This window comes from Heterodontus francisci, chromosome 10 (genome assembly GCF_036365525.1).
Source record: "Heterodontus francisci isolate sHetFra1 chromosome 10, sHetFra1.hap1, whole genome shotgun sequence".
NCBI lineage: Eukaryota > Metazoa > Chordata > Chondrichthyes > Heterodontiformes > Heterodontidae > Heterodontus > Heterodontus francisci.
The window spans coordinates 114411267-114483355 of record NC_090380.1 but is presented as its reverse complement, the minus strand read 5'-3'; positions in this window follow the sequence as shown (position 1 = coordinate 114483355).

Here is a 72089-nt window from a genome sequence, read left to right as displayed (position 1 = left end):
TCATTTGGGGGGCACGGTGCATCGTGCATATGTTAATGAGCAGCCGCGCAGAATATTGCGGCAGCTCTGCGACGGGCGGTCCATGCGGGTGGACCACCATTTTTAAAGCTCGCTGCCGAGATTGGCGGCAAGCCAGTCAAACCCGGTTCTGTGTACCGCACTTTAGGAAGGATATGAAGGCTTTAGAGAGAAAAGATTTATGAGAATGGTTCCGGGGATTAGGGATTCAGTTACGTGGATAGATTGGAGAAGCTGGGGCTGTTCTCCTTAGAGAAGAGAAGGTTGAGAGGAGATTTGATAGAGGTGTTCAAAATCATGAGGGGTCTGGACAGAGTAGATAGAGAGAAACTGCTCCCATTGGCGGAATGGTTGAGAATCAGAGGACACCGATTCAAGCTGATTGGCAAAAGAACCAAAGGTGACATGAGAAAACACTTTTTCACACAGTGAGTGTTTAGGATCTGGAATACGCTGCCTGAGATGGTAATGGAGGCAGATTCAATTCTGGCTTTCAAAAGGGATTTGGATAAGCACCTGAAGGGAAATTAATTTGCAAGGCTAAATAAAAAGGGCCGGGGAGAGGGACTAGCTAAATTGATCTTGCAGACAGCATGGACTCGACAGGCCGAATGGACTCTTTCTGTGCTGTGACCATTCAATGAAATGTGTATAGGGGCAAGCCTAACTAATGGAAAATGTCATTAAATGGCCTGCTTTGAGAAATTCTGGGACCTCAAAATTAATGTGGGATGTCACTAATTGTCACACCTAAAGAACACGTACACTAGATTCCTACCTTCAGCCCTCATTTGCATACCACAAAAAAGGCTCCCACCTGTAGTCAACAGGAACGACAACACAGCGGATGGGTGGGAGTCAGAATTTATGAGGTCGGAGTGAGATGATGTAAGGAGCACTCCTGGCTTGCACTTTGAAAGAGCTTTCCAAATATTCCCATTCCACCCAGCTCTCTCCCCACAGCCCTGCAAAATTTTCCATGTCAACTATTCATCCAATTCCCTTTTGATAATGACTACTAAATCTGCTTCCATTGCCCTTTCAGGAAGTGCATCCCAGATTACAACAACATCAGACGATGTTTTAAAAATTAGAAGAAATCTTACTCACCTGAGCTTCCTAGGGCAATGATACTGCCTGAAACCAGCTTTCATTGGCGGGTTTGAAACTGCGAGCGTTAGTCAGGCCGATGGGTAACGTGGCACGTGCGTCCTGATGACGTCATTGGGACACAGCATTCCCATTAAGTTAGGCCCCCACTACGCTGAAGTGGGCGACTTTCCTGCACCTGAATTCAGGCAAGTTAAAGAGTTGGGGGAGTGGGAACTACACCTGCCATCTTAACCCCAACCCCTCCAGTGGTATCATTCGTACTGCCAGGGGAAAGTAGTGGGACTGCAGGGATGGGGGTGTGGGGATGTGGTACTGGTTCAAAGCTCCAGCTTTAGACTATGTTAAGTAATAACAGCTGCCCAATTATTTTGCACAATGTTCAATTCCCCACCCGAATGCAGCAAGTGTATTTTCTATCAAGAGTTAAGCTCCTTGGTGTTTTATTTTTCAAATAAACATAGGAACATAGGAACAGGAGTAGGCCATTCAGCCTGTTGAGCCTATTCCGCCATTCAATTAGATTATTGCTGACCATCTATCTCTATCGATTTCTGTCTTGAACATGCTCGGTGATTGAGCTTCCACAGCCCTCTTGGGTAGAGAATTCCAAAGATTCACCACCCTCTGAGTGAAGAAATTCCTCCTAATCTCAGTCTTAAATTGTCAACCCCTTATTCTGAGATTGCATCCCCTGGTTCTTGGCTCACCAGCAGGGGAAACATCTTATCTACATCCACTCTGTAAGAATTTTGTAAGTTTCAATAAGTTCACCTCTCATTCTTCGGAACTCCAGAGAAGACAGGACATTTCCTCAATCTCTCCTCATAAGACAATTCTGCCATCCCAGTGATTGGTCTAGTGAACCTCCAATGCACTCTTTCTGTGGTAAGTATATCCTGCTTTAGATAAGGAGACCAAGACTGTACGCAATACTCTGGGTTCGGTCTCACCAAGGCTTTATACAATTGCAGCAAGACATCTATACTCCTGTACACAAATCCCCTTGTGTTGAAGACCAATTGCCTTCCTAATTGCTTGCTGCACATGCATTCTAGCTTTTAATGACTCATGAACAAGGATGCCCATATCCCTTTGGACACCAACACTTCCCAACCTCTCACCATTTAAGAAATACTCTGTCTTTCTGGGCTGAATTTTACAGATCCCTCGATGTTGGGGTTTGTGCCAGGGGAGAAAATGCCTCAGTGAAAGGGCTGCCATGCACCTCGATGCCGGGAGAGCCCAATATTGCCGGTGGCAGCGAAGCCTCGTGGCGACCCCTGACCGCTCGGCGATGAGACCCTCATTAGCATATTTAAATAAATTTAAATTAATGAATGAGTAATACTTATGCTCCCTCCATCTATCCTGGTGCGATCTTCCTGCCGCTGGCCGGCACTCCTGTGCCTTTGGATCCTCGTCCGGGGAACGGAGGCAGAACGCTGGTGGGGAGGTGGGAGAAGGTAAGTTTCTCATTTCGGGAGCGGGGTGGTGGGGGGGCGGGCGCGAGGTCAAAGTAATATCATTGGTGTCGGGGATTGTGGGAAAGGTTATAGTGTAAAGTTTATGCACTTTGGGGGGGAGGGTCACGTGGACAAGGTAAGTGTTTTGGAGGAGAGGGCAAGTAATTAATTCTATGGTTATGTGGGGGTGGGGGGAGCGGGGCAAAATAAATGTTTTTAATTTTTTTTATTCAATGTCTCTTTAAATGAATTCAACGGTAGGGCTCAAAGCCCTTTAAAATGGTATCAGCACACAGGCAACTGATGCCATTGCTGGGGACGCACAGCCCACCCCCACAACATCACTGGGGGGTGGGAATAGCCCGCCCTGGCTATTTAAGTGAGCCTCTGCGCATAGGATTGCGTGTTTCGGCAGCAGGGGTATAAATTCCAGCCCTCTGTTTTTACTACCAAAATGGATAACTTCACACATTATATTCCATCTGCCATGTTCTTTCCCATTCATGTAGCCTGTCCAAATCTGCTTGAAGCCTCCTTTCATTTTCCGCATAACTTACATTCCCACCTAGCTTTGTGTCATTAGAAAATCTGGAAATATTACAATTGGTCCCCACATCCAAATCATTTATATAGATTGTGAACAGCTATGGCCCAAGCACTGATCCTTGCGGAACCCACTAATAACAGCCTGCCATCCTCACAATGACCCGTTTATTCTTATTCTCTGCTTTCTGTCTGTTAACCAATTCTCAATCCATACTAATATATGAACCCCAATCCTATGTGCTCTAATTTTGTTACTAACCTCCTGTGTGGATTCTAATCAAAAGCCTTCTGAAAATCCAAATACACCACATCCACTGTCTCTCCTTTATCTATTCTACAAGTAACATCTTCAAAAAACTCCAACAGGTTTGTCAAACATGATTTCCCTTTCATAAATCCATGTTGACTCTGCCGCATTTTACTATTATTTTCTAAGTGTCCAGTTATCACATCCTTTATAATAGATTCTAACATTTTCCCTGCTACTGAAATCAAACTAACAGGTCTGTAGTTATCCATTCTCCCTCTTCCTCCCTTCTTAAGCAGTGGGGTTACATTTGCTTCTTTCCAGTCTGTAGGAACTTTTCCAGAATCTATAGAATTTTGAAAGATAACCATTATCTCTATAGCCACCTCCTTAAACACTCTGGGATGTAGCTTATCCAGTCCAAGGGATTTATCAACCTTCAGTCCAGTTAACTTTCCAAGTACCACCTCTTTACTAATACTAATTTCTTTCAGTTCCTCAGTTTCACAAATCCCTTGTTGCCTCGTATTTTTGGGACATTTTCTGCATCTTCTTCGATGAAGACAGACACAAAGTAATTGTCTCATTTCTCTGTTATTTCCCTGTTCCCCACTATAATTCTCCTGTCTCCACCTAAAATGGACCCACAATTGTCCTTGCTAATCTTTTCCTTTTCATATATCTAAAGAAGCTTTTGCAGTCTGCTTTTGTTTCTTGCTAGCTTGCATTCATATTCTCTTTTGCCTTTCTTTATCAGTTTCTTGGTCATTCTTTGCTGGGTTCTAAAAAGCTCCCAATCCTCGGGTTTACCACTTTTTCTGGCATCCTTATAAGCCACTTCCTTTGATCTAATGCAATCTTTAACTTCTTTTGTTAGTCGTGGTTGATTCATCTTTCCCATTGGGGGCTTGTGCCTTTGAGAAATATATACCTGTTTTAGACCATGTCGTATTTCTTTAAATACTAGCCATTGCCTGTCTACTGTCAAATCTTTTTGTGTATTTTCTCAATTCACCATAGCTAACTTGCTCATCATACCTTCATAGTTTCCCTTGTTAAGATTTAAGAGCTAGTTTCGGAATGAACTATATCACTTTCAAATTTAATGTAAAATTCTATTATATTATGGTCACTATTTCCCAAAGGCTCCTTTACAGCAAGGTTATTAATTCGCCCTTTCTCATTATATAATACTAAATCTAAAATAGCCTGATCCCTAGTTGGTTCTTCAACACACTGCTCCAGAAACCCATCTTGTACACACTCCAGGAATTCATCCTCCACAGCATTAATGCTGATTAGGTCCACCCAGTCTATATATAAATTGAAATCATCCATTATTACTGTATTACCCATGTCACATGCTTCTCTAATTTCTTGACTTATACCGTGCTCAACATTACCACTACTCTTTGGTGGCCTATAAGCAATTCCCACCAATGTTTGCTGTCCCTTGCTGTTTCTTAGCTCCATCCAAACTGATTCCACATCTTGATCCTTTGATCTAAGATTCTCTCTCACTAATGTACTGATCTCATCCTATATTAAGAGCGTTACTCCACCTCCTTTTCACCTATCCTTCCTAAATGATGAATAAACTAGGATATTTAGTTTCCAAGCTTGGCCATCCTGGAGCCACATCTCTGTATTGGCAATTAAATCATGCCCATTTCTTTTTTTATTCTTCATTTGTGAGATGTGGGTATCATTGGTTAGGCCAGCATTTGTTGCCCATCTCTAATTGCCCTTGAAATGAATGGCTTGCTAGGCCATTTTAGAGTCAACCACATTGCTGTGGCTCTGGAGTCACGTATAGGCCAGACCAGGTAAGGAAGGCAGATTTCCTTCCCTAAAGGACATTAGTGACCCAGTTGGGTTTTTACAATAATTGACAATGGTTTCATGGTCATTAGACTAGCTTTTTAATTCCAGATTTATTAATTGAATTCAAATTTCACCATCTGCCATGGTGGGCTTTGAACCCATGTCCCCAGAGCATTAGTCTGGGCTCTGGATTACTAGTCCAGTGACATTACCACTATGCCACTGCCTCCTTTACCTCAATTGTGCCTTCAAATCATCAATTGTTGTGAATGCTGATTCAGATAGAGTGCCTTTAATTCTGCCTCTTTAATATTATTCTACATTCTGATCCTATTTGATGCTTGCCTTGCTTTGTCTGTCTTCTAATTTCACTTAGTACTTTTCTACTTCCTGTTATCTGGTTTTGCTTCCCTCCAGTCTGAGCTCCCTCTCAGGTTTCCATCCTCCTGCCAATCTAGTTTAAACCCTCCCCAACTTCACTAGCAAATCTCCCTGCAAGGATATTACTCCCAGTCTGCTAAGATGCAAACCATCCATCTTGTACAAATCCCACCTGCCCCAGAACCAGTCCCAATGCCTCAGAAAACAGATGCCCTCCTTCCTACACTGGTTCTCCAGCCACGTGTGTCAAGTAACATTCACACCACACAAGTGCCAGGCAATGACCATATCCAACAAGAGAATCTAACCATCTCCCCTTGAAATTCAATGGCATTACAATTGTTGAATCCCCCATTAACAACTTCCTGGGGGTTATCATTGACCAGAAACTGAACTGGAGTAGCCATATAAATACTGTGGCTACAAGAACAGGTCAGAGGCTAGGAATCTTGTGGAGAGTAATTCACCTCCTGACTCCCCGAAGCCTGTCCACCATCCAGAAGGCACAAGTCAGGAGTGTGATGGAATTCTCTCCACTTGCCTGGATGGGTGCAGCTCCGACAACACTCAAGAAGCTCGACACCATCCAGGACAAAGCAATCCCCTTTATTGGCAGCCCATCCACCACCTTAAATATTCACTCCCTCCACACTGGCACACAGTGGCAGCAGTGTATACCATCTACAAGATGCACTGCAGCAATGCACCAAGGCTTCTTATACAGCACCTTCCAAAATCACAACCTATAACACCCATATCCCATGAACGAATAAATAAAAAAATTGCTCAGTTCTCCTACCTTTGTTCACAAGCACATAGGACTGGGAGTAATCCTGAGATTACTGCTTTTGAGGTCCTACTTTTTAATCTTCCTAGCTCCCTAAAATCTGCTTACAGGACCTTATTCTGGCCCTCCTATCTATGTCATTGGTACCAACGTGAATCAGTACCTCTGGCTGTAGACCCTCTCCCAGAAGAATGTCCTGTAGCCACTCCGCGACATCCTTGACCCTGGCATCAGGGAGGTAACGCACCATCCTGGAGTCACATCTACGGCTGCAAAAACGCCTGTCTGTTTCCCTAACTAACGAATCCTCTATCACGACTGCTCTTCCACTCTTTTTCATTCCCTCCTGTGCAGCTGAGCCACCTGTCGTGCCTGAAACTTGGCTCTTAATGCATTGCTCTGAGGAAGTGTCGCCCTCACCTGTAGCCAAAATGGAAAACCGATTAGCGAGCAAAATTATCTCAAGGGACTCCTGCACTACCTGCCTGGCTCTCTTAGACTGCATGCTCCTAACCTGTGTTGTGGCCACCTCCCTAAACATGCTATCCATGTAGTCCTCTGCCTCGTGGATGCACCACAGTGATCCAGCCAGCGTCTGAGTTCCGAAACCCGGAGCTCAAGCTTGTGCAGCCGGTGACACTTCCTGCAGATGTGTTTGTCTAGGACACATGGTGCATCCATGGCTTCCCACATGCCACAGGTTGTACATTTCACTGGGCTGAGCTGCCCTGCTATAGCTTAACTTAACAGATGGCGACAATTTTTCCTGTAGGTTTTAAAAAACAGAAAGTCGATTGCTTATCGATCAATACACCTTATCCTGTAATTGTCACAATTGCATTCACTCCTACATTCACTCACACACACACACAAGAAGAAACGGTTAGAGAAATTAAAGAAGTAGGTGGGTTTTAGTGGGGAGAAGGGTTATGATAAACGTGTTGAATTCTCTTGAGACTCGAGTTATGGAGGTTTGCAGGCCTGAGATGATTGTATATTTCTCCTTTGATTGAAGGTTCTGTTGAAGATGGTGGGTCACTTCTCGCTCGCTCTCCGCTGTATGATGTAGATGTCGGATTGTTCAGCAGGACACATGCTGTCTGACTTGCTGGAATGCCAGCAGTTACAAGTAGCTTCAACATCTGGGTCAGCCTCTCTCCCTCTCTCTCTGGCTGTTGTTTTTAAAGGTAAAGCTGTCACTTCTCACTTCCTATAGGAGACATTCTGACTGTGTAGGAGCACTGGGACAGACAAAGGCACATTGAAGACAGGTGCTAAAGGAATGCACAAGGGTGATTAGTTGACTTTTGTATGGAATATTGGATGTCTTGATTTCAAAATTCAGTTTGCAATTTTTGTTTTATGGTGGCTTTTGTTTTTGCATCGTGGCCATGAGAACGCTGTGATGGCCAATAACAGAAGGAAAGTAAGATGTGGGTCTGTTGCTGACTGGTGAATTGCAGTTGTGTTCACTGGTCCGCAGTTGGATGAGTCGATCACGGACAGTCTGGCCAAAAGGGGATGTGTTGATTGCCTCCTCCCTTCCTTTTCATCCTCTTCTCTACCTCATTCTCAGCTGCTCATTGTTTAACTAACGATTCGGACTGTGCTCTCAAAATGACGAGGTTGTGCACCATGGATTTTGACACCTGCTGAGTTCTGCAGGGTTCCTCCAGAGTGGCCCAGGCAGCAGAAGCAATGTTTCAGCACTCCAATGGTCTACTTGATCAGATTTCACATGGTAGCAAGGCTTTTGTTATATACATGTGCCTACCTGTGTGTGGGTTGTGCACCGAGGTCATGAGCAGAGAGCTCTTGTTGCCCAGGTACTGCTCTCGGGTTTGTCGTGGTGGCTCAAATGCAAATGGTACAGTGGACTGCTGCAGAATTAAGGCATCATTAACTGCTGCTAGGCTATTGAGCATTGGCCTGCAAGGTGCATTGAGTATGGTCACACTGGACCAGCTGAACATTAAGGGAATGGAACCCTGCTCTAAGACGGCAGATTTCACCCTTGGTGAAGCGGAGACATCGGACAGACTGTTTCTCACCGAAGCTGACTCAGAAGAAGTGCTCCGTGAAAACCTTTAGTGGTTATGGTTTCCTGCTGCGACCCCTTCTGCCGTACCTCCCCTTCCCTCTTCAGAACTTGTGCTGCTCTGTGTTGCCTCCGTTCATTTTCCCTGTCTTGCTTAAGGCTGAGGGGTATATAAACCACATATGGGAGCAAGTGGTCTGAGCAGGATCCTTGAAGTTAGGATCAAGTCTTTCAGCACCTGCCACAGCACTCCCTGTAGAATTAAGCAACATTAAATAACAGCACAAACTGTACTATAAATTCAGCAACAGCCAGTAGAAATCAGAGAAATCAATCAGCAACTAACCTGAAAATGGTTGTTTTTTTCCTTTAAATAGCACTGGTGGGTTACTCTAGAATTGGCCTTTATAGCCACTCCAGGCGCTGCTTCACAAACCACTGACCACCTCCGGGTGCTTACCCATTGTCTCTCGAGACAAGGAAGCCAAAGAAAGAAAGAAAGCACTGGTGGGTTGTCCTTCCTGAAGCTGAATGCATGTTTAGTGCAGTTAAGAGGTGTTGTTCTGCAAAATGGCAGCACTGGGATCAAATCAGTATTATACTGCTCTAGCCAAGCTGTTTGAGTACAGTTACAACACTGGCATTTACCTGACAATGTGGAAAATTGACTGGTATGTCCTGTCTACAAAAAAAAAGGACAAATCCAATCCAGCCAATTGCCGCCCCATCAGTCTACTCTCAATCATCAGCAAAGTGATGGAAGGTGTCATTGACAGTGCTATCAAGTGCGACTTACTCAGCAACAAACCATTCACCGATGCACAATTTGGGTTCTGCCGGGACCAATTGGCTCCAGACCTCATTCCAACGGCGATTCAAACAAGGAGAAAGAGAGCTGAATTCCATAGGTGAACTGAGAGTGACTGCCCTAGACATCTTTGATTGAGTGTGACATCAAGGAACCCTAGCAAAATTGAAGGGGAAAAATCTCCATTGCTGGGGTCATGCCTATCACAAATGAAGGTGGTTGTGGTTGTTGGAGGTCAATCATTTCAGTCCCAGGATATCACTGCAGGAGTTCCTCAGGGTATGTCCTAGGCCCAACCATCTTCAGCTGCTTCATCCATGACTTTCCTTCCACCATAAGGTCTGAAGTAGGGATATTTTCTATGATTGCACAGTGTTCAGTTCCTGAGGAATTCGTAATTCCTCAAATATTGAAAAAGTCTGTGCTGCTTGCAACAAGAGCTGGACAACATTCAGTCTTGGGCTGATAAGTGGCAATTAGCATTCGGGCCACACAAGTGCCAGGCAATGAACATCTCCAACAACGTAGAGACTTAACAATCTCCCCTTGACATTCAATGACTCTACCATCATCTAATCCCCCACCATTAATATCCTGGGAGTCACCGTTGTTATGACCGAGATCGGAGGAGTGCACTATTTATTCTAGTCCCACTACTCCACAGATCACGACATATAAAATTTTCCTACTTACCGATAGGGTCAAACATAGACTCTATTTTTTCCAGAATAAAACACACCAACCAGGTTTCTTTAACAAACAACAAAATTATCAGTTTATTATAAAACAAGTCTTGACCAGTAATGAAGTAAAACATAAACACACAGATTGAAATATTAAAGCTCCTTTTTTTTAACCTTAGCCCCCCCTCACGTGCGCACATACATGCATTCACCGGTTAACCAGAAAGATAATAAGGATTTTTGTTTATAGCGCTGTTACAAAGAAAACAGAAAAAAAACACACTTAGACTGAATACTTGCTCATTCTTGAAGGAAAGAAAGAAGATACGGAAAGACGTCCTTTGTTTTGTTTTGGCATCCCAAATAGATGGCAGTCGTTGGGATGGTCCTCGAACAGTTCTTTCCAGGTGATGTTGAAGATCAGTTTGGGTAGGCATTCCAAGAAATGCAGCTACAGAGGCTTCAGATAGGTCTTGCAGCAGAACGGCGGCAACAAGGGTTTCAGTCCCTCCATATTCGATATGCAGGGTTTCTTCAAATACAGTTTTAAATAGGAAACTGACCCACTGTATGCAGGATTTCTTTTCAAGAGAGAGAGATGAGCTGGGTCTTCTTTGGCAGACAAAAACCAACTGTCATTTGTAACAATTCAAATGGAAACTAAAAATATTCCAGAAGTCAAGCCTCCTGAACTCTATAAATCTTGACCTGTCATTTCTTTGTAAACATCTCCCCAAGTCAAAAGCAAACCCCTGCTGGGTGATTATCCACAGATAGGTGCCTTCCAATAAGATCTGTTCACAAGCCAAATCCAGGAACCTTCTGGTGACTTCTTTTTTTTAAATAAAAAACACAAAGTTCAGCATCTCTTCAAGATTCCAGATGGACCAAGGCAGGAGTAATGCACTTTTAATTCAGTCCCACTACTCCACAGTTCATAGTATATTGGTAAATTTTCCCACCGACCAGAAAAATAGCCAAATTAATCACTTTATTTATCCCCAGAATAAAGCATGCCAAACCAGGTTTCTTTAAACAACAACAAAATTAACTATTTATTAATAAACCTAGTTTTAAATGATAATGAAATGAATATATATGTATGAAAATGTTTTATACATCCGTAATCTTTCTACCCTCATGTACACACATACATTCAATTAGGAAAGCGAACAGAACGTTATCGTTTATTGCAAGGGGAATTGAATACAAAAGTAGGGATGTTATGCTTCAGTTATACAGGGCATTGATGAGACCACATCTGAAGTACTGTGTACAGTATTGGTCTCCTTTTTTAATTAAGGATGTAAATGCGTTGGAAGCAGATCAGTGAAGGTTTACTAGACTAATACCTGGAATGGGCGAGTTGTCTTATGAGGTAAGGTTGGACAGGCTAGGCTTGTATCCACCAGACTTTAGAAGAGTAAGAGGCAACTTGATTGAAACACTTTAGATCCTGAGGGATCTTGCCAGGGTGGATGTGGAAAGGATGCTTCCCCTTTTGTGAGAATCTAGAACCAAGGATCACTGCTTAAAAATAAGGGGTCAACCAATTAAGACAGAGATGAGGAGAATTTTTTCTCTCTCAGCGAGTCATGAGTCTTTGGAACTCTCTTCCTCAAAGGCAGTGGAAGCAGAGTCTTTGAATATTTTTAAGTCCGAGGTGGATAGATTCTTGGCATGCAAGGGTTGAAAGGTTATCGGGGGTAGGCGGGAATGTGGAGTTGAGGTTACAATCAGATCAGGCATGATCTTATTGATTGACGGAGCAAGCTCGAGGAGCTGAGTGGCCTACTCCTGCTCCTAATTTGTATGTTCACATGTACGTATGCATGGTTAGGATTTGTAATGCACTGCCAGAGTGTATGGTGGAGCCAGGTTCAATTGAGGCATTCAAAAGGGAATTAGATAGTTATCTGAAAAGGGAGAATGTGAACGGTTACGGGGAGAAGGCGGGGGAATGACACTAAGATAATTGCCTCATTAAGAGAGCCAGTGCATACGCGATGAGATGAATGGCCTCCTTCTGTGCTGTAACATTTCTGTGATTCTGTGAAGAAGCTTGACACCATCCAAGACAAAGCAGCCTGCTTGATTGACACACCACACATGACCATAAATATTCACGCCCTCCACCAATGGCGCGCCATGGCAGCAGTGTGTACCAAATCAATGATGCACTGCAGAAATATACCACAGCTGCAATCCCAAACTCAGAATCTCTAACACCTAGAACGATCAAGGCAGCAGGTGCTTGGGAACATCAGCACCTCCAATTCCCCTCCAAGGCATACACCATCCAGACTTGAAATATTTATTTTGCTGGTTCTACATTGTCACTGGCCAAAATTGTGGATATCCCTCCCTAACAGCATTGTGAGAGGACCTTCACCCTCGGGACTGCAGCAGCTCAAGAGGGAGGATCATCACCACCTTCTCAAAAGCAATTTGGAATTCTGGCCTTGCCTGTGACAGCTAAATCCCATGAATTAATGAATTCAAAAAGCTTGAGGCCTGATATTTTCTGACGTTCTTTATTGATGGCATAACGCTGCAAAATGGCTCCTACAAGGCGGGAGAGCCGTGGTTTAAATCATAGCTAGAAGCTTTACAAAGCAGAACTTATTCTTGGGTTCATTGCGTTAAACACAATGAAATGGATTACAAGCAATGAAAGGAAATAGTACAAGGCTGGAGCTTAATGGTTACAATGGCAGCCTGTCACTGGATTGCTCTCGCTGACCCTCTGCTCTGTGACCTGTTGTTAAGTGTCTCAATAGGAATGAAGTGCACTTTACTGCATCAGATGGAAAGATCTGATTGATCATGGGAAATGAAAGAAATTCTACATTGTGCTGATGAAGATGGATTTACAATTGACACCCAACATGAGGCAGTTTCATCTCCCCCCAAAAGTTTTATCTCTTCCCTGCTTGAAGGTGGTGACTTGAGCTTGTGTCAATTCCACAGATTCTGGTTGTTTCCTTTGTGTGAGAGGACTCAGGATTATTCTTCCTGCATGACCACAGACACTGGATTTGTCAGGATAATTGACTGTGTGAAACCTTAACTGATCCTCAGCTAGGCTGGAAATTTCATCAGGGCTTCTCTCAATTATCCGCCATTAAGTTGGCAGAAGATGTGCGGAAGTCCTGTTCACATGGTGAACTAAAGGCAAAGTTATGACGGCCAATCAGGAGAACACAGTGGGTTCCAAATGTTCACTAATCAAATGCACAGAAAGTGATTATAGAACTTTACGTATTTGACATTTCTGGAACGTGCAGGTTAGCCGATAACACCTTTACTGAACTTTTAGCAATATTAAGCAAACAAGTAAAACAACACATGCTATGAGTTAGGAACACCGAGCAAGTCCAATAAATGAGCTCTTTCACCAGTTACATGTTACAGACATCCAGAAAATGGTCAAGATTTATGTTCTTGCATTCTCTCTTACAGCCATACCTGCAAAGGAAAAGAGAGAAAGACACGAGGGAACTGTGGCAATGACTAACAAGTGTCCCAGCAAACATTCATATTTCTTTATGGTATCAGGGGCTAAGGGCATTTTCTTGTCCAAGTTTTGTCCCTCCTCTCCTAATGGGATTGAACCAGTTCTAATGATGCTGCCAGGTGACCAGCAGTTCACTGAAGCAGTTGTTCACCATGTGTGAACCAAGACAGCGAGTGTGCAAGGTCATTTCACAATGAGTCGATCACTTGCTCATGCTGGGTGTGCGGATACAACGCGAAACACTCCAGTAGCTACTGGTGAAGAGTTCACCATCAACAGACCAGTTTGCATCAGACATTTGAGAGCCAGTGCTAGACTGGGAAAGCAAACAGGTTGAGCAACATTGACTATCATACTGTAATTGGACTTAGGAACATGGGAACTAGGAGCAGGAGTAGACCATTCAACTTCTCGAGCCTGCTCCAACATTCAATTGGATCATGGCTGATCTTCTACCTCAATGCTATTTTCCTGCATTATCCCCATATCCCTTGATATCTTTAATATCTAGAAATCTATTGATCTCTTTATCGAATATAATCAGTGACTGAGCCTCCACATTCCTCTGGGGTAGAGAATTCCAAAGAGTCACCACCCTCTGAGTGAAGAAATTCCTCCTCATCTCAGTCCTAATTGGCCTACCTATTACGAGACTGTGTCCTCTGATTCCACACACCCCCAGCCAGGAGAAACATCCTTCCTGCATCAACTTTGTTGAGCCCAGTAAGAATTTTGTGTGCTTCAATGAGATCACCTCTCATTCTTCTAAACTAGAAGATATAGGCCCAGTCTCCTCAATCTCTCCTCAACGGACAATCCCACCATCCCAGGCATCAGTTAGGTGTATCATTGTTGTACTCCCTCTATGGCAAGTATATCCTTCCTTCAGTCTTACCAAGGCTCTGTACATTTGCAGCAAGACTTCTTCACTCCTGTACTCAAATTCTCTTGCAATAAAGGCCAACATACTATTTGCCTTCCTAATTGCTTGCTGAACCTGCATGTTAGTTTTCAGTGACTTATGAACAAGGACACCCAGGTCCATTTGAACATCAGCACTTTCTAATCTGACCATTTAAGAAATACTCTGCATTTCTGTTTTCCCTCCCAAAGTGGATAACTTCACACTTTTCCACATTATATTCTGTCTTCCATGCTCTTTCCCACTCACTCAGCCTGTCTAAATCCTCTTGAAGCCTCTTTGCATCCTCCTCACAACCTCACAACTCACATTCCCATCTAGTTTTGTGTCACTGCCTATGGATTACTCCAATGCTCTCCTCCCATCTTCCAGCCCACATAAACTTCATCTCAGTCAAACCTCTGCTGCAAATATCCTATAACATAGCAAGTCCCACTCTCATATCACAGACTTTAGCTGCTCTGCATTGGATTCTAGTCCTCCAACACCTCAAATTTAAAATTGTTGTCCAGGATCTCACCCATTCCTATCTATATAAACAACTTGAGAGCAACATCAGCACCACATCTGTACTCTCCATTCCACCTCACCATTTCCCATTTCTCCTTTAAGATCCTACTTCATACCCATGTCTTTGACCAACATTGTGATCACTCCGACTAATATCTCCTTTGTTTGAAAGTTTACCTTTTCTTTTGGCTCTGATACATTACTCTGTGTTCTCAATGGTATATTGTGTGTGTGATCCACAAGAACAAATCAATAACCCATTACAAACCTTGATTGAGTGTAGCTGGGTTTTACTTCCTATCCTTGATTGAGTGTAGCTGGGTTTTACTTCCTATCCTGCTCCCTTTGTGGTATGTAGCATGGTCCTATTTTATAATGTTCAGCAATGCTTATTGATGGGCAATCCTGAAAAGGAGAAGACTTCTTCCTTTTGCATTTCGCTTTCTTTTTTTCATATCATTTAATGGTTCACTGCAAGAGGTAGAGCCAATAAGAATGTAATAATGGAAAGCCAAGGTGTCACGTTTCGAAATCAAGCCATTGAAAGTCATCTCTTTGACCAAGCTTTTGATCATCTGTCCTTATATGCCTTTACGTGCCTCAGTATCATCTTTTGTTTGTAACACTCCTGTGAAGCACCTTGGAACGTTTTGCATTATATGTGCACTAAAATGCATTATATGAATATAAGTTGTTGTTGCAGCAACATACAGAGAAGATCCACCACCACCTTTTCAGCTCAGAAAATGCAGCCTGAGAGCAATTAATAAATGGAGAGAAAAGAAACTGACCCTCCTTTTCACGATGTGTTGAATAACTCACCATTACAGTCTCTCTCACATCCATTATGTGAGTTCTGAGTCTGACCATCATCACACCACCAGTAGCTGTTGATCTGAAAGATCCTGCAGTCTGAGAACACCATCCTTACACCTCACCTATTACGCCCAATTGCACTTCCATCACATAACCACTTTTATGTTGAACCAAACACACCCCTAAAGTGAAAATCAAAAAAATGTTACACCACAAATTTGACTCTCATTGGATCTCCCAGACAAGCTCCCTCAGAGTCAGTCTGGAGTAGCTTGGTTTTTGCAACAACTTTCTCTTTCTTTTTTTCCCTCTGAAGCTCTCCTTACAGACTCTTGTGCTGACATCTCATTCTTCATCAGTGCAATTTGCAATTTGCAATTACAGTCTTTTTTTTAAAATTGAGAAAGCTACATCAGGAAATCGTCCAATTTGTGAAGTATGCATTCGGGAATGATAATTCAGTGTGGTGTGGAATTTGCATGTTGTGGGAGCTCCTACAAATAGCAGAAATCTGAAACCTTCTCCTCCAGTAAGTTAACGAGGCTGAGGGATCAATTGAAAATTTCAAAATTGAGATTGATAGTTTTTTTTGTTCTTTAACATAGAAAAAATCTTCCAAGGCACTTCACACAGGCATTAGAGAAAACAGACACTGACTCAAAGGAGAGATTAGGAGGGCTGATCAAAAGCTTCAGTCATCAAGTTGGGTTTGAAGAAGGGACTTAAAGGAGAAAATGGAAGTGAAGATGTAGGGAGCAAATTCCAAAGCATGGGATCGAGACAGTGGAAGGCATGACTTTACATGAGTAAAGGGAGAAGGGAATGCACAAAAGGCTGCAGTCTGATGACAAGAGAATTCAGGGGGATTATAGGGCTAGAGATGGGTGTAGTGATAGAGTGATGAGGCCATGGAGAGATTTAAACATAAACATAAAGATGAGAATTTTCAATTTGAGATACAGGGGATCCAACAAAATAGGTGGAGAAGGTGCTGGAAAGGAACAGCGAGCAACTAAAGTCCTCGCCTCTTTTGGAACCAATCACAAGGAGGTTGGGTTTGCAAAGTGAGATGAAGGAGTCTGTTCTTAGATTAAAAAGCAGGAGCTCCACGGTAGTTATCTCAAGACAACAACAGCATTATGTTCTGAGCTAGTTTGGGATGTTGAAGCCAATTAAAGTGCACCATCAGCTGAGCTCAGATGAGCACAGCCCTGTGCTGAGACGAAAGCCTCCTGGTCAGTGTGTGTTGGCTCTACACCAAGCAGTGAGTTGAACAACTAAAACCATCAGGAAAAACTACAAACGGTGCAATTAAAACTGAATATGATGTAAAGATATCAGTTCAAAAGGAAAGCATGGTTAGAGGAGAGGACATTCAGCGACAATCTACTCGTGTAGAGAACATGAGACTCACAGTTTGCCAGACAGTTACCGTGATAGCTGTCCAGTCATTTTTAATGTAGAAGACGGACAAGCTCGCATTTCTGATAGACGTAAGGACTCGTGACTGTGAGCAGGGCACTGAGAATGAAAATTGTCTTCATGTTGTTGGTAATCACACAAGTGCAGTTTTTAAATGAGTCTTTGCAAAGCCCTCTGGATTAAAATGCTAGAACGGAAAAGAGAAATCAATTTTGTAAAATTGGACCAAGGTTGTTGTGGGGTATTCCCAAGCGCAGAGGCACCTGCAGTAAATATCGTACTGTTTAAATGTTATTTGAGTAACCAGTAACGTATAATCTTAGTGAACAATGAAGAGGTTGCAAGGCATCATGGGGCTTAGCCAACTTGACCACATTCCACACAGGAGCTGAGTAACATAAATTCAAACAAAGACTCATTAAATGGAAAGCAGATGTCTTTGTGGAATGCTGACAAAGGTACCAGCCTGTAACAAAGTCAAGATAAGATGGTATGCGTACATGAGAACCAAGGATAATGGATAAGAGGGAATGGAAAACATCATGAGTAATCCCTATCTGTCTATGGACCAGTTGTGCAGTCCCTCCATGCCTAGCAACCACTTCTATTGGCTCTAATAATCAATGTATATGATCTATAATCGTTGTGATTAGACCATGTCCAGCCAGGATGGGCTGAGCAACTGTTTGAAAATGTATAAGTATTGATGATTTTCCTTTGTTCGGTGGAGAGGCATCTGGCCAGCCCAGTGACCTGCTCCCCGCTGGCGTAACTAAATAAACTGTTTGACATTGGAGCTGACCTGAGTGTCGAGTGATTCTTCTAGATTCATTCCCGCTAACAAAGGTTACTAAACTTCGCACTCATTTAAAGTGATGTGATATAATGACAAGGGATTGAAATTTCTCAAATGTGAATCTGGGTATCGATTGTTGGTGACTGTTAGGACCAGGTAAGAAAGATGTCTAGGGGTCTCTTACTGTCTTCACCTGGTCTTATTGTAACAGGCTTTAATTTTACACACACTGTGTTTTGAGCTCCCCCTTTGGTGAATCCTTGTTCACCACTTTCCAATTATAAAGCAAAGAAATGAGCACAAACAGGCTTTCTTCGGTTTAAAGAAGAAAAGTAAAATTTAATTAAACCTTAAATGTAAACTCTAATTTGGTTAATGCCTACGGATACATGACACGCCCACACTAGCATGCACATGAGTTACACACATGGAAATAGGAACAGAAAAGAGCAGAAGAAAAATAGAGAGTTTTGAGGCAGTCTCTGAAGTGGGTTTCTTGTTACTGTTTCTATGTTTCCAACTCGCCATAGAGTCTTTGATTGTAGACAGCTCTTACTTTTAATTGGGGCCAAGTATTCTTCTTAACCCTTGTTCATGTAGGACACTTTTCTCTCTTTGAGTTTGCGTGTCTTCAATGGGTCTTCCGTTCTGTGAGAAAGGGATGGGAGCAGACAGGAGAGAAGTGTTCTCAGTCCAGGAGCAAACAACTTTTCTGCATTTCAAACACTCTGTGGCAAGTTAAAAAAAAAAACCGCCAACAGCCAGCCAGTCATGTGACTAAACTTCAGAGGAGGTTCATGAGATTGATTCCAGAGATGGGGAGGCCTTGTCTCATGAAGAGAGATTGAACAGTTTAGGCCTTTGCTCTCTGGAGTTTAGAAGAATGAGAGGAGACCTAATTGAGGTATATAAGATGATTAAAGGGATTGACAAAGTAGACATAGAGAGGATGTTTCCTCTTGTGGGGCGATCTAGAACGAGATGTCATAGTTTTAGGATAAGGGGTAGCAGACTTAAAACAGAGATGAGGAGAAATTATTTCTCTCAAAGGGTCGTGAATCTGTGGAATTCACCACCCCAGAGTGCGGTGGATGCCGGGACATTGGGTAAATTTAAGGAGGAGATAGACAGATATTTTAATTGGAAATGGGTTGAAGGGTTATGGAGAATGGGCAGGAACGTGGAGTTGAGGCCGAGATGAGATCAGCCATGATCGTATTGAAATGGCGGAGAAGGCCCGAGGGGCTGAATTGCCTACTCCTGCTCCTAGTCCTTATGTATGTCCTAAACTGGTCTGACCACTTCTTCTGTGTACTGGGGAAGCAAGGACTGAGTCCCTTGTTCCAACACTGTCTGCTAACATGCAAATGTCTTTCCAGTCAGGTTCCTGGCAATTTGTTGTGATAGGCCCTCTTTTCTTCCCAGCCACAATTTTAAGTTTTAATGTTCACGTGGCGAAATAGTGTGTACCTCAGGGTCGGCAGGTGTGGGGGGGGGGGGTGGGGGGGGTGCTTGCCTGACAGTGACTAATCCCACTCAACATCCTGGAAGTATCATGCTAGAAATTAGTGGGCTTTGATTTTAGGGTGTGGATATTGAGAATTCTAAACCATTCATTCTCTATGTAAAGATTAGCTAATACTGCTGCAGCAGATGAGGGAAATGTAAATTAATTCTCTTCCAGGTTCCAATCAAGAAACACATCTTTATCTCCTGGCTATGATATTTTAGATACTTCTTGAGAAGATAACCCTCTTGAAGCACGGCATAGCAGGGTAGAAGCAGAATTGAAAGGAGAGGAGTTGATCTCATCTGGAATGTACCCCTTGAAAGGGTGGTGGGAACAGCCTCTATAATAACTTTGAAATGAAAGTTGGATCGATATTGGAAAAGGAAATAGTTGCAGGGCTATGGGAAAAGAGCAACTGAATAGCTCTTTCAAAGTTGTGGCACAGGCACGATGGGCTGAGTGGCCACATTCTGTGCTGTGTGATTTTATGATGAAACAAGTCATCCATTACATTTAAATTTAGAATGGATAATATTGAGACAACCTTTAAAGTCTTAACTGTAAGGATTAAAGCATTTAACTAAATTCTGGTTATCGTGCCCTGAATCACCTACCTGTTTGGCATGATTTGTAAGAAAGGTACTCACATTGATTCACTGCTGGTTCTTTGAGTTGCGAGCGACTCCCTCAACCGAACCTAAATTTGTTTGATGCAGCGCTTTATATCTCAGCAATCGAGCGGTTAGGATCTGAAATGCACTGCCAGAGAGTGCGGTGGAGGCAGATTCAAACGAAAGGAAATTGGATAACTACCCAACTTCTGTGTTGGAGATACGGTCCTGCCACCTGATGCCAAGTATTCTCCGGAGGCAGCGAAGATGGAATGAATTGAGACGTCGCTCTTGGCTGGCATACGTTGTCCAGGCCTCGCTGCCATAGAGCAAGGTACTGAGGACACAGGCCTGATACATTCAGACTTTTGTGTTCCGTGTCAGTGCGCCATTTTCCCACACTCTCTTGGCCAGTCTGGACATAGCAGTGGAAGCCTTATAATAAATAATACAAATAAAAACCCAAATTCCCGTTGTTTTCCTTCCAGTTAAGTATTGGGTTCAGAAATGGATGTAGATCACATCTAAATCCACATCATGACATTCAAAACATGCATCATGTGTGAGGCTGTCAAATACATGCTTCTCCAAACATTATTTTTTTTTGTTGTTGCAATAAATAAATGGGAAATTTCAGGAAGGTTTTCCTGAAATCCGGGGTGGATTTTTTTTTTTACCAATTCTCCTAAAAACTCTTGGGACTTATCACTAAAAACTGATCTCTATTTGTACATTACAAAAAAAACTAACAGAATTGCAAGAGTCAAACAATAACCTTCTACTTGTGCGATAGAAGACACTTGACCATTATGTGGAGCATGAACAGAATTGAGCAACTGAGAAATTTGGCATGTATCACTGATGTTGACATTTTTTTGAAACCAGTGTCAACATCTGCGATACTGGATTGGACAGTTAAAGATGGTATCAAACTTAAAGAAAAAGCATATAATTGTGCAAAGCTGGGTGGCAGGTCAGAAGATTGGACAGAATATAAAAAACAGCAAAGATTGACTAAAAGATTGATAAGGAAGGTAAAATTAGAGTACGAGAGAAAGCTAGCTCGAAATATAAAGACAGATAGTAAGAGTTTCTATAGATATTTAAAAAAGAAGTTAACAAAGTGAATGTTGGTCCTATAGAAAGTGAGTCTGGGGAATTAATAATGAATAATAAGGAGATGGCAGATGAACTGAACAGGTATTTTGCATCGGTCGTCACTATTGAGGATACAGGTAACATCCCAGAGTTAGCTGTAAGTCAGGAAATGGAAGGGAGGAAGGAACTCAAGAAAATTACAATCACCAGGGAAGTGGTACTGAACAAATTGTTGGAGCTGTGGGCTGACAAGTCCCCGGGTCCTGATAGACTTCATCCTAGGGTGTTAAAAGAAGTGGCTAACGAGATAGTTGATGCATTAGTTTTAATTTTCCAAAATTCCCTAGATTCAGGGAAGATTCCGCGAGACTGGAAAATAGTGAATGTGCCTCCTTTATTCAAAAAGGGAGGGAGACAGGAAGCAGGAAACTGCAAGCCAGTTAGCTTAACATCTGTCTTAGAGAAAATGTTAGAAGCTATTATTAAAGACGTTATAGCAGGGCACTTAGAACAATTAAAGGTAATCAGGTGAGAAAGAGGTCTGGGGTTCCTTTCTGCCTTCACCTGGTCTTACTGTAACAGGGTTTTATTTTTAAAGATACTGTGTTTTAGTTCCCTCTTAGTGAATTCTTGTTCACCGCTTTCCAATTATAAGTCAAAGAAATGAGCACAAACAGGCTTGCTTAGGTTTAAAGAAAAAAGACTGAAATTTATTAAAACTTAAACTCTAATTTGGTTAACGCCTACGGATACACACTGCACCCCACGCTAGTATGCGTATGCAATACACACATGCAAATAGAGACAGAAAAAAGCAGAAGAAAAATAAAGTGGAAAAGTTTGAGGCAATATCTGAAGAGTAGTTGTTACGGTTCTTCGAGCTCACTGTAGAGTCCTTGATTGTAGGTAGATCTTGCTTTTCACTGGGGCCCAGTATTCTTCTTAAACCTTGTTCACTTTAGGAGACTTTTCTCTCTTGGGGTTCATGTGTCTTCAGTGGATTCAGAGGCTTGCGAGAAAGAGATGTGAGCAGATAGGAGAGAGATCTTCTCAGTCCAGGAGAAAACAGACTTTCTGCCCAAACTGTACAAGTTCAAAAAACTCTGGCTGACTAGCAGGTTAGTCATGTGACTAGCTGGTTTGACCATGTCCATTTGTGTATTCGGTCATCTTAGCAGTCAACCTGGAATGCGAGCTCCCCCACCTTCAACATCTGGTGATCAAAAGTCCATTGTGGGTTGAATGTGTCAGGGTATGGCTGCTTTGTCCTTCCAAACACTGTCTGTTAATATGCAAATATATTTTCCAGTCACAGCTGATCTGTTTAACAAGTTCTTTCTTCACTCCAGTAACAGTTTAAAATCAATGTTCATGACAAAATGAATGTGCCTCATTTTTGGCAGGTGGGGACCTAGCATGACACTATCTGTTTTTATATTTCTATCTAGCTTTCTCTCATACTGTAAGTTTTCACTCCAATCTTTTAGTCATTCTTTGCTGCATTTTTATATTTTGTCCAATCTTCAAACCTGCCACCCATCTTTGCACAATTATACTGTAACTGTAGGGTTAGTATAAATGGGTGGTTGTTGGTCGGCACAGACTCGAAGGGCCTGTATCTGTAAATAAATAAATATCCGACGATTTGATTTTGGCTGGAGATGGGTGCTGAATTGTTCAAAAATTTTGTCTGGGTTTCTGCTGTCCTCTTTGCTTAGGACCCAGCTGTTAAATAAATGTAATCCTTTATCTGCAGCCCACAGAAGGATATAGCTGACCCTCTCCTCTTCACTGGTGCCTTTTAGGAAACTATTGAATGCCAAATTGCACTTTTGTTTAAACTTCTCAAATGCCTTTATGACATCATCAGCTCCTAAATTCATGATGGACTGTAGCAGTGCATTCATTCCTGTCCCGGCTGACATTTCAATTTTTTTTTAGAGTTTTTGCACGAGTCACTCAGTTTTTCTGTCTCCCTCTCTGGCACTAATTTGGGTCACTTTTCTTAATCTGGTGCTTTTAAAAATGTTGTAGGTTTACTCACAGACACTCGCTGCCACCATGTTTCATCTTTATGTTGTTTCTGTTTCCCAGATGTTGGAAATAATCAAACTTTAAAACTTGGAAAAGGCTGTAGTCAGTCTGGTTTAATTCAGCACCATGCTTTGTACTATGGAACCTTGTTCTTGTGTTACATATAACATGACTCCCCAGTGCAGCTGTGAATGAGGCCCCCCAACTGGTACACGTACACATAACAAATAGATTCTAGCTAATTAGTTCCTAACACTTTACAGATAGTATAACAATATATAAATATATAACAAACACCTTGAAACAGTCAACTCGGCCATGACCATAATTGAAAAGGAGTTTCAGTAAGCTTATTCTACAGTTTTGGCAGTTGTACATTTGCTAACCAATAATTCTAGGTCACTGTCTAGACCAGGCCAATAAACAAAACCTCTTGCTATGAATTTCATGCCGACTATTCCTGCCTGTTCAGTATGAAGTTCTGCCAGAATCCTATCTCTCAAAGAACTAGGTACCACCACTCTATGACCTCTCTTAATGCAGCCCTCTTCACATGACAACTCATTGCGACGATTGTGGAATAGTTTCAGTTCCTCGTCTGTACACTGGTCAACCTCAGTCCGTCCATTCAATATCTGTTTGTAGACTCTTTCAGCGGCAATATCAATAACAGTGGTTAGGAAGTCATCATCTACTATTCCTATTATAAAGACTGCACCTTCACTGCTGTGTTCTGAGCCCTCATGCAGCAAACATGATACTGCGTCAGCGATAACATTCTCTTTTGAACTGCGATATTCAATGTTGGAGTCGTACTGTGAGGGAAGTATAGCCCACCATTACATCCTTGACGCTGCCATCAGTGGTATTGCAGACTTAGGTCCCAGAATAGCTACTAGGGGTTTATGATCTGTTACTAGCATGAAATTTCTACCGAACAAAAACTGGTGAAACCTTTTGATTCCGAAGATGATTCCAAGGGCTTCCTTTTCTATCTGCACACAGTTGCGCTCACCCTTGGTCAGGGTACACGACACAAATGCTATGGGCTTCTCTTGACCATCATTCATGATTACTGATTACTGCTCCAACTCCATAGTTTGATGTCTCACATGCTCGCTTCTGGTCACATGAACCAAGTAGTGCATCACTGGTCAGGCTTCTCACAGATGCATCATAAACACCTTGTTGTGCATTAGACCATTTCCATTTCACAGCCATCTTCAACAACTTCTGTAGTGGAGCTAACACTGCTGCAAGCTCAGGCAGAAATTGCAAGCAGTATTGAAACATTCCGAGAAAAGATCTAAGCTCAGGCACATTATTTGGCTTTGGGGAATTGACTATAGCTTTTGTCTTCCCTTTCACTGGCTGTAGCCCTGTTCATTGATTTTCAGGCTAAGGTACACTATCTCAGATTGCAACAAAAGCGAACTTGCTCCTTTTCAATGTCACATTGTACTCATTGAGCCTTTTAACACTTTGTTCAACACTTGAAGATTCTCCGGCTACAATTATCACATCATCCTGATTGCATAAGCAATGCAGCACTCCTTGCAAAATCTTATCCATTGTGGATTGGAAGAACTTTGGAGAAGACTTCACACTATAGGCCAGCTTCGTGTAGGAGTATAACCCCATGTGTGTGTTTATCGTGTCGATCCGCGTTGAGCTGTGCGTAAGTGTGCGACAAATCCAACTTCATGAATAACTTGGATTCCACTAATTCCACATACAACGCTTGAGAGGTCTTTATTGGGTATTGCTCATCATCCACTGCCTGGTTTATTCTGACTTGCAATCCCTACAAAGTCTTATGGTTTTGCCTGTCTTGGGCACTATACGATTGGGGTTGCCCATTCACTGGCTTTCACTGGCACATTTCTCCCTCAAAGAACAAAGAACAGTACAGCACAGGAACAGGCTATTCGGCCCACCAGGCCTGCGCCGATCTTGATGCCTGTCTAAACTAAAACCTCCGCACTTCCGGGGACTGTATCCCTCTATTCCCATCCTATTCATGTATTTGTCAAGATGCCTCTTAAGCGTCGCTATCGTACCTGCTTCCACCACCTCCCCCGGCAGCAAGTTCCAGGCATTCACCACCCTCTGTGTAAAGAACTTACCTCGTACATCCCCTCTAAACTTTGCCCCTCTCATCTTAAACCTATGTCCCCTAGTAACTGACTCTTCCACCCTGGGAAAAAACTTCTGACTATCCACTCTGTCCATGCCACTCATAACTTTGTAAACCTCTATCATGTCGCCCCTCCACCTCCGTCCGTCCAGTGAAAACAATCCAAGTTTATCCAGCCTCTCCTCATAGCCAATGCCCTCCAGACCAGGCAACATCCTGGTAAACCTCTTCTGTACCCTCTCCAAAGCCTCCACGTCCTTCTGGTAGTGTGGCGACCAAAATTGCACGCAATATTCCAAGAGTGGCCTAACTAAAGTTCTGTACAGCTGCAGCATGACTTGCCAATTTTTATACTCTGTGCCCCGACCGATGAAGGCAAGCATGCCGTATGCCTTCTTGACTACCTTATCCACCTGCGTTGCCACTTTCAGTGACCTGTGGACTTGTATGCCCAGATCTCTGTGCCTGTCAATACTCCTAAGTGTTCTGCCATTTACTGTATACTTGCCACACTCCCCTGTATTAGATCTTCCAAAATGCATTACCTCACATTTGTCCAGATTAAACTCCATCTGCCATTTCTCCGCCCAAGTCTCCAACCGATCTTTATCCTGCTGTATCCTCTGACAATCCTCATCACTATCCGCAACTCCACCAACCTTTGTGTCGTCCGCAAACTTACTAATCAGACCAGCTACATTTTCCTCCAAATCATTTATATATACTACAAACAGCAAAGGTCCCAGCACTGATCCCTGCGGAACACCAATAGTCACAGCCCTCCATTCAGAAAAGCACCCTTCCACTGCTACCCTCTGTCTTCTGTGACAGAGCCAGTTCTGTATCCATCTTTCCAGCTCACCTCTGATCCCATGTGACTTCACCTTTTGTACCAGTCTGCCATGAGGGACCTTGTCGAAGGCTTCACTGAAGTCCATATAGACAACATCCACTGCCCTTCCTTCATCAATCATCTTCCTCACTTCCTCAAAAAACTCAATCAAGTTTGTGAGACACGACCTCCCCTTTACAAAACCATGCTGCCTCTCGCTAATAAGTTCATTTGTTTCCAAGTGGGAGTAAATCCTATCGCTTCTTTAGCTCCTCTGCAACCTTGGCTTTGAGATCATAAGGAAATGGCCTAGCCTTACAATAAGGGAGATATTGGTGTAGTGGTAATGTCACTGGATGAGGCCCAAGCTAATGTCCTGAGCATATGGGTTTAAATCCTAGCACAGCAGCTGGTGGAATTTAAATTCAATTAATCGATAAATTTATTTAATTTAAAAAAGTCTGGAATTGAAAGGTAGTCTCAATAATGGCATGAAACTGTCATTGGCTGTCCTTTCGGGAGGGAAATTTTCTGTCCTCACCTGGTCTGGCCTACATGTGACTCCAGACACACAGCAATGTGTTTGACTCTTAACTGCCCTCTGAAATGGCCTAGCAATCCACTCAGTTATACCAACACAGCTCCAGAAAAGTGAAACCACATGGACTGCAGCAGTTTAAGAAGGCGGATCTCCGCCAACTTCTCAAGGGCAATTAGGGATGGGCCACAAATGCTGGCCTTGCCAGCAACACCCACATCCCATGAAAGAATTTTTTAAAAATAGTTTTGCATCAGGCTTAATTTGGATGTGTGTTTTCACACTGGTTAAACCTTCATAGCTGTCCTCAAAAATGTTGTTGTAACGAGTCAAGAGCTTCTTGATCGTCTCAACTTGCAAAACTTCCAGTCTAACTTCAGCTTACAAAGCCAGTCTTTGCCCATTAATGGTGGTTTGTTGACGTATCTTGCAACAATGGGTGACTTGTGGGCCTTGCCATAATATTGTACATTGCACTCCATTTTTCCGCACATTTCTAACACCTTACCAGAGTAGGTTTTTAACTGAACTGTGCCCTCAGTTAGAGGTACATCAATAAATTTGCACTCGTCCATGTCTCTACTCATAATGGAGCAATCTGCAGCCATATTGAAGCTCATGTACTGTTGATTTACCAACACCTTTGTACATAAGTCTCTGTCATTTGAGTGATTGCTAGTGGCATAACTGATGTACAGCCCTGGTTCCTGTTTGCTTAGGCACTCTGGATTCACTTTAAGATTGTGAACTCCACCCTTGATGCGTCGCTTAAAGGCCGGCTACCCGATCCGAACACGACGGGACCCGACGACATGTGTCGGGTTCGGGTCGGGTCGGGTCAGGTCGGACACAGTCTCTCACAACCTCAGTTAAGTGACTCGAATGTTAATTCACTTTTTGGACTTTAAAGGTGTTTTTTTTTACAGTTATTTTAAGCTTGTGCAGGTAAGGAACAAAGTGAAAAACAGAAGGTAAGTTAACTGATGGTCGGGTCGGGTCGGGCGCAGGAAAAAAATGGAAGGACTCGGGCCGGGTCGGGCTCGGGGCCAGATGGGGTTCTGTCGGGCTCGGGTCAGGTCTCATCTGCAGACCCGATCAGGCCTTTAACGTCGCTGTTTTCCATTGCCATTTGAATGCGTTCTCTTTCCTGCTTTGGCCTTCATTGGGCAAACAGTTGCAATATGTCCTTTCTTTTGGCAATTAAAACATTTGGCATTTCTGAAATAACTCTGCTTCTCTCTCCGCAAATGCTGCCAGACCTGCTGAGTATTTCCAGCACTTTCAGTTTTTATTTCAGATTTTCAGCATCCGCAGTATTTTGCTTTTTATTTGGCATTTCTGTACTGACCTGCCTGTGCCATGTAGTAGCCATTAGAGCAATAACAAGTCACTATACTGCTATAACCAGCACTCTTCTGACCTCCCCACTTTAGGCTTGGTCTTCTGACTGTAAACAGAAGTTATACTAGTCACTGGCTTAGGATGAAATTCCCAAGCACGCTTTCATGCTATTTCCATGGAAACAGCAATCTTACACACACGTTCAAATGTAAAATTTTGTGGGTTCAGTAACTCCGATTGTATTCTTTTGTCCAACAATCCACACACAAGTTGTAATTTAGTGATAAATTCCTCAGTGCCACCATGTACTCAGCAAAAATTTTGCTACTTTTCTGATTCCTAGTTCGAAATTTGTAGCTTTCCACTATCTCGAGTTGAGGGCAGAAATGTCCCTCCAAATTGGCAATGATTATTTTGAATGGAACACCTTTTGCCCTGTTGGGAGCAAGAAGGTTTGTTACCAATCCATACACTTCGAGGCGAATTTCTGTTAACAAAATTGCTTTCAGGTGCACAAGAATTGCCTTATTCTGAGTCTTGAACTTTTAACTTTTACATTCAAGTTCAGAAATGATATTAACTCTGAAAAACATGTCCATTCTTTCAATATACGAACTGATTAGTTTTCCAGCCCTCTCATCTGTTCCTAGCCTTAGAGCATAAGAACATAAGAATTAGGAGCAGGAGTAGGCCATCAGGTCCTGGGACTTGTCTGCCTTTAGTCCCATTAGTTTGTCAAATACTTTGTCCCTCATGACAGAGAATGTTACAAGATCTTCCCTCCCATTAGCTCCTTGCTTATCTGAAATCTGTGGGATGTTTATAGTGTCCTCCACCATGAAGACCGATGCAAAATATTGGTTTAAATTATCTGCCATTTCCCTGTTTCCCATTATCAATTCTCCAGTCGCATCCTCCGAAGATCCCACGCTCACTTTAGCTACTCTCTTTCTTATATACCCGTTGAAGCTCTTGCTGTTTGTTTTTATATTTCTTGCCAATTTACTTTCACAATCAATTTTCTCCCTCTTTATTAGCTTTTTAGTCATCCGTTGCTGGTTCCTAAAAAATTCCCAATCCTCTGGCCTACCACTTGTTTTCGTCACTTTGGATGCCTTAAGTTTTTGATTGGATACTCTCCTTGACCGCCTTTGCTAACCATTGGTGATTCATCCTTCTCATCGATTCCTACTTTTTAACTGGGATAAATGTTTGCTGAGTGTTATGAAATATCTGTTTAAATGTCTGCCACTGCTCATCCACTGATCTTCCCCTTCGTCTATCTTCCCAGTCTACTTTAGACATCTCTTTCTCCATACCTCTGTAATTGCCCTTGTTTAGGTTGAAGACACTGGTTTGAGATCCGGGATGGTCTCCCTCAAACTGAATTTGAAATTCTACCATGTTGTGATCGCTACCCCCTAGAGGATCCTTAATTACACTATTTCTTATTAATCCTACCTCATTACACATTACTAGATCTAAAATAGCCTGTTCCTGGGTAGGTTTTGCAATGTATTGCTCTAACTAACAATCCCTGATGCACTCTACAAATTCGTCTTCCATGTTACCTCTGCCAATCTGATTTGTCCAGTCAATATGCAGATTAAAATCACCCATGACAATTGTAGTGCCCTTCTTACACACCTCCATTATTTCCCGATTTGTACTTTGTCCTACAGTGAGGCAACTCTTCAGGAGCCTATAGACAACTCCCACCCGTGACTTCTTCCCCTTGCTATTCTTTATTTCCACCCAAACTGATTCCGCATCAGATCGATATCTATATAGATTGCATCTATATCACTACTCACCACCATGCTGATATCTTCCTTTATTAACAAAACTACACCACCTCCTTCTCCTTTTTGTCTATTTTTCTGGAATGTCGAATACCCTCGAATATTGAGTTCCCAGTCTTGGTCACCCTGCAACCACGTCTCTGTAGTAGCTATCAAGTCATATTCATTTATTTATATTTGTGCTGTCAACTCATCTATCTTGTTATAAATGCTGCGTGCATTCAGATAAAGAGCCTTAAGCTTTGACGTTTTACCATTATTACTCATTTCTGCTGCACTCTTCTGCTCATATTTTCTGCCCCTTCCTGTCACACTTTGATTACCGTTCACCTCTTCACTACCCTGCACCTCTGCTCTCTAGTTTCTTTTTGATTTTTTAAACTTCCCTTCAATTGAACCCCACTAATTAATTTAAAGTCCTGTCTACAACCCTAGTTAAACAATTCGCCAGGACACTGGTCCCAGCATGGTTCAAATGAAGCCCGACCCAACGGAACAGCTCTCTCCTTCCCCAGTATTGGTGCCAGTGCCCCATGAATCGGAACCTATTTCTCCCACACCAGTCTTTGAGCCACGCATTTACCTCTCTGATCTTATTTACCCTACGTCAATTTGTACGTGGCTCTAGGTTGCGGTCTCACCAATGCCCTGTACAGTTGTAGCAAGACTTCCCTACTTTAATACTCAATCCCCCTTACAATAAATGCCAGCATTCTAGTTGCCTTCCTGATTACTTGCTGTGCATGCACACTAACATTTTTTGATTCATGGACGAGGACACCCGGACCCCTCTGTACCACAGCATCCTGCAGTCTCTCTCCATTTAAATAATATCCTGTTTTTCTATTCTTCACACCGAAGTGGACAACATCACATTTTCCTACATTATACTCCATTTACCAAATTTTTGCCCACTTAACCCATCTATCTTCCTTTGCAGACTCTTTGTATCCTTCTCACAACTTGCTTTCCTTCCTACCTTTGTATTATCAGCAAATTTGGGTACAATACTACTCGATCCCTTCATCCAGATCATTAATATAGATTTAAAATAGTTGAGGCCCCAGCACTGATCCCACTAGTTAAAGTTTTCCAACCTGAAAATGCCTCCTTTATCCCTGCTCTCTGTTTCCTGTTAGTTAACCAATCATCTATCCATGCTATTATATTACCCCGAACGCAATGAGCTCTTATCTTGGGTAGTAATCTTTTATGCTGCACCTAATCAAATGCCTATTGGAAATGCAAATACACTACATCTGCTGGTTCCCCTTTATCCACCCTTTTTTTTATTCATTCAGGGGATGTGGGCATCGATGACTAGACCAGCATTTATTGCCCATCCCTAATTGTCCTTGAGAAGGTGGTGGTGAGCTGCCTTCTTGAACCGCTGCAGTCCTTGGGGTGTAGGTACACCAACAGTGCTGTTAGGAAGGGAGTTCCAGCATTTTGACCCAGCGACAGTGAAAGAACTGTGATATAGTTCCAAGTCAGGTTGGTGTGTGGTTTGGAGGGGAACTTGCAGGTGGTGGTGTTCTCATGCATCTGCTGCCCTTGTCCTTCTAGGTGGTAGAAGTCACGGGTTTGGAAGGTGCTGTCCAAGGAAACCTTGGTGAGTTGCTGCAGTGCATCTTGTAGATGGTACATACTGCTGTCACTGCGTCGGTGGTGGAAGGAGTAAATGTTGAAGGTGTTGGATGGGATGCCAATCAAGTGGGCTGCTTTGTCTTGGATGGTGTCGAGCTTCTTGCGTGTTGTTGGAGCTGCACTAATTCAGGCAAGTAGAGAATATTCCATCACACTTGTGATGGAGTGTGCCTTGTAGATGGCAGGTAGGCATTGGGGAGACAGGAGGTGAGTTACTCACCGCAGAATTCTTAGCTTCTGACCTGCTCTTGTAGCCATGCTATTTATGTGTCTGGTCCAGTTCAGTTTCTGGTCAATGGTGACCCCAGGATGCTGAATGTGGGGGATTCAGCGATGGTAATGCAACTGAACATCAAGGGGAGATGGTTAGATTCTCTCTTGTTTGAGATGGTTATTGCCTGGCACTTGTGTGGTGGGAATGTTACTTGCCACTTATCAGTCAAAGCCTGGATGTTTTCCAGGTTTCGCTGCATCTGGACACGGACTGCCTCAGTATCTGTGGAGTTGTGAATGGTGTTGAACATTGTGCAATCATCAAAGAACCTCCCCACTTCTGACCTCATGATGGCGGGAAGGACATTGATGAAGCAGCTGAAGATGGTTGGCCCTAGGACACTGCCCTGAGGAACTCCTGTTGTGATGTCCTGGGACTGAGATGATTGACTTCCAACAACCATAACCATCTTCCTTTGTGATAGGTATGACTCCAACTAGTGGAGTGTATTCCCCTAATTCCCATTGACTCCAGTTTTGCTAGGGTTCCTTGATGCCATACTCGGTCAAATGCTGCAAATGCTGTCTTGACGTCAAGGGCGGTTACTCTCACCTCACCTCTGGAGTTCAGTTCTTTCGTCCATATTTGGACTAAGGCTGTAATGCGGCCAGGAGCTGAGTGGCCCTGGAGGAACCCAAACTGAGTGTTAGTGAGCAGATTATCGCAGAACAAGTGCCACTTGATATCACTGTCATCAATCCTCCATCACTTTGCTGATGATCAAGAGTAGACAGATAGGACGGTAATTAGCTGGGTTGGATTTGTCCTACTTTTTGTGCACAGGACATACCTGGGCAATTTACCACATGGTTCAGTAGATACAGTTTTGTAGCTGTACTGAACAGCTTGGCTAGATGTGCGGCTAGCTCTGGAGCACAAGTCTTCAGTACTATTGCTGGAATGTTGTCAGGGCCCATATCCTTTTCAGTATCCAATGCCTTCAGCCATTTCTTGATATCACGCGGAGTGAATCGGATTGGCAGCTGTGATGCTGGGGACCTCAGAGGGGGCCGAGATTGATCATCCACTTGGCACTTCTGGCTAAAGATGGATGCAAATGCTTCAGCCTTGTCTTTTGTCCTGATGTGCTGGGCTCCCCCGTCGTTGAAGACGGGGATATTTGTGGAGCTGCCTCCTCCTGGTAGTTGCTTATTTGTCCACCAGTATTCGTGGGACTTCATCTCCACAAGGACTGTGCGGTGGTCACTCCTACCAGTACTGTCATCGACATGTAGATTGGTGAGCATGAGGTGAAGTAGGCTTTTCCCTTACTACCTGCCGCAGACCCAGTCTAGCAGCTGTGTCCTTTAGGACTCAGCCTGTATTGGTGCTACTGAGCCACTGTTTGTAATGGACATTGAAATCCCCCACCCAGAGACCATTCTGTGCCCTTGCTACCCTCAGTGCTTCTTCCAATGGCTGTCAAGCACTTATTCATCAGCCGAGGGGCGGTGGGGGCAGTAGATGGTAATCAGCAGGAGCTTTCCTTGCCCATGTTTGACCTGATGCTATGAGATCTGGAGTCAATGTTGAGGACTCCCAGGGCAACTCCCTTTAGACTAGAATACTACTGTGCCGATACCTCCAGGAATGGTGATGTCCGGGATATTGGATATGTTTTCATGAGTATGACTATGTCAGGCTGTTGCTTGACTAGTCTGTGCAACAGCTCTCCCAATTTTGGCACAAGCCCCCAAATCTTAGTAAGGAAGACTTTGCAGGGTTGACAGGGCTGGATTTGCTGCTGTCATGTCCAGTGCCTAGGTCGATGCTGGGTGGTCCGTCTGGTTTTAGTCCTTTTCCAAAACTTTGTAGTGGTTTGATGCAACTGAGTGGCTTGTTAGGCCATGGAGTCACATGTAGGCCAGACCAGGTAAGGACAGCAGATTTCCTTCCCTGATGGCCTTACTGAACCAGATGGGTTTATCCAACAATTGACCAGCTTTTAATTTCAGATTTATTAATCTAATTCAATTTCACCCTCTACCATGGTTGGATTTAAACCCATGTCCGCAGAGCATTAACCTGGGCCTTTGGTTTACTAGCCCAGTGACATTATCACTACGCCACCGCCTCCCTGATTGTTACACCCTCAAAGAACTCTCGTAAATTTGTCAAACACAATTTCCTTCACAAAATCATGTTGTCTCTGTTTGATTGTACTATGATTTTCTAAATGTCCTGCTACTACTTTCTTAATAATGGATTCCAGCATTTTCCAATGACAGATGTTAAGCTAACTGACCTATAGTTTTCTGCTTTTTGTCTCCTTCCTTGCTCAAAAAGAAGTGTTAAATTTGTGGTTTTCCAATCCACCAGGACTTTTCCAGAATTTAGGGAATTTTGGAAAGCTTACAATCAATGCATCCACTGTCTCTGCAGCCACTTCTTTTATGACCCGAGGATGCAAGTCCCATTAGTTTTCTAGTATTTCTTTCTGTAGTGATAGTGATCGTTTTAAATTCCTCCCTCCCTTTTGCCTCTTGGTTTTCTACTATTCTTGGGATGCTTTTTGTGTCTTCTACTGTGAAGACAGATACAAATTACTTGTTCAAAGTCTCTATTTTCTTGTTTCACATTATTATTATTATTCTTTTATGGGCATCGCTGGCAGGCCAGAATTTGTTGCCCGTACCTAATTGCCCTTAACAACTGAATGTCTGGCTAGTCCATTTCAGAGGGCAGTTAAGAGTCAACCACATGGGGAGACAGTGACATAGTGGTAAAGTCACAGGACTGATAATCCAGAGGCCCAGGCTAATGTTCTGGGGGCATGGATTTGAATCCCACCACGGCAGATGGTGAAATTTGAAGTTAATTAACAAATTCAATTGATTAATGAAGATTTGGAATGTTGACTATGGAACCTACCATTGAATGTCTTAAAAACCCATACAGTTCACTAATGCTCTTCAGGGAAGGAAATCTGCCATTTCTGTGGGTCTGGAGTCACATGTCGGCCAGACCATGAAGGACGACAGATTTCTTGTCCTCAGTCTCATCCTCAAAGGGAACAACATTTACTTTAGTTACTCTCTTTTTATATACTTTTAGAAGCCTTTACTGTCTGATTTCATATCCCTTGCTAGTTTACTCTCAATTCTAATTTCTCCCTTTCTTTTTTTTAAGTCACAATTACTGGTTTCTAAAATTTTCCCAATCTTCTGGCCTACCACTAATCTTTGCAGCATTGTATGCCTTTTCTTGCAATTTGATACGATATCTTAATAGCCACGGATGGTGCATCCTTCGAACAAAGTCTTTATTTCTCAATGGTATATATTCTTGTTGAGAATTATGAAATATCTCCTTAAATGTCTGCCACTGTTTATCTACTATCTTACCTTTTGGCCTATTTTCCCAGTCCACTGTAGCCAACTCTGTTTACATACCTTTGGAATTGCCTTTATTCAAGTTTAAGATATTAATTTCAGACCCAAGTTTCGCACCCTCAGCTGAATGTGAAATTCATCATGTTATGATCACTCTTGCCTAGAGGGTCCTTTACTATGAGATCACTAATTAATCCTGTCTCATTACACATTACCAGGTCTAAAATAGTCTATTCCCTGGTTGGTTCCAGAACGTATTGTTCTCAGTAACTGTCCCCACTATGAACTCAATCTAAAGGCTTCCTTTGCCAATTTGATTTTTCTCATTGATACGATTAAAATCACCCATGATTATTGCAATACCTTTCCTACAAGTCCCCATTATTTCTTGATTTTTACTCTGTCCTACAGTTTAGCTACTGTTAGGGAGCTATAAACTAATCCCACCAGTGACTTCTTTACTTTGCTATTTCTTATCTCCACCCAAACTGATTCTACATTTTGACCTTCTGAGTCAAGATCATTTCTCACTATTGTATTAATTTCATCTTTTATCAGCCGAGTTACCCCACCTCCTTTTCCTTTCTTCCTATCCTTCTGAAATGTCAAATATCCTTGAATATTCAGTTCCCAGCTTTGGGCAGTCTGCAACAACATCTCTGTAATGGCTATCATATACCCATTCACATACAAACATACCAATTAGGAGAAGTAGGCCATTCAGCCCCTCAAGCCTGCTCCGCCATTCAATAAGATCCAGGTTGATCTGTTTGTGTTTCGAATTCCACACTTCTAATTTCACACTACCCTCCAACTTTTGATTCCCTTGCCTAACAAGAATCTATTAACCTCCGCCTTAATATTCAATGATCTTGCCTCCACCACCTTCTGAGGCAGAGAGTTCCAAAGTTGCACAACCCTCTGAGAGAAAAACATTCTCCTCATCTCTGTCCTAAAAGGGTGATCCCTAATTTTAAAACAGTGCCCCCCAGTTCTGGACTCACCCACAAGAGGAAACATCCTTTCCACATCCACCTTGTCAAGACCGTTCAGGATCTTATATACTTCAATCAAGTCTCCCCTCACTCTTCTAAACTCCAGTGAAAATAAGCCCAGTCTGTCCAACCTTTCCTCATAAGACAACCCGTTCATTCCAGGTATCAATCCAGTAAAATAAAAGCAAAATACTGCGGATGCTGGAAATCTGAAATAAAAACAAGAAATGCTGGAAATACCCAGCAGGTCTGGCAGCCTCTGTGGAGAGAGAAGCAGAGTTAAATTTTCAGGTCAGTGACCCTTCTTCAGAATTAGCAAATATTAGAAGTGTAAAAGGTTATAAGCAAGTAAAGCAGGGGTGGGGCAAGAGATAACAAAGGAGAAGGTGTAATTAGGACAAGGTCACAGAATAGCTGACCAGAAGGTCGTGGAGCAAAGGCACCCCATTTGACTGAGGAGACAGTTTGAGGCTTAGGCTTTGCACAATCCAGCCAGATTCTCTGTCATCCGAGCAGCTAGGTCACCAGGAGCTGGCTGATCCTGTTCACTTCAGTCCCTGCTGCTCTTTGCTGCCTATATTTACAGACTTTGATCTCAACCTCATCATCATTTTCTGTGATATATCAGGTGGCACTAGCAAAGAAAATAGATACTATGCATGGCCAGTTCAAGGAGTATTTATTTATGTCATTAGCATAATATGTGAAAACATTACAAAACTAAAGATACATTTGTTACTCCACAGAACATCTCCAGCAAAGGGTTATTCTCCCATCCCTGCTGCCTGGATTATATTCCACTCACCCATCACCCCAATCCTCATTGACTTCCATCAGTTTCCAGTCTTCTAATGCCTGAAATGTAAAATTCTCCTTGTGTTTGAATCGTTCCATGGTCTTACCCTTCCCAGTCTTCACAAACTCCTCCAGCCTACAAGCCCCCTCTCCAGTGATTTTCTTTCCTCTGCTACAGCCTCATAGATGTCTCCTTCCGTTACCCCAAACATTGGCAGCTTTTTTAAAATTGTTCTTGGGATGTGAGCATCACTGGCAAGGCTGGCATTTGTTGCCCGTCCCTAATTACCCTTCAGCAGATACTGGTGAGCACCTGCTACTGAATGGCTTGCTAGGCCACTTCAGAAGGCAGTCAAGAGTCATCCACGTTGCTGTGAGTCTGGAGTCACATGGAGGCCAGCAGATTTCCTCCCCTGAATGACATTCATGAACTAGATGGGTTTTTCATAACAATCTGCTGGAGCCATGACCATTATTAATGAGGCTTATATTATTAATTAATTGGATTTAAATTCCCCCAGCTACTAGGGTGGAATTTGAACTCAAGTCTCTATCGTTTAAGTCCAAGCCTCTAGATTACTGGGACATTAGGACTATGTCTTCAGCTAACTCCCATGCTCTGTAACTGCCCTTCTAAACTCATCCTCTCCTCCTTGAAGACCTCCTTTAAAACCGACCACTTTAACTAATCTTTTGGTCAGTTATGACATTTCATTTCTCATTGCAGATTTATTGAATAATGACTTCAGTGATGACTGCAAGTGTTTGAAACTCATCGTCACCAATACTGAAATGCAGGTCTAGTATGTTAAACTAACATTCGTTTTGCCTTCAGCTGCAGGGCTATTTTTGTTCAAACGGAGCAGGTGAGGTTAGGTGGCAGATCAGCCATGATCTCATTGAATGGCGGAACAGGTTCAAGGGGCTAAATTATTCCTAGATTACAGAGTGATTTCTGAAAGGCTTTGAATTAGACTGTTTCCAGTGCTTGAAATGGAGACGCAGATATAAGATTAAATTTGGAACAGAGAGCAAGGGAAATTGTTTTGCACAGAGCACTATGGAATGCAATTCCAGAGTTAGTGATTGGTGCAAAGTGTTACGACCGAGGCTGGAGGAATGCACTGTTTATTCTATTTCCACATCTCCACTGGTTACAACATATATTAACATTTTTCCCACTTACCGATACAGTCAATCATATACTCTATTTTTATCCCAGAATAAAACGCACCAACCAGGTTTCTTTAATAACAACAAAATTATCAGTTTATTACAAAACAAGTCTTAACCAGTAATGAAGGAAAGCATAAACACACAGATCGAAATATAAAAGTTCCCTTTTTACCTTAGACACACAAATCGCACCCCCCCCCCCCACCACCCACCCCCCACCCACCCTCCCACACCGGTCTTTTTAAACCATTGTCCATGCACAGTGGCGCAGTGGTTAGCACCGCAGCCTCACAGCTCCAAGGACCCAGGTTCGATTCCGGGTACTGCCTGTGTGGAGTTTGCAAGTTCTCCCTGTGTCTGCGTGGGTTTTCTCCGGGTGCTCCGGTTTCCTCCCACAAGCCAAAAGACTTGCAGGTTGATAGGTAAATTGGCCATTATAAATTGTCACTAGTATAGGTAGGTGGTAGGGAAATATAGGGACAGGTGGGGATGTTTGGTAGGAATATAGGATTAGTATAAATGGGTGGTTGATGTTCGGCACAGACTCGGTGGGCCGAAGGGCCTGTTTCAGTGCTGTATCTCTAATCTAATCTAATCTCAACTCACGGTCCAAAATGGAACCAAAAACAATGCCATAAGTGTCACGCCTCCTCACCCCTATAAATTTTGACCTGTCACTTCTTTATAACCATCTTTCTCCAAGTCAAAAACAACCACTGCTGGGTAATTATTTGGAGGCAGGTGCTTTCCAGTAAGGGCTTGCTTTTTAGCACTCCTTGATTCTTCTAGTAATTGTTTACAATCCAGACCTCTCATTGACCCTTATAAAAAAAAATCCATGGACTCTTTTTCAGTTTTAAAACACAATCCTCAAAATTTAACAAAAAAATGGAAGCACTCGAAACAAAGGATTGTGACCAAGAATTTCCATGGAGCCACTGTCACTTCACCTGAAGTGTGGCTGAAATCCCATCTACACAAACTATTTGCAAAAACGTGGGAGTGAATCTGAGGAAATTCTCAGCACATGTCAACATTTTAGGATAGGTGGTTGAACAAAAGGGGGATATGGGAATAAGGCATTTATGTGCAGAGTAAAATTCAACACAGACTAACTGAATGGCCTCTTTCTATGCTATGTAATTCTATTTTAATGCCTCTTTGTAATGTATTTACCTCCTTTTATTTAATGCGCAATCCAAAAGAATTCTATCTCAATGGGAAAACAACTTCAAGGTCCAGGCTTATTGTATGGAACACAGTTGAAAACATGGCAAATAAATTAGTTTTTCCATTGAGCAGCAGTTCGCACCATGAAATTATTTCTATCTATTCATTTATATTCATGAAAAATTGGAGGTCAATGATTTCCTGACTTTTGCTCTCCCATCTGTTGCGAATCTCAGACTTGGCAATAACAGGGATAGGGTAAAATTATCTGCCATGCGCCTGGAGTTAGGAGAAACAGGCATCAGCAAGGGTATGTTAGCAGATTGCTTGTGACATCTCTCCCGCCGATAGGTAAACATGTGTGAACTGAGAACTGTTGACTGCAATGGGCCCTATGGTCCAATAGCCTGTGAACACACAATGTTTAGGCTCACACACAACAATATAGCTCAACTGTCTGGTGGAGCCTCACTAGATCTGTGTGCTGGTTGGAGATTTATCTTTAATCACAATCCTCTGAACAAACTATATTGCATGGTGATGGAATCCAGAGCAAGGGGACAGACTAAAACTGGAGCTCGTCCATTCAGGAGTGCACTGATACAGTGTGAGAATGAGGACTGAACGTGAGGTTAAGGTGATTATAGCAGAGAGGAGGTTAAATTTGATAGATTTGGGTTGGCTTGGAAAACATGAGAATTATCAAGATAAACAGAGGAAAAAGATACAAAGATGGTGGAAATCTGGAATGCCCTCCAGAAAAGGCAGTGGCTGCTGGGTGTCAATTGAAGTTTTCAAAGACTGAGAGCGATACATTCTTGTTATGTAAAGGTATCAAGGGACATGGAGCAAAGGCAGGCAAATAGATTTGAAATATAGATCAGCCATGATCTAATTACATGCTGGAAAATAATTGAGGAGCTGAATGGCCCACTCTTGGCCCTAAACATGCGTTCCAATGTTCCAATGCTTACCACTGGCAGTAGATCATTGCAAAAATTGTGATGATAAAGTTTGGTATAGGAAAACCTGGGGGTTGGGGTTTGGGGGGTGGTGGGGGGGTCGGGGGGTCGGGGGGGGGTCCAAACTGACTATGATTCAATGTCTGTTCCGAAGAAGGGTCACTGACCCGAAACGTTAACTCTGCTTCTCTTTCCACAGATGCTGCCAGACCTGCTGAGTGGTTCCAGCATTTCTTGTTTTTATTTCAGATTTCCAGCATCCGCGGTATTTTGCTTTTATGATTCAATGTCTGCTGGGGAGTGGATAGGAGAAAATTGGTTGATAAGTTTCAGTTTGTATATCATTAAATCACAAATGCTGTGGGACTGTTCTTATCTACTGTCTGATCTCATAGGTCTGACATTCTTTACTGTTGCAGGGTTGGCTGGCTGGATAACTGTAAAAGGCAAAAACGTCGATCACTTGGTACATGGATGTCATTTATAAAGATGGAAGAGACGACACTTATCAGTCCTACTTTTCTGCCCTACTGCATCACAAGCCCCTTTTACTTCGCACTCTGCAAGAGTGAGCTTCCAGTTACCTGCCATTTTAAATCTTCACCCCACTCTCAATCTGACCTCTGCCTCCACACTGTTCCAATGAAACTCAACCGAAGCTCGAGGAACAGCACCTCACCTTTTGATTGGGCACTTTACAGCCTTCCGGACTCAACACTGAGTTCAATAATTTCACATCATAAATACTGTTCCCACTTTTTCTCTGTTGATAATGATTCTGCTGTTGCCATTTACACTTCCTCTAGACCCAGCTTTTGTTTTCTCACTTGTTCCATTATCATCCTCTTTTGCCTTGCACCATTAATCTCTCTTGCCTTCCGCTCAATCACAGACGTCCCCTTTCGTTCTTTTCTTCCCTTCTCTCCTTTCCCTGCCTCTGTACTTGCTTAAAACACGTTACCTCTCTCGAACTTTTTCCAGTTCAGATAACTTGCTCTCACCAGATCTGCTGAGTATTTCCAGACTTTTCTGTTTTTTTAAAAAATTATAGGCCCTTTTACTCATTAGCTTTGCATTGCTGAAACTGCAGGTACTCCAGGAAGTGAAACAGTCTTTTCACATCTTATTGTTCTGGGATGGGGGGAGGGGGCACGATAATTGCAAGACACCCTGATTACCAACTACAGAAATAATCTCTAATGGACAAGATGGCACGTTCAAGGCTGAAGCCTACACCTCCTTCAAGATGGCGACATTAGTATCAGAGCTTTAAACGATGCTTGCTACAGACCATGTGACACTGTTAAACAGCCCCAGGCTTGCACTAATTCCTCTGATTACTTATTATGCTGCATGATTTTGTATTACACAGAAACACAAGAAACAAATTGGACTAATGTTTCCAGCTATAGTTTAAACTGCAGGACTGCCACTTCTGGCCAGCTATTCGACAGCTTTATGTCAGAGAGATAGAAAATAAAGAAATACAGCAAATATCAGGCCTTAAGTCTTTCATTCTCTTTTTACATACATTCTTTATCATTCCTTTCTCATTCTCTTTCCAGCAGTATAAAGATTCCACTTGACTGGCTGACGTTATCAAGGACAGCATCTTCACTCAAACATCTATCAAAGGGAAGGGAATAGAAGGATATGGGCCCCGGAAGTGCAGAAGGTGTTAGTTTAGGCAGGCATCAAGATCGGCGCAGGCTTGGAGGGCCGAATGGCCTGTTCCTGTGCTGTACTGTTCTTTGTTCTTTGTTCTTTGGAAGTGGAAGCAATGTGCCAAATAATGGATAAATAATATAATTACGAGCTACGCACCAATATGTTCCATTGTTATTCAAACTTCATTTCCCTGCATCGTTTATGGTTTCCTCACCAAATCAAAAACAAGGTGTACGGAAAATCTACACGCAAGAAACTTTCCATTTTTTTAAGACAATCAGTCTCAGTGTCCCTGATGCTGCAGGGGTAAACCACCACCCTGTGTGGTATTAAGCCATGTGGCTATCAGGCAGGTAGCACGCTTGCCTTCCGTTGTTAGATTGTGGGTTCAAGTCCCACTCCAGAAACGTGACCAACAAATCCAGGCTGATACTTTGAGGCAGTGCTTCATTTTGGAGGTGCCATGCTGTGGATGAGAAGGGAGACGTTAAATCAAGGCCTTATCTTACACAAGAACTCGGAACAGAAGTAGGCTACTTGGTTCTTCGAACCATCTCCACCAGTCAGTAGGATCATGGTTGATCTTCTACCTCAACTCTATCTTCCTGCATTATCCCCATATCCCTTAGTACCCAAAAATCTATCAATCTCTGTTTTGAATTTACTCTACAGCTGAGCATCCACCGCTCTCTGGGGTGCAGAATTCCAAAGATTCACAACACTTTAACAAAATGTCTCCTTCATCTTAGTCCTAAATAGCCGACCCCTTATTCTGAGACTGTCTTCTTAGATTAGGGCTCGCGACCCTCCTGCTTTCAGCTGGAGTCTCCTGAAATCAGCCATTCCTTTCACGGGTGCTGCTGCTACAACTCAGGAGAACGTTTTGTCATATCGCCAATTTACGCATGTGCGTCAGCTCTACAGTCTGTCCCTGTGCGGGTAAATGAACACTGGGACATTGCATTATCAACCTTTCATTTTTCAAGCAGGTGTCAGTTGTACTGGTCTCCATTGTATGGTTTAAATTTCCTGATTCCAGCTAGTGATGTCGACGTCACCGCCAGAGAACTGGGACCAGCTGTTATGTCTGGAACTATCAAGGGCCAGAAGTCAGGGGAGCTCAGGACCTGGGGAGTCTCGGGAACCAGGGAACATTAGGAGTCAGCAGGAGCTCAGGAGTTAGGAGACCTTGGGAATTGTGGCGGGAGGAGAAAGAGCCTCGAGTGCCAAGGAAGCTCAGGAGTTGAGGGTTCTTGGGAATGGGGCAGCTGGGCTTCAGTGGTCAGGGAGCTCAGTAGTTGGGCATTGGGGAGAGAGGGAGAGTGGGAAATAAGGGCTCAGAGCAGAAAGGGAGACTGTGGGACCAGGAGAGTGGGGCTTGAGTGTAGGAGCGGGGTCGGAGACCTAGGGAAAAAGGTTGGACGTGGGGATGAAAAGTTGGAGCAGTGCTGCAAAAGGTGCAACCAGTAAAGGTGTGAATGAAACCTGGGGACTTTAGTATGGGTAGATATGGACGGAAGCAGAGGATTATCATTGGAAAAAATAAGGATGAAGGAAAAAGAAAGGGTCATAAACTTATGGCTACTAGACCATGGGATGCATTACCACGGGTGCCTATTAACGTAAACTAAACCATCATTTAAAACGGAATGGAAAAAATGTTTAAAAAAGAGGAATATAAAAGATCTGGGTGGAATGAAGTTACAGGAGAGAGTTCCAGCATTGGCAATCAAATGGCCTCATCTTGTGCTGTATATTTTCTATAATTCTATGAAAAATCTCCTTTATTGAGTCTGAATCCTGAGTGTACTTTAGAAATGTTGGGTGTTGAACTGCATTAAGGAAGAACGATGCACACCGTGAGAAGTGCTCCAAACACACAGCCCCTGTCCTTGGGTATTGGTTAGTCTGTACCATCTAACTTTGACATGTGAAGTCCAAGAACAGATGATCTTTAACTGAGTTTCCCGGTTCAGAATTGTCACCTTCACACAACCTGACTCCAAAACTCAAGTTTACAAAGAATAGAATGTGGGAATGCTGGATCCACAGTGCCATTGCACCTTTAATCACATGTGCATCAATTTTGCGATCAAGTCTATTATGTGGTACTTTATCAAGATCCATATACACAAGATCAATACCAATACCCTCGTCAAACTTCTATGGTATTTCATCAAAGAACGCAATCAAACTTGGCAAACACAATCTGCCTTTACCAAATCCATAAAATAAAAGCAAAATACTGCGGATGCTGGAAATCTGAAATAAAAACAAGAAATGCTGGAATCACTCAGCAGGTCTGGCAGCATCTGTGGAAAGAGAAGCAGAGTTAACGTTTCGGGTCAGTGACCCGAAACGTTAACTCTGCTTCTCTTTCCACTGATGCTGCCAGACCTGCTGAGTGATTCCAGCATTTCTTGTTTTTATTTACCAAATCCATGCTGGTTGTCATTTATTAAAGAATATTTATCCAAGTGATTAGTTTTATACAGGAACGCATTGAAATAGTCAACTGGAACACACTACCTGAAGGGGTGGTCGAGGCAGGAACCCTCACAACATTTAAGAAGTATTTAGATGAGCACTTGAAACGCCATAGCATACAAGGCTATGGGCCAAGTGCTGAAAAATGGGATTAGAATAGATAGGTGCTTGATGGCTGGCACAGACACGATGGGCCGAAGAGCCTGTTTCTGCGTTGTATGACTCTATGATTCTATGATTCCAGAGTTAGCAAAGGGTTTCAGCAGCAGATGAGCTGAGGCAGGGCAGACTCAGGTGAGGTTATGGAGGTGGAAATAGGCGGTCTTAGTGTTGGCGCGGATATATGGTTGGAAGCTGATCTCAGGATCAAATATGTCACTAAGGTTGTGAACAGTCTGGTTCGGCCTCGGACTATTGCCAGGAAGAGGGATGGAGTTGATGGTGAGGGAACAGAGCTTGTAGCGGGAACCAAAGATAATGGCTTCAGTCCTCCCAGCACTTAATTAGAGAAAATTTCTGCTCATCCAGTACTGACTGTCGGACAAGCATTCTGATAATTTAGGAACAATGGAGGAGCCGAGAGACGGTGGTCAGGTAGAGTTGGGTGTCATCAGTGTACATGTGAAAACTAATGCTATTTTTATCCAATGAGATGTTATGATCTTGAATGCATTGCCTAAAAGGGTGGTGGAAGCAGGTGAACAGTAACTTTCAAACGGGAATTAAATATATATTTCAAAAAGAAAAAAAAATGCAGGGCGCTGGGAAAAGAGCAGGGAAGTGGAATTAATTGAATAGCTCTGTCAAAGAGCCAGCACAGGTACAATGGTCTGAATGGCCTCCTTCTATGCTGTACAATTCGATGCGTCTAAAGCTGTATTGGAAAGTAAGCCTGTAGCATTCTCAGATCAGCAGATCCCCTTCCGTTGAATGTATTAAGCTGAAGGGTGCAAAATTCAATTCCCTGATTTTCGGGCGCGAGGGGGAGGCTGCAGTTTGTGGCGTGCCCACGCTTGTTGAAAATGCTTTGGGTAAGACAGAAAACTGGTGGATCCATCTCAGTTCCATGATTGCGCTGTCAAAAGTAACACGTACAGCCCTGGTGTCCATATCGGTGCAGGTGCCGCCGGCACACTCCAGGGGCCCAATTAGCGTTCGTTAGAAAGCCTCCTCTATTTAAAAATACATCCCCTTTAAAAGAGAAGTTGCAGGAATGCACCGCAGGCTGCTGGATAATTGGTCTTGGATACTCAAGGAGAAGCCATGTTGCTGCAAGGAAAGGAAAGGGCTCTTAGATTCTGTCATACTGCCCTGGACGCACTCTGTTAGGAGGTTGAAGGCAGGATGAAGGCTATGATTCTGGCAGGGGGAAAGAAACCACCAGACTAATGCTAGGAAGGGAGTGGGAGCATGGTGTGAGGGTAGTCAATGTCCAAAATGTAGCACCAATGACCTGGCTGCAGTGCCAAAAGAAGTATAATGACTTCAATGGAGTGGTCAAGGTGAGTGAATGCATCTGCACATCATATCTCCTACCTACCACACCACTAAGCTCTCACTCTGCTCAATGCACCATTCCCCCATCATTCACCCAGCACCACACCATGACACTCAGGACTAACTCCTAACATCCTGACACTATACCTCACCCACACACACCTTTGAAGTATGCCAGCTGCACACACACACACATCTCACTGCCTCCGTGTAACTCCAGCTATTCAGCTATGGCAGGTATCACCCAAACACACTGACGTGCAATCAATGACTTCCGTCCTCTCCCTTTCAGGGACTGGTCTCCCACAACAGGCAAGAAAGCAGAGGACCAGAGGAGGAGCAGGTCTTTTACATCCCCTCAGCTCCCTGGAAGAAATGGTCCTTGGAATAATGGACAGCAGTCCACTGACGGGGCTGGTAGTATCTGATGCAGCGGAGGTCATTCTGGATGATGCTAAGCTGCTGCCTTATGCAACTTCTCCACTGACTCTTAACCCTCATCCTGAAAGGTGCTATGAAATAGAAACTGCACATGAAGTAACCATGGAACTTCGGATTTCCTCCCTATCCTCTATTGTGCTTTTGTGCTTTCAGATAGCCAGGAACTGTCAGCTGCTCAACTCTTCCAGAAGCAAGCCAAGGAACAAGAGGAGGAAGATAGTCTGGAAGAAGAACATCGCCATTTGTCCCAACACACGTAACCACCAGCTCAAATACTGGCACAACATGTGCACCTTGGAGGTTAGTTTAGACTCAGGATCTGCAGGTGATGTGTCACCTGGCATGAGTGGGCTGCAGCTGGGAAAGTGAATCGATCAGCTCCTGTGCCAACTCCCCGGAGGAGGAGAGAGAGGGCTCACTTGAGGACCTCGTTGTGGCAGACTAAACGAAAACGCTGATGAACATGCACACCGAGATTCTGATGCATTGGCAGGCCTGCCAGATAGGCTCTGGTCACTGGCTAGGAGCATGGAGCGGCACAGGGCATCGAGCAGAGCTTGGAGCCCATCCTTTCTTCTGTGGAAATGGTGGGCACCTCCATTGCAGTACTATCAGACCGACATATCATGGAGCATCTGATGGCTGCCGTTACAGCTTCCACTGCAGTGCAAGCAGAGTCCCACTGATGTATCAGTGCTGCAGTGAAAGCTCAGACACTGGTCATGAGATCCCTGGATGCTGTCATCCAGGCACAGACAACTGCCATTGTGGACGGGGATCTCAGTGCTCAACCAGGTATGCAGGCTCTCACAGCAGTCCAGCAATCTGTGCTCCAGCAGATGACGAGGCATGCTGAGATACCAAACCTTAGGGGTAGCTCTGTGAAGCACGCATTTGCTCTCCTCTCTCAGGATGACAACATTCATCCTCTCAGGTGGGCAACGGTTCAGCGGCACTTAGAGTCCGAAAGCCATTGCGGCAGAAAGAGAGCATCTGACACAGCACTGCTGGAAAGTGAACACGCAAAAAAACAAGCAATGATTTCATCTCTTTTTAAGAGGTTGACAGGGAGCTCAGAAAATGATCTGTTTGGTTCCAATGAAAATTGTGGATGATTTTGCAAGCGCCAACGTACCATTGGAAAAACTTGATCACCCGAAGCTGCGGCTATTCATTCAACGTAAGTGCAAATAAACTACGACAGGACTACCAATGCTGTGAGAAGATGAAGTGTCAGATTAATGCATGTGAGTCTACAAGCTCACATTCAACCACTGACTTCAGCGAGTAAAGAATGTGACCTGTCTATCGTTAGCTTTTTACAATTGATTTTGCATATACAATAAATGCCATTTGAAACCAAAAACCCCTTTTGTATTTTTTTTTGTTTTAAATATATCATTTCCATGGTTTGTTGCAATGCTGTGAAATTTACCGTTTAAATACATCAAATGGTGAAATTCACAATTCTTAAAATGCCATGACCGTGAAATTTGTAAAATTTGACATGAATTTGGTCGGGCGCTAAATAAGAGTATGCTTTAAAAAACTGTGATTTTTAATGCAGTGTAAAATGGAGTTGGAGAAGACATGTGACCTTACACCAAGTCTGCCCGGAAACAAGCCAGGGATCTTGGTTACCATGCAAACAAGGAATGAGATCAAAGACCCTTTTGAAAGCAGAGTACAAGGTTGTAACAATGGGTTTCGCTATCCCAGACACTCAGATCATAAACAGGGAGCCAGGGGCTCAAAATGCAAATTCAAGTTGCAATTGCTAATACCTGGAAACAAAGGAAGGCCCAGGTGGTTTTAATACGGCCGGACTTATGGACTCTGAATATTGTAAAAAGAAAACAGCAATTGACTTTTGATTCTGGGTAAGTTCAACAGGCTTTCCTAAGTCTGGAAAAATGGAAGACACAAAGAAACCAGCAGGAGCTGCACAGTCTCAGAAGAAAGAGAGAAAACAACTGCTCTCAGAACACTGATCCAGCAAAAGGCTGCTAAGGTTTGAACCTGGTTCGAAGGCTTGTGGTTTCTGGAGGAGAAAAGACCAACAGGGTCACCAGAGATTGCCTTATTAACAGAAAACCAGTCAAGTTTGCTTGGAAGAAGTCAGCAACGAGGATGTGGGCTTTGTTAAGGGCACTGGTAGATCCAACCCATTGCAACTGGGAGGAGTTTGGGACTTTTAACTGCAAAGATGAGAACACTGTGTAACATAGAAATGTGATGTGGGGTTTACAAGTGTTTTAATAAGTTAATGGGAAATACCTTTCTCTGTAATTTAGTGTATAGCTACCTACTAAGTATTATAAAAGCAAAATACTGCAGATGCTGGAAATCTGAAATAAGAAATGTTCCGAAGAAGGGTCACTGACCCGAAACGTTAACTCTGCTTCTCTTTCCACAGATGCTGCCAGACCTGCTGAGTGGTTCCAGCATTTCTTGTTTTTATTACCTACTAAGTATTGTTTAGTTAATGTTGATTTTTAGTTCAGTTGTTATAGTGCAAATCTTAAAACATGAAAGCTTGTTGTTTAATTCTGTAATTGTCCAGGGAGCTCATATCTTATTTTAAAGTTTTAAAGGTCTCAACTGAGGTCTTAACACTAGGCACAAGTCAGGAGTGTGATGGAATACTCTCCACTTGCCTGGATGGGTGCAGCTCTAACAACACTCCAAAAGCTCAACACCATCCAGGACAAAGCAGCCACTTGATTGGCACCCCATCCACCTACTTCCACATTCACTCCCTCCACCACCGACGCACAGTGGCAGCAGTGTGTACCATCTACAAGATGCACTGCAGCAACTCATCAAGGCTTTATTTAGTTTTATTTAGAGATACAGCACTGAAACAGGCACTTCGGCCCACCGAGTCTGTGCCGACCATCAACCACCCATTTATACTAATCCTACACTAATTCCATATTCCTACCACATCCCCACATTTCCCTACCACCGACCTACACTAGGGGCAATTTATAATGGCCAATTTACCTATCAACCTGCAAGTCTTTGGCATGTGGGAGGAAACCGGAGCACCCGGAGGAAACCCACGCAGACACAGGGAGAACTTGCAAACTCCACACAGGCAGTACCCAGAATTGAACCCGGGTCGCTGGAGCTGTGAGGCTGCGGTGCAAACCACTGCACCTTCCAAACATGTGGCCTCTACCATCTAGAGGGACAAAGGCAGCAGATGCATGGGAACACCACCACCTACAAGTTCCCCTCTAAGTCACACAACATCCTGACTTGAAACTAAATCGCTGTTCCTTCATTGTTGCTGGGTCAAAAGCCTGGAACTCCCTTCCTAACAGCACTGTGGGTGTACCTACACCACATGGACTGCAGTGGTTCAAGAAGGCAGCTCACCACCACTTTCTCAAGAGCAATTAGGAATGGACAATAAATGCTGGCCATGCCAGTGATGATAACATCCCATGGAAGAATAAAAAAAAATTACCAGATCCAAAACCAAGTTATGAGGTAGATGTCAGGCTAAAAGCTAACTCGTTTCACAGAGGGAAAACACTGGCTAAAACCCCATGGTGAGGCTACCTCTGCTAAACCCCTTGACATGGGGCAGTGTATTTCCTTAGTCGTAGTTGATGCTGAGTGAGCTGGTAAATGACATTGGATTTAAACATCGAGAAAATCAAAGTGGCTGACACCCTGTCATTGGCCCTCTGTAACCACACACACCGCACTGAAGGCAGCTGCCCCATCTTATGTCTAAAGGGGAAACTCTATGAGACTTGGATGTATTATCTGGAGATTGCACCAGTGAGAACCAAGCCAGTACACTGTATTGGGAAACAGCCCGAAATGCTGGGTAAATTCCAGTGGGACTCTTGGACATATTTGGGGATCCGTAACGCTTGGTTCCGCCAACATGCACCCAAACTCTCTGGGGATATGTCAGCAGAGTCTGTCTGTTGGGGATCGAAGTTGGAATCCATATCTGGACCCTGTAATTGTTTCTTGACCTTGATTTACTTAATTGTCACAGATCCTAAAAGGATCTGAGGAATTCAAATAATTTATTTATTCTCTCTCAGCATGTTCCCTTTCTTGGTGTGGAGCTTTCCTGAGTGTCACATTACATTCAATATTGATTCTCAGGGACCACTGAGGTTGAAGACTCTTGATCCAGACTCATCACCCCATGATTCCAATTGTTCTGTTGAGGAGATTTGCATCAGAGGCAGAACAGATCAGGTGTGACTTTGAGAAACACAATACAAATGGTTGAACCTGAGTAACAGTTAATCTGCTTCTCCTTGTTCCCCAGATCCAATCATGTAGGCCTCCAACTAAAAGGGCATTGTCTGTGGATCATCTCTCTATCCCTGAGTAGTTCATGGTAAAAAAACACTTGGGGACTCTGTTAAAGTGCTAAAGCGGAAACTATGCCCAATATGTGATCTTTACAGGTGCAGTTCCTGGGCAAGCCACTTGGTGGAAGCACCATTCTGGGTTTTATCATTGCTATTAAGCACCAGTTCAGCGCGATAGGGGAAAACATGTTGCACCACTGACAGTGGACAAAATTATTGACTCAGCCATGGACATGTGGGCAATTAATCTGTATATAAAGTGCATAGCCAATCTAATGTCGTCAAAAAACAGTCCGATTTAAAACACATTTCCCCTATTAAGTGAGATAACTGGCATTGATTTTGCTTGCACAAGTAGTCAATGTCTGCCTGCACACTTGAGAATTTGGATACATGTTCGTCTGTCAGGAGTGATCTTCATCTCTTTCTCTCCTCTCTCTCTCTCTCTCCCCTCTCTATGTCCATCTCTCTCCCCTCTCTCTCTCTCGCTCTCCCCCTTCTTTTGTGGTATTGTAATGTTTTGAAATTGCATTGTGCATTGTGTACTCTCTTCTTCTTAGGTAGTCCCTCAAGAACAAGGATGACTTTCTTCTACTCCAGAATTGTGGGTCCTTAGGTGACTGAATAGTCCAATTCCGATCCGCACACTCTGCCACAGGTGGGGCAGGTGGTGTTTGTTGAGGCGAGTGAATGCTCGAATTTCCAAACGCTCCTTCCGCTGTTTGCGCTAGATCGCTGCCTGGGCATGTCGACATTGTTCGAACTGGCTGGCACCTTTGCGGATGCTTCTTCTCCATTTTGGGCGGTCTCAGGCATGAGATTCCCACGAATCAGTGCAGATGTCACATTTTTTCAGAGAGGCTTTAAGGACATCCTTGTAGCGTTTCCTCTGCCGTCCTGGCAGCCTCTTGCCGTGACGGAGCTCGGAGTAGAAAGCTTGTTTTGGGAGTCTCGTTTCAGGCATGCAGACGATGTGGCCCGCCCAATGTAACTGACTAGCCATGACCAGTGTCTCAATACTGGGGGTGTTGGCCTGAGAGAGGACACTGATATTGGAGTGTCTGTCCTGCCACTGAACTTGCAGGATCTTGTGGAGGCACTGGTGATATCTCTCCAGGGCTTTGAGATGTCTGCTGTACAGTGTCTATGTTTCCAACAGATACAGGAGGGCAGGTAACACTGCGGCCCTGTAGACCATGAGCTTGGTGCCAGGTTTGAGGTTTTTATCGTCAAACACACTTCCTCAGACGTCCAAAGACTGTGCTGGCACACTGGAGGCGATGCTAAGTTTCATTATCAATGTCTGCCTTTGCTGAGAGGAGGCTCCCAAGGTATGAGAAGTGATCCACATTAACCAGTGGTTCGCCGTGGATCATGATAGCCGGGGAGCAGTGTTGTGCTGCAGGAGCAGGCTGGGAGAGGACCTTTGTCTTCTGGATGTTTCACTTAAGGCCGGTTCTTTCATACGCCTCCGTGAATGCATCGACGACGGTTTGAACCTCAGCCTCTGAGTGTGTGCATCCACAAGCCTTGTCAGCGTACTGCAGCTCAATGACAGAGGTTGGGGTGACCTTGGTTCTGGACCAGAGGCGACATAGGTTAAATAGTTTGCCGCTCGTCCTGTAGAGTAGATCTGCTCCGGCAGGGATGAGGTAGAGTGTTGTGGCGAGGAAGATGGAAAAGAGCATTGGTGCAATGACGTAGCCTTGCTTGACCCCGGTTTGCGCTCAGATTGGGTCAGTGGCAGTTCTGTTGGCAAGGATTACAGCTTGCATGTCGTCGTGCAGAAGGCAGAGGATGGTGACAAATTTCTCCGGGCAGCCAACTTTGAGGAGGATGTTCCATAATCCCTCCCAGTTGATAGAGTTGAAGGTCTTTATGAGATCAAAGAAGGCCATGTATAAAGGTTGCTGCTGCTCCCTACAGTTGTCTTGGAGTTGTCTTGCTGTGAAGATCACGTCCACTGTGCCTCCTGCTGGATGGAATCCACATTGTGATTCTGATAGGAGCTCTTCCGCCACAGGGAGGAGGTGGTCGAGAAGGACTTGGCTACAACACTACAACACCTTCCCTGTGGTGGACAGCAGGGATACCCATCTATAGTTACCGTAGTCAGTCTTGTCGCCATTTTTCAAGATGGTGACATTTAAGGCATCTCGGAGATCCCCTGGCATGGTTTCCTCCTATCAGATGAGGGAGATGAGACCATGTATTTGTGTCACTCTAGAGGCTGCTGTAGAACACACATGCTACCTAAGGGAAAGTGAAAGTGAAACAAAATAAAGAAGATTCCATTATGTTCAACAGCCTGCAGTCTGTCTCTCTGTCTCACATATCTTATACCAAACTCAACTAAACCTCACTCCAGTCCCGAGGACATCACAATGATGACGAGGTAAATAACAAAGGATGGTGAAAAACTGGAAACATTGCTTTCAGGGATGAAAATTTTGGAAGGTTTTTTTCTACTTTTACTGACTTCAGTATAAGTTTGAGACTGTGTTAGAGTGAGACACAGGAAGTTTGTACAGTGTATACTCACACACTGATCTCTCCAAAATAACCATCCAATCAAAAAAGCTTTATATCATTTCGGGTGGCGCAGTGGTTAGCACCGCAGCCTCACAGCTCCAGCGACCCGGGTTCAGTTCTGAGTACTACCTGTGCGGAGTTTGCAAGTTCTCCCTGTGACCGCGTGGGTTTCTGCCAGGTGCTCCGGTTTCCTCCCACAGCCAAAAACTTGCAGGTTGACAGGTAAATTGGCCATTGTAAATTGCCCCTAGTGTAGGTAGATGGTGGATATGCAGTAGGGAATGTAGGATTAGTCTAAATGGGTGGTTGTTGGTCAGCACAGTCCACAGCATTGTCTATGCCCAAAAAAGCACCTCTTGCTGTACATTCAGAGGCATCATCCATATCCCCACGTTGGCAACAGTTGCTGTGACATTTCGAAGGTGCGATGGCAGGTTTTGCAATCACAGATGACACAGGAAAAAGGCCTTAGTTCTACACTATGGAAGTGAAAAATTTAAAGAATTCTTTGAGGCAATTACACCTGAGCAACATGAATACAACTCAGCAAAAATGCACTAACAACCTACTTTACAATGAAGTAAAACACCATATGTGAAATCATTGGCTTCCAACACACTAAGCAAAAAGCAAAGAAAACCAATATTGCACGTAATTGTGGCAACTAGCAACCAAATGTGACTGTGGTGATATTGAACATGTCGAATAGGAAAGCTAAACACAAATTATTAAAGGCCGTCTCTTTAGTCAATTACGTTGAAAAGCACTTGACAAAGACAGAAAGCTATCAGAGCTGTTGGAGTTAGTAAGATCACTATCGCTCTCAGAGTCCAAAGTTACTGAAGTTGAGGCTGCTAACAGTAACTACCACTCTCCATGTTCAACTCCTGTGAACACTACTCATCGCTCACATGCCAGGAAGCCACCTCAACAAGCAATAACAACATCTCACAATCAGAGTTGCGACTTATCCAAAGAATGTTTCCACTGTGGCAGTGCTTACCCACTCCGGACAGAGTCTCCTGCTACTAGTAAACAGTGTAAAGCCTGTGGAAAACCCAACCACTTTGCTCATGTTTGTCATGCATCAGTGAAATCTACTACTAAAATCAATAACAATAAAAGGGTGTGACGTATGCATAATACAGCAAAAAGGCAAGAGAATGTAATTAACGGGGTGACGGATGACCCTGAACCTACTTTTGTCCTCTCTTTCAGACACAGCAAACAGCCACGTGTGACAGTGACCATTGGCTGCTCGGACGTAGATGCTCTCCTAGACACTGCAGCGTCTGTCAATGTCTTGGGAGACAAAACATTCAACTAACTTCAGGATTGTGCCATTCTCTGCAAACCAGGGATAAGTAAATTTTCCCTTACAACAGTGACAACTGCTGAAAATTCTCGGAACTTTTGAAATGCCAGTCTCAGTCAAAGACACTAGAATGAAATCTCTCTTCTATGTCATATCTGGAGAATGTGACACACTTATCAGTTTCCACACAGCAACAGACCTGCACATGATTGCAGTCACATACGTGATTCCTTCGCAGAAAAACATTCTCAAACTGTATGCTGAACACTTCACTGGTATTGGCAAGCTGAAAGATGTTACCTGCAAACTGCATCTCGACCCTAATCTGCTCCCAGTTGTGCATCAACGATGACGAATACCATTTCATGTCAGGAAACAGTCAGAGAAGAAACTTCAAAACCTACTGGACCTCGACATTATTGAGAAAGTTGGGAATGAGCCTACAGCTTGGGTCTCACCGATATAAATTGTTAAGAAACCCAAGAACAAGAACCAGATCAGAATCTGTATTGATATTTGATCACCAAACCAAACCATACAAGAAAGACATTTGACACCGACAATCAATTATATCATAGAGAAAGTGAATGGTGCTAATCACTTCATTAAGTATGATCTCAATGCATCAAATTGAGCTTGGAGAAGAATTGAAATGTTTTTTATATTCATTCATGGGATGTGGGTGTCGCTGGCTAGGCCAGCATGTATTGCCCATCCCTAATTGCCCTTGAGAAAGTGGTAGTGAGCTGCCTTCTTGAACTGTTGCAGTGCTTGGGATGTAGGTACACCCACAGAGCTGTTAGGAAGGGATTTCAAGGATCTTGACCCAGTGACAGTGAAGGAATGGTGATATAGTTCCAAGTCAGGATGGTGTGTGGCTTGAAGGGGAACTTGCAGTGTTCCCATGCATCTGCTGCCCTTGTCCTTCTAGGTGGTAGAGTTCGTGAGTTTGGAAGATGCTGTTGAAGGAGCATTAGTGAGTTGCTGCAGTGCATCATGTAAATGGTGCACACTGCTGCCACTGTGTGTTGGTGATGAAGGGAGTGAATGTTGAAGGTGGTGGATAGGTTGCCAATTAAGCGGGCTGCTTTGTCCTGGATGGTGTCAAGCTTCTTGAGTGTTGTTGGAGCTGCACACATCCAGGTAAATGGAGAGTATTACATCACACTCCTGACTTGTGCCTTGCAGATGCTAGACAGGCACTGGGGAGACATGAGGTGAGTTACTCACTGCAGATTTCTTAGCCTCTGATTTGCTCTTATAGCCATAGTGAGTCCAGTTCAGTTTCTGGTCAATGTTAACCCACATGATGTTGATAGGGGGGATTCAGCGAAGGTAATGCCACTGAACATCAAGGGGAGATGGTTAGATTCTCCCTTGTTTGAGATGGTCATTTCCTCGCACTTGCATGGCACCAATGTTACTTGCCATTTATCTGCCCAAGCCTGAAAGTTTTTCAGGTCTTGCTGCATCAGAACATAGGCTGCTTCAGTATCTGTGGAGTCGCGAATGGTGCTGAACATTGCACAATCATCAGCGAACATCCCCACTTATGATCTTATGACGGAAGGAAGGTCAATGATGAAGCAGCTAAAGATGGTTGGGCCTAGGAAACTACCCTGAGGAACTCCTGCAGTGATGTCCTGAAACTCAGATGATTGAACTCCAACAACCACAACCATCTTCCTTTGTACTAGGTATGACTTCAACTAGCGGAGAGTTTTCGCCCTGATTCCCATTGACCTCCAGTTGTGTTAGGGTTCCTTGATGCCAAACTCAGTCAAATGCTGTACTGATGTCACTCTCACCTCACCTCTGGAGTTCAGCTCTTTTGTCCATTTTCAGATCAAGGCTGTAATGAGGTCAGGAGCTAAGTGGCCCTGGCGGAACACAAACTGAGCATCAGTGAGCAGATTATTGCTGAACAAGTGCTGCTTGTCGTTTGCGCAACGCCTAGCTGTTCTTTGTGCAGTACTTCTGGCTGCTTTAAGTGCTGCGGATGTTAAATCGCTGGGGGCTTTCTTGTAGTTCAACAGTGCAATGCGCTTAGCGGCTATGACAGGTTCCAGCTCTTCATTATGAGATTGAAACCAGTCTGCATTTCTCTTCGCACTTTTGCCGTAGGTGGTCAAAGCTGACTCATAGATGGCGTCTCTGATGTGGGCCCACTTGGTCTCAGCATCCCCTGTGGGAGTGTTTTGAAGGGCTGTTACAAGTGAATTTAGAAATTTTTGTAACAGCTGTGGGTGAGAAATTCTGCTCGTGTTGATGCACGGGTGGCCCTTCTGCTTGGAATGATGCAACTTCTTTGGTCTGAGTCTAACCTTGCTGCACACCAGGGAGTGGTCGGTGTCGCAGTCCGCACTGTGGAAGCTGCGTGTGATTTGAACACTGTTTAAGGCGGCTCGCCTTGTGACAATGAGGTCTAGCTGGTGCCAACGACGTGATCTTGGGTGCCTCCATGAAACCTGGTGACAGGGTTTAGTGTGAAAGAACGAGTTGGTGATGCAGAGGTTATGATAGGTACACAACTCAAGCAGTCTCTGCCCGTTCTCATTCATCCTTCCAACGCCATAGCGCCCAAGGCAGGAGGGCCATGAGTCATGGTCGGCCCCAACCCTGGCATTAAAGTCCCCCAGCAGGAATAGGTGTTCGGTGTTGGGGATGCTGCTAATGATGTTATGGAGTTGTTCATAGAACTGGTCTTTAGCTTCAGGTGGGGAGCAGAGTGTTGGTGCATAGATGCTGAGTAGGTGTACTGGACCAGAGGTGGTGAGCAGTCGGATGGACAGTATGCGTTCCGAGCCATTTGAGGGAGGCTCTATCATGCTGAGCAAGGAGTTTCTGATGGCGAAGCCCACTCCATGCTGTCTTGGTTCTTCAGGATCCCTGCCCTGCCAGAAGAAGGTGTAGTCTTGCTCTGCCAGAGAGCCACTCACGGGGAGGCGAGCCTCCTGAAGTGCTGCAATGTCCACATTGAATCTACTACTGGCAACACCTATGCAGTCATATTCAGCTGGCCTCAGACACCGGAAACATCAGAGGAATGTATGATGGCATGAAGAGAGCTCTTGGGCCAACCATCAAGAAGATCGCCCCCCTCAAATCTAAATCGGGGGACATAATCACTGACCAACGCAAACAGATGGACCGCTGGGTTGAGCACTACCTAGAACTGTACTCCAGGGAGGATGCTGTCACTGAGACTGCCCTCAATGCAGCCCAGCCTCTACCAGTCATGGATGAGCTGGACATACAGCCAACCAAATCGGAACTCAGTGATGCCATTGATTCCCTAGCCAGCGGAAAAGCCCCTGGGAAGGACAGCATTACCCCTGAAATAATCAAGAGTGCCAAGCCTGCTATACTCTCAGCACTACATGAACTGCTATGCCTGTGCTGGGACGAGGGAGCAGTACCCCAGGACATGCGCGATGCCAACATCATCACCCTCTATAAAAACAAAGGTGACCGCGGTGACTGCAACAACTACCGTGGAATCTCCCTGCTCAGCATAGTGGGGAAAGTCTTTGCTCGAGTCGCTCTGAACAGGCTCCAGAAGCTGGCCGAGCGCGTCTACCCTGAGGCACAGTGTGGCTTTCGTGCAGAGAGATCGACCATTGACATGCTGTTCTCCCTTCGTCAGATACAGGAGAAATGCCGTGAACAACAGATGCCCCTCTACATTGCTTTCATTGATCTCACCAAAGCCTTTGACCTCGTCAGCAGACGTGGTCTCTTCAGACTACTAGAAAAGATCGGATGTCCACCAAAGCTACTAAGTATCATCACCTCATTCCATGACAATATGAAAGGCACAATTCAACATGGTGGCTCCTCATCAGAGCCCTTTCCTATCCTGAGTGGTGTGAAACAGGGCTGTGTTCTCGCACCCACACTTTTTGGGATTTTCTTCTCCCTGCTGCTTTCACATGCGTTCAAATCCTCTGAAGAAGGAATTTTCCTCCACACAAGATCAGGGGGCAGGTTGTTCAACCTTGCCCGTCTAAGAGCGAAGTCCAAAGTACGGAAAGTCCTCATCAGAGAACTCTTCTTTGCTGACGATGCTGCTTTAACATCTCACACTGAAGAGTGCCTGCAGAGTCTCATCGACAGGTTTGCGGCTGCCTGCAATGAATTTGGCCTAACCATCAGCCTCAAGAAAACGAACATCATGGGGCTGGACGTCAGAAATGCTCCATCCATCAATATTGGCGACCACGCTCTGGAAGTGGTTCAAGAGTTCACCTACCTAGGCTCAACTATCACCAGTAACCTGTCTCTAGATGCAGAAATCAACAAGCGCATGGGTAAGGCTTCCACTGCTATGTTCAGACTGGCCAAGAGAGTGTGGGAAAATGGCGCACTGACACGGAACACAAAAGTCCGAGTGTATCAGGCCTGTGTCCTCAGTACCTTGCTCTACGGCAGCGAGGCCTGGACAACGTATGCCAGCCAAGAGCGACGTCTCAATTCATTCCATCTTCGCTGCCTTCGGAGAATACTTGGCATCAGGTGGCAGGACTATATCTCCAACACAGAAGTCCTTGAGGCGGCCAACATCCCCAGCTTATACACACTACTGAGTCAGCGGCGCTTGAGATGGCTTGGCCATGTGAGCTGCATGGAAGATGGCAGGATCCCCAAAGACACATTGTACAGCAAGCTCGCCACTGGTATCAGACCCACCGGCCGTTCATGTCTCCGCTATAAAGACGTCTGCAAACGCGACATGAAATCGTGTGACATTGATCACAAGTCGTGGGAGTCAGTTGCCAGCATTCGCCAGAGCTGGCGGGCAGCCATAAAGACAGGGCTAAATTGTGGCGAGTCGAAGAGACTTAGTAGTTGGCAGGAAAAAAGACAGAGGCGCAAGGGGAGAGCCAACTGTGCAACAGCCCCGACAAACAAATTTCTCTGCAGCACCTGTGGAAGAGCCTGTCACTCCAGAATTGGCCTTTATAGCCACTCCAGGCGCTGCTTCACAAACCACTGACCACATCCAGGCGCGTATCCATTGTCTCTCGAGATAAGGAGGCCCAAAAGAAAAAAAGAAAGAAAGAAAGTGCTGCTTGATAGCACTGTCTACGGTCCCTTCCATTACTTTACTGATGATTGAAAGTAGGCTTATGGGGCAGTAATTAGCTGGGTTGGATTTGTCCAGCTTTTTGTGTACAGGACATACCTGGGCAATTTTCCACATTGCCAAGTAGGTGCCAGTGTTGTAGCTGTACTGGAACAGCTTGGATAGGGACATGGCTAGTTCTGGAGCACAAGCCTTCGTACTATGGCCAGAATGTTGTCAGGGCCCATAGCCTTTGCAGTATCCAGTGCCTTTAGCTGTGTCTTGATGTCATGTGGAGTAAATCAGATTGGCTGAAGACTGGCATCTGTGATGCTGGGGACCTCAGGAGGAGGCCGAGATGGATCATCAACTCGGCACTTCTGGCTGAAGATGGATGCAAATGCTTCAGCCTTGTCTTTTGCACTGATGTGCTGGGCTCCCCATCATTGAGGATGGGGATATTTGTGGAGTCACCTCCTCCACCTGTTAGTTGTTTTATTGTCCATCACAATTCATTACTGGATGTGGCAGGACTGCAGAGCTTAGATCTGATCCATTGGTTGTGGGATCGCTTTGCTCTGTCTATCGTATGCTGCTTCCGCTGTTTGGCAAGCAAGTAGCCCTGGATTGTAGCTTCACCAGGTTGACGCCTCATTTTGAGCTATGCCTGGTGCTGCTCCTGGCATGCCCTCATGCACTCTTTATTGAACCAAGGTTGGTACCCCTGCTTGATGGTAATGGTAGAGTGGGGGAAATGCTGGGCCAGGGGATTGCAGATTGTGGCTGAGTACAATTCTGCTGCTGCTGATGGTCCACAGTGCCTCATAGATGCTCAGTTTTGAGTTGCTAGATCTGTTCAAAATCTATCCCATTTAGCATGGTGGTAGTGCCACACACCACAGTGGGTATCGTCAATGTGAAGACGGTACTTTGTCTCAACAATGATTGTGTGGTGGTCACTCCTACCAATACTGTCATGGACATCTGCATTTGCGGTAGGTAGATTGGTGAGGACGAGGTCAAGTAGGTTTTTCCCTCTTGTTAGTTCCCCCACCACCTGCTGCAGACCCAGTCTAGCAGCTATGTCCTTTAGGACTTGGCCAGCTCGGTCAGCAATGGTGCTACCGCGCCACTCTTGGTGATGGACATTGAAGTTCCCCCACCCAGAGTACCCAGAGACTTCATGGAGTCCAGAGACTTCATGGAGTCCAGAGTCAATGTTGAGGACTCTCAGGACAACTTCCTCCCACATGTATACCTCTGTGCTGCCACCTCTGGTGGGTCTGTCCTGCTGGTGGGACAGGACATACCCAGGAATGGTGATGATGATGTCTGGGACATTGTCTGTAAGGTATGATTCCGTGAGTGTGACTAATCTGTGGGACAGCTCTCCCAATTCTGGCACAAGCTCTCATATGTTAGTAAAGAGGACTTTGCAGGGTCGACTGGGTTGGGTTTACTGTTGTCGTTTCCAGTGGCTAGGTCAACACAGGGTGATCCGTCTGATTTCATTCCTTTTCTTACACTCCGTAGTAGTTTGATACAACTGACTGGCTTGCTAGATCATTTCAGAGGGCATTTAAGAATGAAACACATTGCTGTGGGCCTGGAGTCATATGTAGCCCAGACCAGATAAGGACAGCTGATTTCCTTCCCTAAGGGATATTAGTAAACCAGATGGGTTTAAACAACTATTGACAATGGTTTCACGGTCACTATTAGACTGGCTTTTAATTCCAGATTTATTAATTGAATTCAAATTTCACCATCTGCCATGGTGGGATTCGAGCCCATGTCCCCAGTGCATTCGCCTAGGTTTCTGGATTAATGGTCCAGTGACAACACCACGCCATTGCCTTACTGTATTCTCTATTCACATCAGATTTTTCTAATACAAGAGGCTCAGCTTTGGAGTCAACTCAGCAGCTGAGGTATTTCAGCACTTGATTCAATCTGCACTTCAAGGACTTGAAGGCATGCTGAACGTCATTCTCATCTATGGCCGCACTGAAAGTGAACTCAAGGCATGCCTGCATGTCCCAGAGAATGTAACCTGATTTTGAACAAAGCCAAATGCTTGTTCAATGAAAGAAACAATGAATTCTGTGATCATGAGCTCATGCATCACCTGATTCACAGAAAAGTGAAGTTATTGCAAACGCTGAAGACCTTACAAACATACAGGAGGTCTGGAGTTTGCTAGGCCTCATCACATACTGCAGTCGCTTCATTCCTGTCCTCGCTCCACTATCTTCTCCCCTACCCAATCTGACAAAAGAGACCACCAAGTGGGAATAGACTAAGTCACATAAACAGACGGTACACCAGATCAACAAGGTCAGCAAGTTGCACAAATGCTATTTCGACCCTGAGAAAACCACCCAGCTAGTCATGGATGCAAACCCGGTTGGTTTAGGTGCAGTTCTCGTACAGAAAGACAAGACAGGTAACCCATCAATCATTGTGATGGCAGGCAGATCATTAATGCCCGTAGAGCAACGTTATTCACAAACAGAGAGGGCGCGGCTCTCAATCATACAGGGTATCTTACACTTTGATCTCTACTTATATGGAAGCGAGTTTAAAGTAATAACTGTTCATAGACCACTAGTTAGTCTGTTCAACAATCCACATAGCAAACCATCCACTTGAATAGACCATTGTATACTCAAACTACAAGTGTACGAGTTCCATATTGAGTATCAGCCCAGCAAACTGACCCAGTGGACCACATTTCACAACATCCATTACCATCAGTTGCTCCTAGTCATGAGGAAAAGTTGCTGAACAATATCTTAACTACGTAAGCATAAACGTGGTGCCAAAGTCGCTAAAACTAGCTGACATCAAAGCAGCCACAAAACTAGATGAGACTTTGCAATTATATAAGACAGCTATGGAATCATGAAACTGGAAATATGTGATGGAGAAAGCATCTACAAGTGAAATCGCTCACACACTACAGGTCTTCACAATGTTTGAAATGAGCTCGCATTACCGAACAACTGTATTCCACACTCATCGCACACTCATTGAGGGAATGTGTTGTCGACATAGCATCTGAAGGACACTAATGAATAGCAAACAGCTCCTTAGGGAAAAGGTATGGTTCCCAGGAATCAACCGCATGGCAGAGCACAAAATCAATCAGTGTTTGTTATGTCAATCAACCACAATGTCAAACCTTCATGATCCTCTCAAGATGTCCGAAGAACCTCCAGAACCATGGATTGAAGTCAGCGTTGATTTCACAGATTTGCCCTCAGGTGAACACCTGCTTGTTGTCATTGATGACTGCAACAGATTCCTGATCGTGGAATTAGTTTGGTCAACTTCAACAAAAGCAGTCATTCCAAAGCTTGACAAGATCTTCGCCTTGTTTGGAATCCCTCAAATGGTAAGAAGTGACAATGGTTCCCCATTCAACAGTGATGCGTTCAGCAAATTTGCGAGCTACCTAGGGTTTCACTCATCGGAAGATCACACCCCGCTGGCCATAAGCTAATGGAGAAGTCGAGAGATTTATGCAAACCTTGGAAGAAACCGAGAATAAGTCATGGAAGCAGGAGCTATATCACTTTCATGTAATTACAGAGCGACACTTCACTCAACTACTGAAAATTCTACAGCTTAACTCATCTTTACACATCCTATGGGCACACGTCTATTTGATCTACCATGATCAACATGTACGTGAACGCGATCGAGAACAGAAGAATCGAATGAAGGTACATGCAAGGTACAAACATGAAATTTAGAACTACACCACTTAAGCCAGGAGATAAAGTACTTGTGAAACATGATGGTCATATTGGAAAACAAACATATCTTATGATAACTTTGTGACCAACACAAAAGGATCAATGATCACTGCTCAGCATGGTTCACAAATTAATGTAGTATAAGGGTCTGAAAGGGTTAATGCTAAGACAGTGTAAAGAATGCCTCCTACCATGATGATATAAGAGATTACATGTGAGAGAGGCTTGAAGATAGACGCAGCGTGGCTTTTAGAGGTGTCACACAGACTGGTGTGAAGCTGTAGATAGTTGTAATGTAATAAAGGTTAATGTTCTAATTACTCCAGACTAAGGAATCTCTTGAAGCTAGACGATCTAAGCATAGTAAGGTGGACGTGTACCAAACAAACATACAACATGGTGATCAACAGTGAGATTGAAAACAATGGTGGTTCTTACCATGCTACACCCAGAAGCAGATTTTGAAAATATTTAGAAGAGGGCTGACCTGGGAAAAGTGCCAAAACTACAACTCGAGAAGCAGCTGTGGAAAAGCTCCAGAGCTCAGACATGGAGAGTCGGGGAATCAGCAGTAGAAATCCGGTCCAGCGACCAAAGGCTTCGAATCAGAGAATCAAGCGATGATCAAGGATCTGATAGGTAACCCTGAAAGAGGGCAAAAATCTTTTGTTCCTAATGGTACTAGGCGGGCAGCACCGGGAAAGTCCTGAGCGAGGGCTGATCCAAGGTCAGCGCCATTATACATGGCGAGTGGAGCAAAGAGAAAATAAAGCAAAAGACAAGGCTGCTCAATTGTCTGCAAGGAATTAAAGGAGTACAGCAGTAATGCTATAAAACTGAGTTTAAATCAAGGAGCAAATTAATCCTAAGTCTAGCAGCGAGATTTCAAAGGCTGAAACTTTCTTTTTTTGGTCATAACAGCACGGGGCTGAAAAAGCACGGGAAATTACAATACTGGAGAGCAAAACCAAAAAGAGAATACCAGAGCGATTTGGACACATGGAGGGACCAAATCAATCCCAAAAGTTGGTCACTCTGGTGAACAATATTTCTGAGATACTGAATTGCTTCCAACGTAGCCAGTCTGAAGCAGCGCAAGTAAACACATTATTGTATTCCATTCGGGCTATAGCAAATTATGTTATGGCAAGACACGGTATTAATGAGGCATCAGACAAAATACGATGAAATTTTAAAAGTTTGTGACTCTGATTTCAACTAGCAGAGCAATAAGGTTTTAGAAAGAGCAAGAATCAATAGGAGGGTCCAGAAAACAGGCGAAACAGTTAATGACCTTTACAGGCTAGCTGAAGGAGCTGAGTATGGAGATCTTGAAGCAGCATTAATAAGAGACTGCACTGTAGTAGCTATTGCTGATGAATCCCTATCAGATTTATTGCAGTCTAAAGACGACCTCACCCTAGACAAAGTGATTCAGTTGGTGAGACAAGCAGAGGTCCAGAAGAAGAACAGAGCAATCCCGAGAGGTGAAGAAAGACCTTGGTTCAGGAAACATCCAGTAACAGTTCCTTAACCAGAGGGCTGTAAATGAAGCACCAGAAAAGAAGGTTCACTGCGGGGAAAACGAAAGAAGCACTTAGACCCTGCCAGCGATTTAGTGCCAAAAGTACGCACTTGCGCGAACAGTGTCCTACAAACAAAGCAGAATGCATTTTGGCAAAATGTGCCAAAGTAAAATCTCTACTCCCGCAAGTTCAAAAGAAAAGATGCTAAACCAGTTTGTCTTTTCAGGATGATACCACACACACTAATGAACCAAGTCCAACATCAATTAGAAAACATGAGCAGGATGAGAGTCATTTCTCCTGTTACTGAATCTACAGAGTGGTGTTTGAGAATGGTTCCAGCTCCTAAACCTAACAGTGATCTCTGTATTTGTGTAGACTTAACTCAACTTAATAAGGCTGTGGAAAGGGAAGTTCATCTGATGTCCTCAATGGTTATCCAAAAGTACCATCTTCACAAAGCTTGATGTGAACAACGGCTTTTGGCAAGTTTCATTGGATAAGAAGTCAAGGTTACTGACAACCTTCATTACTCCACTTGGAAGATTTTGCTTTAACCGTCTACCATTCAGTATCATGTCAGCACCAGAAATATTCCAAAGAACTATGTCAAATATTCTACAGGGCCTTGAAGGTGTAATACGCCATATGGACGACATCTTAGTCCACGGTGAGTCCAATGAAGAACATAACCTAAGAGTTAGAGCAGTTTTCAATCATCTGCAGGATGAAGGCCTAATAGTAATGAGAAATGTAAGTTTTCAAAAACATCCATTTGTTTTTTCGGACACATTGTCAGCAGAAGCAGCATAATGGCAGACCCGCAAAAGAAAAGAGCCATTAGCGAATTTTCACATCCTATTTCTGTCCAATAAATTCGTCAGGCACAGAGGCAAGCTGAAGAGTTTATCTATGTCCGCCAGTATTGCAAGCAATGTTGGTCATAACAGAGACCCAAGGGTAAGAGGATGAAAATCTTCTTCAAACACAGAAGACACTTTACCACAGTGGATGATTTGCTGTATAAGACAGGAGACAAGTGATTCTGGAGTCACTCCAGGTAGATATCTTGGAGAAAATGCACCAGGGTTATATGGGCAAAAATAAATGTAGAGCACAGACTCAGACGTCCATGTGGTGGCCAAGAATAGCAAAAGATATAGAAGAAATGATTTCAAATTGCCATGTATGTGCAGTGCACAGACAGGATCAGAGAGAACCTTTTATCTGGACCCAATTCCCAAACAGACCATGGGAACATCTAGCGATGGATTTATTCATTTTTAATGGAAAATCCTATCTGATTGTACTTGATTACTTTTCCAGGTGAATTGAGGTTAAACGCATGTGCACAACAACTGAAGCAGTCATTCGAGTGTTGCAAGAAACCTTCGCAACACATCGCATACCTGATCAGATAGTGTCTGATAATGGACCACAATTTGCAAATGATTACTTCACACACTTTGCTGAAAATTGGATTTGTACATGGAACAAATTCCTCTGGGTATTCACAGTCTAATGGAGAAGCTGCGCAAGTTGTCAAAACTATTAAAGCACTGTTAAAGAAAATCAAGATTTTCAAACAGCACTTCCGAACTACAGAACCATTATTATGCGGATTAGCACCATCAGAACCGTTAATGGGAAGAAAATCTAGAATGCAACTTCCAATCCTACCCAAGAAGTTACTTCCAGGGCTACAAGTCCATGATTATCAGAGAGTTCAAGACAGAGAACATTCTTACTGAAATGTTTATAATTATAATTATAACAGGAAATACCGTACCAGGAGCCTACCGAAGTTGTCAGAAGGGCAAAAGGTACGGGTACGAGGCTAGAGAGGAGTAATTGTCCAGAGATAGGAGAAGCAACAGTGATCTTATTTAGTAAGAACTTCAGAAAGTACTGTAAGAAGAAACAGAAGGAATCTTATTCCTATTCATCAAAGCTGCTCAATGGACATTTAAAATTTAAAGGGCTAGGTAAGTTAAAGTTTTAAATAAAATAATTAAATGACCTTTCGTGTATTCCCCCGCCCCCCCCCCCCCCATGGCATTTCAAAACATTCCTGCCCTTTCCCCCCCACCCCCCCTGGAATTCCTATATTGAGAATTTGACTTTTCCCCACCACCCAACCCCCCCAAAGTTCGGCAACTTTGTCCTTTACCCCTTCTCATCATAACCCCCCCCCCCCCCCCGACCAATCCGCAGCATTGTCATCCCGCTCCTCACCCTCCTCACCCCTCCCCACAGGTGTTGCGCCACAATTCCCTGAACGGGGATTCAAAGGCGCGGCATTGTCGGCCACCTGGATGAAGATCGGTGCGGCAATTATGGAGGCGGTGGGACCGTCATTAAATCAGGTATGTTAATTAATTTACATATAGAAATGGGGGGTCCCATCGCTGAGAGGTGGGGCGTCCACCACGAGGCCTCGCCGCCACCATCTACATCAGTATGGGACCTGCCACTGTTGTGGATGGTAGCGGGTCTCCACCGTACCATTCTCCATTGCCCCTCACCAACATTCCCGATGGTGCTGGGGCTTTAAAATTCAGCCACTATGTTTCTCATTTACTAAGAAGGGAAGGGATGTAGTGTTGTAGTGCTTTGAAATTGCAATTAAATTGTGCATTGTATACTTTAGAAGCTGCTGTAGAACACAAATGGAAGTAAAAGAGAATAAAGAAGAAGCCTTTGTGTTCAACAGCCTGCAGTCTCTGCCTCACATCTCTTATACCAAAGACATATTGAAGCTTTTCGTCTGGCACTCATCAGAACAATCCGCAAGAATACCAATGTAAAGGAAAACAACAATTTTATACTGTATGAGAAGCGAGTGCTGATTGGTTGGCAAGTGAACTCTGATTGGTAGAGGCATTGCCATGGAATATGCACCAGTTTACAGTGACTGACAATTAACTGCCAAGCTTTGTTTGAAATTTAAATCAGGCAACTTGACTCTGATTGCCCTGAGGAATGAACCAGCGAATGGCTGTCACTTATTTTGTTTAGCTGAAATAAGTGCAATGTTTTCACAGCAATATTTCAGCAATACTCAAGTTCTGTACTACCAAACGATTCTCTTATATCAAACTTAACTAAACCTCACTCCAGTCCCAAAGGCACCACATCTGTGTCCCTCTCTCTCCCCCCTCTCTCCCTATATCCTCTCTGTGTCTATGTCTCTCCCCTCTCTCTCCCCCCGTGTCCCTCTCTCTCTCTCTTTCTCTCCCCCTCTCTCCCCTCTCTGTGTCTATCACTCTCCCCCCACTCCACCCGTCTCTCTATGCTCCCAGGCCGATGCTTGTTTAAAGGCCTGTTTCCTGCTCTCCCCTCGGCCTCTCTCTCCTCCCCCACAGCAGCCATTCCCACTCATTCCCTGAACCGCACAAAAACAGCAGGGGGGGTTGATCCCAGCACGCCTACACCGTGAACCGCCAATCAGTGCTCACCCTCCCCAGGCAGTCTGCTGTCAGTCACAGACATTGAGCAATCACAGACAGGCGGCCGCTGGCCATCAGACATAGTTCCCATATACCTCCTCTGCCTGACACACACGTTAATAGGACAGCCATCAATCAAAGCCGAGACACAGGTAGCCTGCTGTCAGTCACAGAGGATTGGCGGACTGAATGGAAACCTTTGGCAGACCGGATTTTAGCCCACGGACCGTATGTTGGATAACCCATTTTTAAAATAACCTAGCCGCAAGGTTATTTCAAAACTAAAGTTTAAAGGTTTGGAGCATGACGTTTAAAATTACCATGGACCTCAAATTTTTTACTCCGAACAAGTTGCTGACCCCTGCACTAGTTTTAGTTAATTTTGAGCCTTTTTTTGACAAGTCCTATGAAACTTTCTGGTAGACCTAACCCCTGGTTAAGAATAAGAAATGCTGGAAATGCTCAGCAGGTCTGGCAGCATCTGTGGAGAGAGAAGCAGAGTTAATGTTACAGGTCAGTGACCCTTCATCAGAACTGGTAAATATTAGAAATGTAGTAGCTTCTAAGCAAATAAAGCAGGGGTGGGACAAGAGATAACAAAAGAGAAGGTGTTGTTAGGACAGGGTCACAGAGAATAACTGACCAGAAGGTCATGGAGCAAAGGCAAACCGTATGTCAATAGTGTGGTGAAAGACAAAGCGTTAGTGCAGAGAGGGTGTCAATTGACAGAAAAATGAACAGCCCTGGCCCAAAGCACAAACATGAAAAAAGTGGGTAGGCACAGTAGAAACAAACTAAAATAAAATAAACAAATAAAAAAAAGGAAAAAATAACTAAAAATAAAAATAAAATGAAGGGCTCGTCATGCTCTGAAATTATTGAACTCAATGTTCAGTCCAGCAGGCTGTAGTGTGCCTAATCAGTAAATGAGATGCTGTTCCTCGAGCTTGTGTTGATGTTCCTAACAGTACTGTGGGTGTACCTACTCCAGATGGACTGCAGCGGTTCAAAAAAGTCGCTCACCGCCAATTCTCAAGGCCAATTAGGGATGGGCAATAAATGGCCAGCGATGCCCACATTCCATGAAAGAAAAACATGCCACAGAGCCACTCATGGGTCTGTCATGCCAACTTTGCAGCAGAAGAGCACACAGAAAGCAAAAGAGAGTGCAAGGACTAGAGATGAATTTCCACAAATGGTGATTGTCTTAAACTGCGGAGGTGGAACTTTGGAGATCAGCAATATATCTTTCATCCTGAATTTGGGGGTGGTGAGATTAGTAATACCTGGCAGCAGGCAGACAAAGATGCTGAACCTGGGGTGAGGGGTGGGGTGACAGGGGCAGGGCTGGCCATCAATTTAAAGGAAAATGATAGAGGCTCAGCAGAGTGAGATACTGAGAGTCCTGGCAGGAGCACTTGTCACAATGGTACAGTAGATGGAAAGGTTCCACTTGGACATTTGTGGAGGGATATCACAGGGTTTTCCAACCATACAATCTTCCATTGAAAGTCTGACCACCCATAGGGAAGTTGTGTCAGGGTGAACAAATCAATTCCTGCCAACATGTCGACCGGCTTCCACTTGCTGGTATATAAATTACACCTGAGCTTCCGAAGCATTACTAATCTTATCCAATCTGCTCTCCCACAGAGACACTGGAGTGATGTGCCAATAATCCATTGGAGGGAGATGAAAATTCATACTCTTCTCAAAGCGCCGCTGCTGCTGCCCCCGCGTTCCCCCTCCCTACCCCTAACCAGTACCTGACATGCTGCCTCCTGGTTCAGTTAGCCCTGGCAATATGAAAGTAGAGCAATAATTGGCAGGGTCCTCATGGGCTCTAACACCCAGAGGTTGTTGGTTGAGAACACCTTTAAAAATAGAGCAAAGAACATGCCACGGTATCTGCCGAACAAGCAGGGATAGCACGGCGCAGAAATTCCAGAAATAGTAAAAAAAAGTTTTATACAATAAAAACAGAAAGTGCTGAAAAATACTCAGCAGGTCTGGCAGCATCTGTGGAGAAAGAAACAAAGTTAACGTTTCAGGTCTGGAAAGTTGAAAGTTGGCAAATTTTATTTTAATTTTATTTAGAGATACAGCACTGAAACAGGCCCTTCGACCCACCGAGTCTGTGCCGACCAACAACCACCCATTCATACTAACCCTACAGTAATCCCATATTTCCTACCACCTACCTACACTAGGGGCAATTTACAAATCACCTGCAAGTCTTTGGCTGTGGGAGGAAACCAGAGCACCCGGCTAAAATCCACACGGTCACAGGGAAAACTTGCAAACAATGTTACATTCGTATCTCAAAAAATGGGGTAGAGAGAAAACAGTGAATTACAGGCCAGTTAGCTTAAAATCAGTCATTGGGAAAATGCAGGAATCTATTATTAAGGAAGTCTTAGTAATGCACTTAGAAAAGCATAGTATGGCTGGAACAAGTCAACAGGGCTTTACTAAGGGAAATTGACAAATTTATTAGAGTTTTTTGAGGATGTAACTAGTAGGGTAGATAAAGGGGAACCAGTAGATGTAGTATGTGGATTTCCAAAAGGCAGTCGATAAGGTGCCACACGGAAGGCTGGTCGACATGTTGGCAGGAATCGATTTGTTCACCCTGACACAACTTCCCTATGGGTGGTCAGACTTTCAATGGAAGATTGTATGGTTGGAAAACCCTGTGATATCCCTCCACAAATGTCCAAGTGGAACCTTTCCATCTACTGTACCATTGTGACAAGTGCTCCTGGCAGGACTCTCAGTATCTCACTCTGCTGAGCCTCTATCATTTTCCTTTAAATTGATGGCCAACCCTGCCCCTGTCACCCCACCCCTCACCCCAGGTTCAGCATCTCTGTCTGCCTGCTGCCAGGCATTACTAATCTCACCACCCTCAAATTCAGGATGAAACATATATTGCTAATCTCCAAAGTTCCACCTCCGCAGTTTAAGACAATCACCATTTGTGGGAATTCATCTCTGGACCTTGCACTCTCTTTTGCTTTCTGTGTGCTCTTCTGCTGCAAAGTTGGCATGACAGACCCATGAGTGGCTCTGTGGCATGTTTTTCTTTCATGGGATGTGGGCGTCGCTGGCCATTTATTGCCCATCCCTAATTGGCCTTGAGAAGGTGGTGCTGCAAGATGAGGGCTCATGGAGTTGGAGGTAATATATTTACATGGATAGAGGATTGTTTAACAAACAGGAAGCAAAAAATGGGCATAAATGGGGCATTGTCAAGTTGGCAGGCCGTGAAAAGTGGAGTGCCACAAGGATCAGTCCTGGGGCCTCAGCTATTCACAATCTGTACTAATAACTTAGATGAAAAGACAAGAGATTAAATTTATCTAAGTTTGCTTATGATACAAAGGTAGGTGGAAAGGTAAGCTGTGGGGAGGACAGAGAGAGGCTGCAAAGAGATATCGACAGGTTAAGTGAGTGGGCAACAAGATGACAGATGGAGTATAATGTAGGGAAGCGTGAAGTTGTTCACTTTGGCTGTAAGAATAGAAAAGCAGAAAATTTCTTAAAAGGTGTGAAACTTGTAAGTGTTGATGTTCAAAGAATCTTGGATGTGCTTGTACAATGAATGCAGAAAGTTAGCATGTAGGTACAGCAATTAGGAAGGCAAATGGCATGTTGGCCTTTATTGTGAGGGGATTGGAATACAGGAGTAAAGAAGTCTTGCTACAGTTGTACAAGGTTTTGGTAAGACCACATTTGGAGTACAGTGTGAAGTTTTGGTCTCTACATTTAGGAAAGGATATACTTGCATTGGAGACAGTGCAGCGAAGGTTCACTAAATTGGTCCCTGGGATGAGGAGATTGTCATATGATGA